Source organism: Emys orbicularis, chromosome 22 (assembly GCF_028017835.1).
Source record: "Emys orbicularis isolate rEmyOrb1 chromosome 22, rEmyOrb1.hap1, whole genome shotgun sequence".
Lineage (NCBI taxonomy): Eukaryota > Metazoa > Chordata > Testudines > Emydidae > Emys > Emys orbicularis.
Window position 1 is genome coordinate 5531998 of NC_088704.1, and position 60948 is coordinate 5592945.

Below are 60948 nucleotides of genomic sequence, written 5' to 3' on the forward strand. Positions count from 1 at the left end.
GATTCAGGAGCAGGTCTTTGCAGACTTTCCACTAGTCTCTTTCTTTCTTCCCTTTTTCAGCATGCCCATTCCTGTTCCACCTGAACAGCATGATCCAAACAGGCCTCAAATTCTTCCTCATGCGCAGCGATAGGTTTTATCCTTGAAAAGGTTCTTAGTCTCTACTAACTGCCTGGTTTCCTTTGCAGTCTTCAACTCCACCATCAACTTGGGCTGCAGAACAGGCCTCCCTCCCTACCCCAGAGGCTGTTCCTGGCTAGATGGCACCAGGCTTACTGCAGTATCCACCCCCAAACATTCATATCAGGAGCCACACACCCGTCATAACATTGGCTCAAAAGTCATGATATTTTTAAAAAATAGCTTTGGGGTCTTTGTCTTCTGGAGCTGTGCCCTTCAGGAATCACATTGGCATGTTTTTCACTGTCACTGGGAGGGCTAGAAACTTACTTGTTAAAATAAAGCTGAGAGTCCCATGTAATCACATGACTCCAAGACCTGAGGCTTAATGGAAAGCACCAAAAATTGCAAGATTTTCAATAAAATCATGAGAGTAGGCAACACTGTTACTGTCCTAGCAGGGCTGCAAACTGTGCTCTATTCCCCACCACCAGGGGCTTACTTCCCACTGCCACTGCTTGTACCCACGCTGCAGCATGCATCCCTTTCCTCTTCTCCGAGCTATGCCCTGCCATTTGGGTCACCTCTCACTGTCTAGGACAGCTAGGGTAGGCAGTGTCTTTTGCTGATCAACAGCAGAATATGCTGGCTTTCTGATTATGAAGCAAAAGCTGATGGGCAAGACACTCCCCACCCAGTGCTTTACAGCTAGAGCAGTGGTTCCCAAACTTTAACAACCTGTGAACCCCTTTCACTAAAATGTCAAGTCTTGTGAACCCCCTCCTAAAAATGAATATTTCCAGGGATTTTCTCCTTTACTTGAATATAAATTATAAAAGCAGTGATCTTGGAAATATACAATTTGTTTTTATTACATCAAGTATCAGAGGGGTAGCCGTGTTAGTCTGAATCTGTAACAAGCAACAGAGGGTCCTGTGGCACCTTTAAGACTAACAGAAGTATTGGAGCATAAGCTTTCGTGGGTGAATGCCCACTTCATCAGACGCAAGACTGGGCATCACCCACGAAAGCTTATGCTCCAATACTTCTGTTAGTCTTAAAGGTGCCACAGGACCCTCTGTTGCTTTTTATTACATGTTTATGACACACTTTATTAATTATTATTTATCATTACAGTATTTTTATTACATTATGAAAACAGCAACACTCTTCCAAGATCTCACTTTTGTAGCTTGTATCACTTTGAATAAGCCTGTTATAAGATAAGGCTCCTATGTTTCATCAAGGAGTATCAGATGTGAAACAGCATGAAGATATTTAAGAAGCCAACTCAAAGAGTTCCTCCTTCACAAGCATTGAGGTCTTGAGCAGTCCAGGCAAACAACGCACGTTACAACAAAACTTGCTCTTCATAATAATTTTAAAAACAATACTAGCTGCCTATTTAATTTTAAAAACAGCAAAAAAAATCCACCTCCCTTTCCATTTCTAACAAGGAGTCTTGAAGTTTAAATCTCCTCAGTGTGATAGAGATGTTTGCTTTGATCTGCTTAGCTCTTGGAAAACCAGGGGCTCCAGGCTGCTGGCCCCATGCTGCCAGGAGTTCCTAGGGACAGCTCTGTCCGCCATTAGGGAATTTTTTCCCAAGAATCCCCTGTAACATTTTGTGTGAACCCCAGTTTGGGAACCACTGAGCTAGAGGGATAGTGGTCAATGTATGTGTAAGCGGGGGAATGGTCCCGCTATTGTGGGGAACTTTCCTGGCTTCTGCACTACCCCGGTGAAGTGGGCTAGCGAAAGGATCCGAGTCCTCGCTCCCACTTCCTTTACCCAGAGGCCTCCCTGCCCTTGAGGACTCCCCTTCCACTCTCCTGTCTGGCAGAGTCCTCGTAAACCCCGACAAGGCTGGGCCCAGGATTCCTGGGGGGCTTGACCCCCAACCCTGCTGTGGTCACCTAGGACAGGGGCTAGGGTGTCCCCACTCCGGGGTACTCTCTTTGCACTGGGCACCTCCCTGACCCACTGATCATCTTATACAATTTAAAGCAAATACAAGTTGTTTAATTAACAATTACTTTTAAAAAAGAATAAGGAAAAATGGAAAAGGTTAAAGGAAACACATCACCCTGCTCTGAGGCAGGGAATATCACAAGCAGTGTCTCTGGAACGTCAGGGCAGTTCACAGTCTGTTCCTTGTAGGTCCCGGGCCTCCTTCTCAGGCCCTGGCTGTGCTGCAGAGACGCTGTGGGTTGGACACTTGCTCTGGCGGTGGCCACACGCTCTCAGGCTCTAGGTGGCAGGACCCTTCTTCCCAGCGTCGCCCCCGCCCTGTCAGGGTTACGATCCCCCTCCAAGTCTGGCCTGCAAGGCCTCTTGGCTGAGGTATCTCCCTGCGCTGGGCCCACTGCCAGGGTCCCCCTCACTCTCCCCAGCTGCTCACCGCACCCAGCTCCGGACTGCTCCAGCCCCAGCTCCAGCTCCACTCTGCCTCAGCACGGCTGCTGCTGCTGCTCTGCCTCCAGCTCCCTGGGCTGCTTCTCTGGCCCCTCTGGCTCAGGTTGCTGCAGCTCTCCTCCCAGGGCAGGTCTGCTCTGCAGGCTGCTTCTGTAACTCTGCTTTGGGGCTGCAGCTCTGCTCCCAGCAACTTAGCTCAGGCCCCTGCTCTCTCCTGGCTGTGCTCTGGCTTTGGGGCTGCAGCTCTGCTCCCAGCAACTTAGCTCAGGCCCCTGCTCTCTCCTGGCTGTGCTCTGGCTTTGGGGCTGCAGCTCTGCTCCCAGCAACTTAGCTCAGGCCCCTGCTCTCTCCTGGCTGTGCTCTGGCTTTGGGGCTGCGCCTCTGGCCCCTCTGGATCTGGCACGGTTCTGCTCTCCAGCTCAGCTTGGGCCCCTGCTTTCTCCTTAGCTCGGCCCCACTCAGTCTGACCCAGGCAATTCCAGCTCACACGGAGGACGGGGCCTCCCTCGCCTCCTGACCCTCTGATTAGCCTGTCAATCAGGCTGATCTGGAGCATTGGCCTCTCCCCATTGTTCCCGGGGACTGTCAGTCTCAGGCTCCTGATTTGCCATCGACCCTTCCCCTTTTAGTACTGGGAGCAAGCCAATCAAAACACCCCCACTGAATGTTAGTAAGGGGGCAACAGTCCCCTTACATATGCAACATCTGGCAAAAATGCAAAGGAACATGAACTGTAAATATAACAGCAATCAGACTGAGTTTGTCATTTTAAAAGGCAATGTATTGTGATCATTAACCAGATGTCCTGCACATAAGATAAATGACTAAAATATAAAGAGTCAACATACAGTGTACAAAACTCTAACATCTTGAACACAAGGACAGGAGCAATCATTTGCACTGTCTCACTGAACTGCAGTTTCTGATCTGATCTAGAGGAGTCAGGGAATAAATGTGCAACCCATATTTCCTTGGAGAACTGAGTTTGTGTCTCATAAATGTCAGTTTCAGACTCTTTCTCAAGAGAAAAGAAAGCAGAAATGGCTGTGATATGGTAGTGTGGTGGGGCAGCTGCCCCACCCCCATGCGAGAGGGGGATAGAATAGGCCAGAGCGGCTGCGCAGGCCAGCAGCCAATCAGGGAAGGGCCTACTGAGAGCCAATCAGGGCCAAGATTAGAGACAGCCAATCAGGGCTAGGCTAGGCCCTATAAAAAGGCTACCTAGGAGAGGAGCAGGTAGTCTCTCCCAGGCCTTCAAAGGGTGAAAGTCTGTCTCCTGTGCGAGGAGACTAGCACCTGGGACAGCGCAGCGCAGCGCAGTGCTGGGCGAGCTCAGGGGGAGCCAAAGGGAACTCCAGCCCACTACTTGCCAGGCTGCAGGCCCTGGGGAAGCGGTCCAGGGAGAGAGATGCACATGGGGAGAGAAGGAGGGCAGGATGGCTGCTGCCAAAGGGTCCCTGGGTCGGGACCCAGTGTAGAGGGTGGACCTGGGTCCCCCCCTTGCACGGACACCCAGCCATTGAACGTGGTAGTAGCGGACTGCACCAGACCCCTGACACAAGGGGTTAGACTTTGGGGTGTGGTTGACCACTGTGGCTGGGGTGAAGAGAAAGGAGCTAGAGCCCTAATTCCCTCTGCCCCGAATAGTGCCTGGAGAAGAGGGACTAGGGCAGGGCCCTGCATGAGAACTCACACCCCCCAGCTGCTCCAGAATAACAAGAACGAACCAAGGCCAGGCAGAATCAGGCTGGAGCAGCTGTGGAACAGTTCCCTACAGACCCAGGGAGCACCACTTAGCCAGGAGAAGAACTTGCCTCTTGATCATCTGATTCCCAGCTCTGACTGCATCCCAGCCCAGAGCCCCTAGATCCCACAGTCTTGCCAGAGCCAGCCCTGCCTACGCTCAGGGTCAAAGGTCACTTGTGTTAAATCCTGGGAGGTGGCTGGCGTATTGCAGCAGGCCGGTGCTGGTCTTTATGGCCCTGGCTCTCTTCTCGGTGACTCTGGAGTGGATGCAGAAGCCGATGTGCTGTGGGAGGAGGAGGCAGGTCATGGTGAAAGGGCAGGCCCACATGCCGTATAAATGAGACCTCCAGCGGCTAAAGACTTTGTGCTTGGTGGAAATGGCCGACTCACTGATCTCAGGGCTTTAGAAGGGATTTGCTGCACTCAGGACACTATTTGTGACTTCCCAGTCACTGTAGATAGGGACAATATTTGGTCTTGGGGCTGGTCCCACCCTCTCTGCTCCCCTGACTCCTGAACAGCTCATCAGGCAGTAGTCAGACCCCTGACCCCCTCCCTGCTCTGAAGCCCTGAGAGGGACAGAGTGAGTGGTGGTGCAGACAATCCCCCCAGGTCTGTGTCCCTGGGAGAAAAGGACTGATTCCCGGGGACCTTCCTGTATCTCAGGGTCTTCTTAGGGAGAAGCCAGTGACTCTTCTCTCAGGACCATCCCCTGGATCTCACTAGGGTTGAGGCTCTTGCTCCCTGAGCCAGCCTGGTATGCTGTGAATGGCTACACCACATCCAGCCAAAAGGAGGCGCTGCAGCAGCCATGCAGAGCCAGGCTCCTTCCCTCTATTCCCAGAAGGAGGACAGCATTGCAGGCACTGAGTATACTGGCCAAGCTGGCCCCATGGGATCCCAGCTAGGGGGACACCCTGCAAACATGGATCTTCCAGTCTCTCCTTTGCAGCCCCCCACGGGGTTCGAGCAGAATTCCCTGGCCCATCCCCATCATGCTCGTCTCTAAGATGTGCTGGAGCTAGTCAGTGTTGGGGGACGCTGCCAGCAGGCTCCTCAGCATTATATCCAGGTTCTCCACCAAGGTCTTGTGCAGTGCCTGCAAAGGGGAGAGAGAGACATGGGTCAGCGTCATGGAACCCAGGGTACACTTGCCACAGGATGGGTACAAGGGGAGCCCTGGGGGAGACCCCACACTCGGCCTGGCTTCTCCCATCCTGATCCCTCACTGCGCAATTTCTCAAGAGTTCATGGCAGGATGACAGTTGGCTCCTCAGTCCTGGTTCTTAGTGCTTCTCTGCCCCAGGCCTGGCACAGCCAAGCTGCCGTGGATGGGAGCTGGGTTTGTGGACAGGCTCCAAAGCACAGAACGTGGAAGGAAGGAAGGGATTCCTGAAGGAGGGTAAAGGAATCTCCCATGGAGGAAGGGACCCCCCAGCCCTCTGTTACCCTCCAGCCTCTTCCCATCTCTCCCCCCTTCTCATTTCAGAAGTTCCAGCGAACTGAGGGAGCATGGGCCAGAGGCCACTCCTGCTCCTGGCACCGAGGAGTAGGGCAAGGATCTACCTGGAGGTGGGGGTCCTTGTCCGTGGCCACGGTGACACACTCTGCGTGGTGGCCTGCAGGAGGTGAGACTCCAGCTCTGGATCCTGGGTTGGCTGCAGTTTGCTGGTAGGCGAGAGGAGCCAGTATTAGACTTTCCAGGGCAGAGCTGGGACTGGTGCTAACGTGGTCATGAAACTGAGGAACTAGGCCCTGGTTGGCAAGAATGGAAACTGTTGCACCAAGCAGGGGTGTGACCTGGCTGGGGTCAGTGAAATTCCCAGCCCGGCAACGAGGGAGTGACCGTCCCCTCCACACACCCCCGCTGCCAAAGGAGGGAACCGCCACAGCTGGGAGGTGACCTGGGAAGCACAGTGACTCCTGGCTCTGGGTGTGAGCTGCACTGGGGTGGGGGGAGCCGGGCGGGAGGTCCTGGTATTTGAGGTTGCACATGGCGACCACGGAGTTGGAGAGGACGGAGCTGGGCGCAGAGTCCAAGGGCAGCAACTCAATCAGCTCCTGTGAGACCCAACACATCGTGTGAGATTCAGGCCCCACTGACCCCCCAGGCACTCCCCAGAGAGGAGGCTGCCAGCACCCCAACACAGCCAGCAGGATCCCCCCAGCACAGCTAGGCCCTGTCCTCCCATATCCCTCCCTCCTGTCAAACTTACCCCCTCCCAGCCACCCCACACCTCCTCACCCTCTCCTTCAGCTGTCCGCCAGCCCCATGATTCCTCACCTGCCCTTAGTCATTATGCCCTGAATTTCCCCTTGGTTGATGCCCAGTCCTCAGCCAGGCAGTCCCTGCCCTCTTCTGCCCCCTCTAGCCCCACCGATCTGCCCCACGGCCCACGGAAGGTCCCTTCTCATTCCATGTCTCCTGCCTTCCCGCTAGGTGCCCGGAGCTGTGTTTCACTCACCGCTCTGCCAGGGCGACTTTGGAGCCGGGCAGCTCCAGGTTGTCCTGCCCACTCTTCCGTGTGGTGAAGCACATGCGGGGGTTGGCGTAAAGGAACTGGATCTGCTCCGCCATGTCCTGAAACCAGCAGGGTGGGATGGGGACAGCCATGCAAACGGGCTTCTGGGCTCACATGCTCCAGGGGAAGGCTGGAAACCCCTCCCCCAGCTCCCATAACCAGCTCCTCCTCCAGCACACACAGAGTCAGGAACCAGGACAAGGCCTGTGCGGGGAGGGGACCCCAGATTGTATGGGACAAACACATCCTTCTGGGGGTCCCGGATCCTAGGGGATAACCATTCCCATTAGGGGCTGTGGATCATCTGGGACAAGCCCCCCCGTAGGGAGCTGGGATGGGACGAGGGGCAGGAAGGACTCGGTTCCCGCTCCGCTGTGCAATGTTTGTATCTTGTCTCCACCTTGGAGATGCTCCATGACGACCCTCCAGCCAGCTTCCACCATGGTCAGATCGTTGTCCTCTGGGGATCACTGCATCAGGGGGAGACTCCTGCTGCTGGGGGAAGGAAGGGAAAGGACAGAGTACGGCAGAGAGAGATGGGTTAACGTTCCCCTCTCCCATGTATGGGCCCTGTGGCAGAGAGGGCCTCACACTGCTTCTCCCTCAGACACCTCTGCCCCAGACCTCTTCCACAGAGGGCTCTGCACTCTCATGTCCTCCCTGGGAGATGCCACCACCCACTTGCCAGCAGCCCCCCACTATGCCCTGCTGCAGGGGGCAGCTGTGCAACTCCTGCTGGCATCAGTAGGGTCGCATGGCTCAGGCCAGCCCCCTTGGCTGGGATCCCCCAACAACTCTGACAGAGCAACAAGGCACAGGGTGTGAACAGTCTCTTACTTCTCCCCATGCCCAGGGTTCTGCTCACTTGCAGTGGCTGCAGGTAGGGAGCTGCAGCTGTCCCCTTGGGAGCAGCCACTCTCCTGCCCTGGGGAGGTGGGGAGGTGTCCAGGGAGTGGGCAGAGCGATGCCTCCCGCTGGCCCACTGGGGCTGGGCTCCTGGGGGCCGGCCTTGAAGCAGAAGCAAACCCAGAGATGTGTTGCTGCCTCCTGTCGTGGGCTGGGTCCTGTCTGCCCAGCCAGAACTTGGGCCACCTCCATCTCTGTGTGGACACCTCCCCTCCCCCCCCCCCCCCCCCCCCACTTCATTCACTGCTCCAGGAGCTGGTCTCCTGCTGCTCAGGAAGGCCTGGGCATGTCCACCTCCTGGGCTGGCCAGGAGCTGCTTCCCCATCCGGGGGACAAAGGGGCCGCTCTCCTCCTGGAGCTGCTGGCAGCTGCCTCCCTCTGGCTCCAGGGCCACCTGCAGAGCCTTCCTCCTCAGCATCCGCCTTAGCAGGTCCATCCTGGAACGGAGCAGGGAGCAGCTGTGAGTCTGGGGCAACACAGCCTTTTGCCAATGGGACTGTCTGCCCTCCAGGTGGGCACCTGGACTGGGATCTGCACACGTGGCAGCAGCTCATAGGACAGGCTGCTCCCAAAGCTCCCCCGCACCGTCCATGGTGCTGGGACAGCAGGGGAGTCGCATCCGTTCAGAGCAGTAGGGTCAGGGACTGACACCTGCAGTTAGTCAGAACAAGCAGCTCCCTCCTCCAGCCCCAAGCCACACTCCTCCATCCCCCGCAAGCCTGAGAAGGAATAGAACCCAGGAGTCCGAGCTTCCCCTGGGAAACTTCCCGGGCTCAGATTCAGAAGTACCAGCTATGGGCTGTGGAGTGCCTGGGTTCCCATTGATTTCAGCCCCTCGCAGCGTCTGGCCCCCCAGATGCTGGGGAACAGTCTCCTGCAAGGGAAGGTCTGGCCTATAGCTGAGATGTTTCCAAACACACTGGAGCTGGCTCTGGAGCAGGGGTTGGCAAACTTTTTGGCCCGAGGGCCACATTGCGGTTGCAAAACTGTATGGAGGGCCAGGTAGGGAAAGCTGTGCCTCCCCAAACAGCCTGGCCCTGCCCCCATCAGACCCCTCCCACTTACTGCCCCCTGACTGCCCCCCTCAGAACCTCCGACCCATCCCCCCCCGCTCCTTGTCCCCTAACCGCCCCCTGGGACCCCATCCCCTATCCAACCCCCCTGCTCCTAGTCCCCTGACTGCTCTGACCCCTATCCACACCCCTGCCCCTTGACAGGCCCCCCCTGGTCCCCACACCTATCTAAACCCCTCTGTTCCCCGTCCCCTATCCACACACCCCCCCTGACAGGCCCCCCCGGGACTCCCACGCTTATCCAACCCCCTCCTGTCCCCTATCCGCTGACCGCCCCCCAGAATCTCCCGCCCATCCAACTGCCCCCTGCTCCCGGTCCCCTGACTGCCCCCCAGAACCCCCCGCCCCTTGTCCAACTCCCCAGCCCCCTTACCATGCCGCTCAGAACAGCATGTCTGGCAGCCGCACCGCCTGGCCGGAGCAAGACACACTGCCGCTCTGCTTGGCAGGAGCGTGCAACCCCGCTGCCCAGAGCACTGCCCACGTGGCAGCGGGGGAGGGGCTGGGGGCTAGCCTCCCTGGCCGGGAGCTCAAGGGCCGGGCAGGACGGTCCCACGGCCGTATTTTGCCCACCTCTGCTCTGGGAAAAACCCTGCAGGAATGTTCCACGCCCCCAGTGAAGGGCTCTAGGGGGCTGTGCTTGGAAATCACTCTCTCACTGGGGGGATGCCCCCTCCCATTTCTGCTCCACCCCGGACATAAAGGGGAAGTGACTAAGGAAACAAGAGCCAGTGCCAGGCCTAAGCAGACTAAGCAATTGCTTAGGGCCCCAAGCAGCTCAAGGGGCCCCCCTATTTGCTTTTTATTATAAGAACTTGCCTGTTTTAGTATGGGGGGGGGCAAAGACATTCCTGCTTAGGTCCCCCAATGGGCTAGCACTGGCTCTGAAGGACACGCTGAATGGCGCTCACTTGCTGCAGGAGATGGAGTGCTGGGGGTGGATGTTCTGATGCACTCTCTGCCCCTCTCCCTTCTCCTCGCTCTCCAACCCCAGTGCAGGCCGGAGGGGGCGCTGCCCTGAGGGGTTACACTGCCTGGTGCAGACACTGGGCAGACGACAATGTCAGTGAACACAGAGCAGCGCTTAGTGCCGTGGGACAGGTAAATTCAGGCCAGCAGCACGGGGCCAGAACACTGACCCCATGTGTGTGTGTGTGTGTGGGGCGAGCCCCCCATCTCATGAACCCCAGCACCTTACACCCATTCCTGAAGCCTCCCAACCTCTGGGCTGTAGGGACCCAGCCCCTCTGCTGGGAAATTGTGGCCTGGGCCGGAGCAGCCACTGGCTCAGGGTCACTAGAGGAGTCAGTGACAGAGCCAGGGATGGAACCAGGAGTCCTACTTTCCAGGTCCCCGCACTAACCCCTACAGCACACTGCCTCCCAGAGCTGGGAGTGGCAAGCAGACCCTCACTCCCTCTCCTCCTGACTTAGAGTGAGGTTGGGATCTGCTGTCGTGCCTGGAGCAGGGGGTCGGAGGTCAGGACTCCTGGGTTCCATGGTTGGTTTCATTATTGACTTGTGGGCTCTTGGGGAACTCACTCCCTATCACTGTGGCTCAGCGCCCATCTGTAAAATGGGATCTGATACTTACCTGCTCTTGTACGAGGCTGTGAGATTCACCCAGGGAGGAAGTGCTCTTGGAGCCACACCCAAAAACATGGTTTTGTCGGCTTTTGTAGTGAGAAGGCGCGGCCTCCCACCTGTCAGAAGGGGAGAGACCCGAAATCACCCCCTGGTGGGCAGAACCAGGCCACCTGCGGCCGCCCCCCAAAAGCAGAGGGGCGGGACAGGAAGCAGGACTATAAAAGGCCAGCCTCCTAGCTCAGTAGGAAGACAGCTACCAGAGGAGCAAGACGTCTCTTCCTTGCTGCTGGAGCCTCAAGCTGAAGGAGATGGCTGCCCGACCAGAGGAGTTACCTGAATTGCCAGAGACCAGCAACGCCAATGAATTGCCGGGGCTGCCGTTGGCTGTTTACCCAGGGGAGACCGAGGACGACCCAGGTGCCCCAAACTGGGGAGGGTAGGAAGGAGCCCAGGGACACTGAATAGGGTTCGGCTGTGGAACTATTTTGAACTGGCTACTGTGTTGCGGGTGGATCCCCGCTGACCTAGTGGCGAACTACCCCGCCACTAATAGGGCCCTGGGCTGGGACATAGTGGAGTGGGAGGGCCTGCGTCCCTTTACCCTGGGCACCCCACCTGTGGAAGGTGGCCACCTCCCCACTAAGAGGCCAGATGGCCTGAATTGGTCTGGTGCCCACCGGAGCTAGAGTGCCAGGAGCATTTGCTGTCGCTCCCAGTTGGGAGCTAATTCCCCACCCTGAACTGCTGGGCCGTATCGCACGGACTCAGCCTGAGCTATAAACTGTGAAACGCCCTGAGCGAGGGACTGGGGCAGAAAGACTAATTAAGGCCTGGGCTGATTGCTAACTGCCCTGATTGAGGGATTTGGCGGGACTAACTGCTACTTGGACTAATCACCAGGTGGACTCACTGGCTGTGAGCTGTGCACTGCTTGCGAAGCAGCAAGGAGTGCGGCCTCCTGCCCTGTCAGAAGGGGAGAGACACCTGCACCTCCTTACAGCTTTGGATGGCGACCAGCAGGAAACCAGTCGGGACTCTTGCCCCAGAGAACAGCCATCCGCTGTCCTTCTGAGCTCAGGGAATTTAACTGAGCTGATCCAGGCTGGAATAGCAGGGATGAAGATGCTTCAGATCTACAGCGATATTGGCAGAGTGGGAGTAGGAGCTGGGCTGGAGACCTGCACTCTTGCTCCCTTCACACTATGCCTGGCTCAGGCAAGAGCATTTGCCTTTGTGCAGGGAAAACTGTTTGACTTGATGTGACCAGTGCCCATTTGGTCTGCAGCCAGAGAGAACTGTTGATGTAAACGTGATAAAACAGAGACGAGAAGCAGCTCAGATGACTTGACAATAAAGTTCAGGTTGAGTGGCAGTATCCCAGGCAACTGACACAGGTTGAGGGCTAGAGACGGTGTTTCTGCCCCTGCCACCACCTGCCAGCTCGGCCTAGCAACAAGGTGTGTGACCCTCTAGTACAGGATACTGCTGCTAAACTAATATATTAGTGTTTATTCACATAGACACCAACTCCACGGGTGCTCTGGGGCTGGAGCACCCACAGAAAAAAAAATAGTGGGTGGTCAGCACCCACCAGTCACAGCTGTTTGGCAGCTGGAGGAGAGGTTTGGGGAGGGCAGAGAGCAGCAGGCGGGTCTTGGGGAGGGGGCGGAGAGGGGGCAGGAAGAGGCAGAGCAAGGGTGGGGCCTCAGGGGGATGGGGTGAAGTGGAGGTGGGGCCTTCGGCCAAGCAGAGGTGGAGCACCCCCAGGGAAAAATAAAATAAAAGTCAGCGCCTATGTTAATTTGTCTAAGCCGCTCCTCTCCGTCTCTCCCTTGTTTTATCAGTTTCAGATCACAGCTTGACATGTGCCCATTGTAACACTGCAAATGTGCTAGCAGAGACTTACACAGCATACTGTTTCCTGGGGGAAGCTGGTTGGAAGGACTCCGCCAGGGGGACTGTCAGAGAAGCCATGAGGCTGAAGAAGCCATGTTGCAAGCAGCCACAATAAAGCTGGAGTTTGTTAGTTATCCTGGTGTCAGAGGGACATCGTATATGGCAGATGATCCAGACACAGCAAAGCGTTACACATGGTGCCAGTGGTAATAAAATCCTGGACAGCAGGACAGACCATTCAGAGCTGCACTTCAGAGCAGAATACTTTTGCGAGTATATATTTTGTTTCACAAAACAAGGCTGGGGTAACAGAAGATAGAGGGGCTGAAGCCTCCAGGGATGTTCATCCTGCAAGCTAAGACTTTAATTCAGGCATGGAAGAGCTGGAAAGAGGAATTTAACCTCAATGTTACCTGATTGGAGAAAGCTGGAGAGAGATAAGTGAGACTCTGTGCATGGAAATTCCCCAAGCTCAATGCACCTTAGAAGCAGTTTTGATACAAAAGCCTGTTTTGATACACCTGTAACTCCGGGAAGAATGAAATAATGGAAAGATGTAATTTCTTTCCTTAGGATCAAGCAACTGCAGAGGATGTAGACAAGTACAGCACCAACTGAAAAGTGCTAGCAGCCAGCCGCAGTTTTGGAAATTTTTAAGATTCAATTATAAGAGACTAGATAGCGTGCAGGATATGAGACACATGAGTATAAGAACAGTTGCTGATGGAAGCTGGCTTAACTTTGAGGAAAAACTTGGTGATATGCAGGGCAGCAGAGCTATCCAAAGAGAAGAGAAGAACCCTGGCAGGGCAGTCAGCAGAAACTATCCATATAATATATAAGAAATGGAAAACAAAACCAGATACGTCCGCAGCAGACAACAGTATAGACACATGCAAATACTGTAGGAGAAAACATGCAAAACAGAAAGAGAAGTGTCTGGCTTATGGGGAAAAAATGCTGTGTCTGTGCCAATTTGAATAATTTTGCAGCCAAGTGTTTGTGCAGAGAGAAGAAAAACAAACCCAAGGTATACACAGTAACTGAAAAGAGCACCAGTGAGTATGAAAACAATTATGTGGGTGACCAAACTGCTGGTAAACACAGTGCAAGAAGACTCTAGGAAGCACCAGAAACTGTAGTCACAGACAATGAGACAGCAGTACCTCTTCTGGGACTCTAGGCCACCCAAGCCATGAACTTGATAAAAGCACATTTCCAGAACTAATGAGAGTGGATAGTAGAGTGATTGAAGATACCTTGGATGGTATTACCTGGGTCCAGAAGCTGATACAGAGGAAGTATAGAGACATGTTTCAGGGTGATGGATGGCTAGACTGTGATTATAAAATATAGATTGACACCAGTGTGAAGTCAGTTAAATTGCCATAAAGAAAAGTACCCATTGCATTACTACAGGCACTGAAGGATGAACAGTGGCACCCACAGAATCGTGGAAGTATATAGTCTGTAGAGAAGAGCACCGACTGGATAAGAAGACTTGTGGTGGTAAGAAAGCCATCTGGAAAAATAAGAATATTCATAGATCCAAAGCCTTTAAACAAAGCTTTAGAATGGAACCATTTCCCTCTGCCTACAATTGTGGACATATTACCAGATTTGTCTCAAGTGAGACTTTTTTCAATATGCGATGTTAAAAAATGGATTCTGGAACATCAAACTGGATGAAGAATCCACTTAGATGACCACCGTTGCAACGCCATTTGGGATGTACCGATGCTTAAGGATGCCAATGGGAATCAGTCTGGCACCAGAGGTATTCCAGAGCAGACTGACCCAAGCATTGGAGGGCCTGCTGGGACTCTGGACAGCAGCAGACAATGTGCTGACAGGGGAAGCGGGTGACGATCCAGAACAAGCATGACAAGATAATGACTACAAATTAAGCAGAGAAACATTAAATTGAACTTCGGGAAGCTCAGGTTGAGAGTAACCAAGTTGCCATGTTTTGGACATTTGTTGACCACAAAAGCCTGAAAGTAGACCCAGGAAAAGTGAGGGCAATTAGAGAAATACCAAAATCCAGGGATGTTAAAGGAGTCCAGAGATTTCTGGGAATGGTCAATTATTTAGCTAAGTTTTGCAACCATCTGTCTGAGAGATTCATGATCCTGAGACAGCTGACACGAGACTCCTTATGAGAGTGGACAGACCAACATGAGCAAGCATCCTGGCAACTAAAAGGGCTATTGGGAAGGCTCCCATTCTGAAATACTACAACCCAGAGGAACCCCAGCAACTGCAACGTGGTGCATCCAAGATGGGTCTAGGGGATACCTTGCTGCCAAGGGGAAAACCTGTTGCATTTGCAAGGAGATCATTGTCCATGACGGAGAAGAGATCTGCTCAAATTGAAAAAGAATTGTTAGCAATACTCTTGGAATGGAAAAATACACCAATGCCCTTAAGGGACATACAATCTGACCACAGGCCTCTCAAAAGCATTTGAAGAAAGCCATGACGAAAGTGCTTACAACAGATGACGATGTGTCTGCAGAGGTACAGTGTACACATCAAGTATTGCCCAGGCAGAGAGTTGGTATTGGCAGACATGTAGAGTCAGGCTTACCTGTCAGAAGCCAGCAGGAGGGATCCGTAGAGGCCGAGATGGAGAGAATACAGATGAACTTTTATCTATTTGAGAAGAAAGACTGAGAGAGGTGCAGAGCGAGACAGAATGTTGCAGACCCTGAAATTCCCCTCACCCCCCATTAATTGTTAATACATCTTGGAATACTGGTGACATTCCAGAAGAGTGTTAAGGTGGCAATATTCAAAAAGGACAAGCGGAATAACCCAGGTAACTGTGGGCCAGTTAGCCTGACATCAGGCCTGAGCGAAACAGTGGAAGAGCAGACATGGGATTCAATTGATAAAGAATGAAAGGATGGGAATTGAACTAATGCCAGTCAACAAGGTTTATGGGGAAAAAAGCTTGTCAAACAAACCTTCTCTTCATGTTATTTGCCACCTTGGAGTCTGAATGGCACCCCCTCCCCTGGAAGCTCAGCTACTCTCCAGCCCAGAAGCTGATCTCTCCCCTACTTCCAAGATGCAGGCCATCCCATTGGTACAGCCCCCTCTCCCACCAGGCTGCCCTCCCCTCCCTGGCCTGTGGTTGAGGAACCCAGTCCTTGGCAATTCCCTAGGCCAAGGCCCTGCTGTGGACGGCAGGATGGGTCACCACATGCAGCATCCACTCTGAAAGGAATTCTAAAAGAGTAACACTGTTGAATGCGATTAGTTCATGAGCACAATACACTGCTAATAGCAGGGCTGTCTCCCAGCAGAAGCAGAGCATCTTGCAAGACATCTCCAGGGCACCACAGCATTGCACTGCGCAGAGATGTGTTACTGCACATAGTCCCTCGCCCAAGCTGTGGCTCAAGCCTTCGCCCTCTTGCCTGCTGCTTAGAGTGGCTTCTCCCCTCAGGGGTCTGGGTCCTGGATTCTTTCTCTTGGCAGCTCAAGGCTCCAGCCAAGGAGGACCTCTGCTAGTACCTGGGGCACAAGGGGTGCTGGCCCTTGGAAAATGTTTGCTACCAAATAGTTTGCTAGGCGTGTAGCCCAGTACCCAAGGGATAGCATCACTATCACAATCCCCAACGTAGCCATGCAACAAGGAGGGGAGCTTTATTAGGTACAGGGAACAAAGGATAGAGACTAAGGAAAGATCAGGAGAATTTATAACAATAAACCATGAACTTTACTTAAATCCTCCCCCTCCCAGCATTTCTGAGGGGCCCAACCCCCCTAGCTTCCTCCCAGTTCTGCATGAGGTGATGCCAGAGGTGAAAGTGGGCTGGTACGGTGTACCAGTAAGAAGTGGCCGCCAGTACGGGCCCATACACAGCCGATGTTAAAGCGCTGCCACTGCCCCTTTTGCCCCCCCCAGGCCTGCCGGGGGGAGGGGGCAAAGGGACAGCTGCCCTGGGGTCCGGCGATTTAAAAGGGTCTGGGGCTCGCAGCCGCCACTACCGCAGCATCAGCCAGAGCCCCAGGCCCTTTAAATTGCCGCCAGAGCCCCAGGCAGCATGGGCCAGGCAGCGCTGAAGGGCTGGCTGGGGGAGGCTGACCCCCAGCCACGCCCCTTCTGCCCAAGGCCCCGCCCCTTCTGGGGGCTCGGAGCCAGGCCCCCATATCGGTAAGACTTTTAAGTGACTTTCACCCCTGGGTGATGCCATGCTGTACTTAAAACTCACAAGCAAAACAAACAAACATGGGGTTTCTTACAGGGTCTTCTCTGTGAAAGGGTAGGATGGTGCTGGGGCTCCCTGCTCTGGAGTCCCATGGACAATTCGGCTGGCTCTCAGTAGCCGGACCAGGAGTCACTCCTCTGTCTCTAGGCTGCTGGTCTGTGCTGGGCTGACAATAGCCACCACCAGAGATCAATGGGAAGTGGAATGGGCACCTCCCAGGCTGCAACGCTTCTCCCTCCGCTCCCCCAGCAGCCAGCAACCAAATGTAGCTAAACGCTTTGTCTCTGAGTTCTGGCTTCTGATTGGCTGTGGTAGTAGCTTCCAGTGTGTTCTATCTCCGCCCTGCGTTCCAGGCAGGGGTGACAGAGTCTTCCTAATAGTGGGGGGGCCACAAGGCCCTGTCCCCTCCATGGCCCCGCCCCTGCCCCACCTCTTCCCCCAAGGCCCCGCCCCCCAGAAGCTGGAGCCAGGAAGGGGAGCCTAGGCCCTCCATCTGTCCGGGGCAGGGGGCCCCCAAAAGCAGCCACCAGCCCATAACCCACCCCCCGGACTCCCAGCTCAGGGCAGGTGGAGGGTTCACGGCTCCCCACAGCTGCCCAGGCTCCCCGGGCCGCTCTTACCCTGGGCCAGGCTCCAGCGTCTGCTTCTGGCCTGGCCGGGGGGCAGAGCCTCAGGAGTAAGAGGAGGGGCAGGGGGCCGGGCCCATGGCAAAATGTGCGTGGGCCATGGCCCCTTGGCATGTTCCGGCGCCCCTGATTCCAGGCATTCTGGGAAGCGGCATCCTGAGCCTCTGCAGCCATTGCTGCTGTAGTCCAAGGGTGAGTCCTTTCCAGGCTCAGAGTAACATGTCCAGGACAACCAGGTCCCAACGTGTTACATGTAGGACCCAGGTAGAAACTCCAATCCAAGGGTCAGAGTCTTTCCCCCATTGGAAGGCGCAGGGGAGAAAGGCACTGTCTCTGAAGCTGCAGCAGCATGTGATGGCTTTGCAGCGTGCTCCCCCAGAACCTTCAAGCCTCCCATCTCTGATCTGCAGCATTCAAATGGCAGAATCTGGATTGGAGCAGGGGAACATCTGTATTCCACCAAGTCCCCCCCTCAGTTCCTGAGAATTACCGCTGTAAAATCCATGTAAGAATTAATGTTGCTCCAAAGAGAGCTGCCAATGTTGCTCCAAAGATGTGCAGCTTCTTGTCACACTGGGCAAAATAAACAGCTGGCAAATATGCATAAAACCATAAACCAATTGCCCTAGGTGGGTCCCCCTATTTGTTATGGGGAGGCAGGACCTCATTCCTTCCCTCCCTCACCCCAGGGCAGTGGGAGAGCTTGGAGAGAGCCAGAGGCAACTTTGTAGATGGGGAACTTGGGGGAACCACGGGAATCTAAGGGGTGTGGCTTATGGCAGGAGAAGCCAGCTGGTTATTGTGGTGACCGAGGGGGCTGTCTGTTCCCATCTTGCCTCTGCATCACCCCAACATGGCTGTGGGAAAAGTACACACCTGCCCTTACCCCACTGCTGCTCCATGTGGGCTGGAAACCAGTGAGCGGAGTGGAGACATTGCCTGCTCAGCAGGTGCACAGGAAAGAATATTGGAAAGGTATGTGGTATATGAAAGTTAAGAAAGCCAACTGATCTTCAGTATCAGAGGGGTAGCCGTGTTAGTCTGGATCTGTAAAAAGCAACAGAGAGTCCTGTGGCACCTTTAAGACTAACAGATGTATTGGAGCATAAGCTTTCGTGGTTGAATGCCCACTTCGTCGGAATCACAGGAAGAAATATTTTTTTAAAATTAATAACCGCTGCCAGAGCTACCAACATAAAGGATTATGCCTTTGAAATATCGTTTAACTGAGAACCCCGCCTTTGTGCATTTGGCCTTTGCATAAGCTCTCAGTCAGGATTACTTCAGAACAATATGAACTTTGCACCACACACCATTGTTTATTCATGAGTGGGCAAATTATTAGAACACTGATGAAATTCAGTCTTTCAATGAATATCCGTTTCAATGAAATTCAGTCTTTCCAAAGAAATTCTCTTGGGACTAACACGAAGTATGGAAAATGTCAGCCCAAAAGGAACCTTTCTGTGAAAGTGCAAAGAGAATATGAAAAACAGCTTTGAATGGAAGCCATCTTTCAGGGTTAACTATGGAGTCACTGCCCAAGATTTCATAAGACATGGCTTTCATGTCAGCTTCTCATTGGTGTGGTGCCCAGCTGATCTGACAGCCAGACATTGCATGGTACGGACCCGTGGACACTGCTGACAAACATCTCTGATCAAGAGTGCACGGGGACATGCGCATGTGGAGGTGAAGCACCCTACGGACAAAACATCCTGGAGAACTCCAAGTTACTGTTCAACGTGGGTGGCCAAACTTGGCTCCTCTTGGCCAGATCTCAAAAGAGCTCAGCTGCCAGGAAGATATTTTCCTTCAGACAAGAAGGTCTAAAAATGACTGGGCTCTGCACCACATGCCCTTCAGCATGGAGCGGGAAGGTTCCCTCTGTGCCACCACAGCAGGAGTGTGGCTAAAGCCAGCCTCCCCGTATGACAGCTTGCCCTGGCCAGGCCCTCGCTGGTGCAGGGGGTGCTCGCTCCCTGGGCGCTGGCGTGCTGACTGCTCCCAGCAGGGCAGGAGGGAAGTGGCCTGCGCTGTCCCTACAGCTCTTTAATTGGAGTTGTGGCCTAGCCTAGACAAGCCAGACTTCACCCACCATCCTGAGGGGGTGCTGCGCCCCTGCTCCCCTTCAGGGCTTGGGCGGTGCCTGCTGCACCCCTCCGCGCTGGCCGCTGCCACCCAGCTCCCTGCAATGGGCCACCCTGTGCCCTGCTGCACCCAACAGCTGGAGGCTGCGACATTCCCTGGAGCAGCCCCTCACCCCCCACCCACTCCCCACAGAGCCCAGGGGGCGGCTCCGCTCAGCCAGACCAGGGGCCTGCCGCGGTATTTCGGCAGAGAGCGGGGATGGGAATTGGGTGACGCTCCCTCGCCCGGCCCCTTGGGAGGGGGAGCCTTGCGGCAGAGAGTGCGGAGCGGCCTTGCGCGACGCTCCCTGGGCCCCTTGGTAACGGCGAACGCCGCGGCGGGGGCGGGGAGCGGAGCGGAGCTCGGCGCTGCTGCCTCTGCCCGGCGGCCCGGCTCTGGCCTGGTCCAGATCGGCTCCGCCCGGCGCGCCCCCCCGCCGCAGCCCTGCCCCCACCCGACCCTGGGCCGTCGCGCGGGCTGCCCCGCCCCCTAGCCCGGCCCCGTCACAGCGCCTGGCGCCCCCTAGCGGGCGGGGCCCGGGCAGGCTCCGTGGCCAGCTGCTCCCCGCCCGCCCGCTGCTTGGCGCCCCTCGAGCTAGGCTCGCCCCCTCCTGCCGCCCCTCGGGCCGGGCTCGCCCCCTCCTGCCACTGCCTCACGCCGTCCCTGCCGCTCGGGTGTGAGCCGGGGTCCCCCCCCCCGTGCCAGGCTCGCCCCAGCTCGCCAATGCCACAGAAACTGCCCCCGCCCGTCCCACACTCCTGCCACTGCCGCCCCCAGTCCCTGCCGCCCCACTGGCGTGAATGAGTCTTTCTGCCCATGCCAGGCTCTCTCCAGCACCATACAAAGCTGCCGCTGCCCCTCGGACACTGCCCCCCACACACACTGGGTTGAGCTGGGATCGTGCCCCCTGAGCGGGGCTCGCTCCAGCCGCCCCGCGCCATCGGAAGCGCCTCTGCGGGCGGCGAGGTTGTTGTCCGGCGATTGCGGACATGGCCTCGGAGGCGGTGAAGGTCATTGTGCGCTGCCGGCCCATGAACGAGCGAGAGAAGGCGCTCAGCTGCAAAGCCGTGGTCAGCCTGGACAGCCCCCGGGGCCAGTGCTTCATCCAGAACCCTGGGGCCACTGACGAGCCCCCCAAGCAGTTCACCTTCGACGGGGCGTACTATGAGAGCCACAACACTGAACAGATCTACAATGAAATTGCCTACCCGCTGGTGGAGGTGAGTGAGGCCAAAAGTGATCTATGAGCCACAGAGACTCTCCATGGAGAATGGGTGGCCTAGGAGATTGGCAATGGCAGGCAAGGCCTTTCCATCAATTGCTGCAGAGTTAAGGGCCGGTTCTAGGTTTTTTTGCCGCCCCAAGCAACTGCCGAAGCAAAAAAAAAAAGGTGTTTGGAATGCTGCCCCTGAAATTGTGCCACTCCAAGCACGTGCTTGGTTCACTGGTGCCTAGAGCCGACCCTGGCAGAGTTTAAACTTTCATTAAAAAATCCTACAAAGTTTTAATCTTTATGGTTATGAAGAAAACCTGCTGAATGTGACCTCATGCTGCACTGTCTCCTTGATTCATAGATTTGAAAGCCAGAAAGGACCATTGGGATCATCTAGTCTGACCTCCTATATAACAAAGGCCATGAAACTCCCCCAAAATAATTCCTATAGCAGATTTTTTAGAAAAAAAATTCAATCTTGATTTGAAAATTGTCAGTGACCCTTGTAAATTGTTTGATGGTTATTTACTCTCATTGTGAAAAATTTACACCTTATTTCCAATCTGAATTTTTCTAGCTTCGACTTCCAGTCATTGGGTTGTGTTATATCTTTCTCTGCTAGACTGAACAGCCAATTATAAATATTTGTTCCCTATGTAGGTCATTACAGACTGTAATTAAGTCACCCCTTAACCTTCTCTTTGTTACACTAAATAGATTGAGCTCCTTGCATCTACAGTAGAACCTCAGAGTTACGAACTGACCAGTCAACCACACACCCCATTTGGAACCAGAAGTATGCAATCAGGCAGCAGCAGAGACAAAAAAAAAAAAAAGCAGATACAGTACTGCGTTAAACATAAACTTCTAAAAAATAAAGGGAAAGCAGCATTTTTCGTCTGCATAGCAAAATTTCAAAGCTGTATGAAGTCAATGTTCAGTTGTAAACTTTTGAAAGAACAACCATAACATTTTGTTCAGAGGTATGAACGTTTCAGAGTTACAAACAACCTCCATTCCCGAAGTGTTCATAATGCTGAGGTTCTACTGTATCACTATAAGGCAGTTATTTTAATCCTTCCATCATTCTTGTGGCTCTTCTCTGAACCCTCGCCAATTTTTCAACATCCTTCTTGAATTGTGGAGACTGGAACTGGACAGTCAACTATTCCAGCAGCAGTTGCACCAGAGCTAAATAAAGAGGTAATCTCTGGTCGTACTTGAGATTCCCCTGTTTAATGCATCCAAGGATCACATTAGCCCTTTTGGCTACAGCATTGCACTGGGACCTCAGGTTCATCTGATTATCCACCACAATATCCATCCCATAGATCCTTCATCCTGTAAGTATGTCCTATGTTCTTTCTTCCTAGACGAATACATTTACATTTAGCCATATTAAAATACATATTATGTGCTTGTGCTCAGTTTACCATGCGATCCAAATCGCACTGTATTCGTGACCTGTTCTCTTAATTATTTGCCACTCCCCCAATTTGTGTCATCTGCAAAGTTTATCAATGATGATTTTATGTCTTCTTCCAGGTCTTTGATAAAAATGTTAAATAATGTAGGGCCAAGCACCAATCCCTGTCGGATTCCACTAGAAACAAAACCACTCGATGATGATTCCTCAATTAAAAATACATTTTGAGACCTATCAGTTAGCCAGCTTTTAATCCATTTAATGTGTGCCATGTTAATTTTGTACCATTTGTTTTTAATCAAAATGTCACGCAGTATCAAGAGCTGTTCTTCAGGACTGGAAAACGTACTCAGAGCATCACAGCTACATACATTTCAATGGTCCCTTGAAATATGTGTTAACTCCTTATGCTTAATATTGTTCCACCTTGTATTTAACTGTGACACTCTGAGTACATTTCCCAGACCTGAAGAAGGGCTCTGTGTAAGCTTAAAAGCTTGTCTCTCATCAACAGAAGTTGGTCCAGTAAAAGATAGTATCTCACCCATCTTGTCTCTCTAGTATCCTTGGACCAACACGGCTACGACACTGAATGCAGTATCAAGTCAAGCACCTTATGGAAGTCTAAGAATATTACATCAACACTATTATTATTATTTATTAACTGAACTCATAATCTCATCAAAAAAAGATATCAAGTTACTTTGACAGGATCTGTTTTCCATAACCCCACGTTGATTGGGCATTAATTATGTTCCCCTCCTTTAATGCTTTTTCAATCAAGTCCCATATCAGCAGCTCCATAGTCAGATTGACAGGCCTATAATTACCCAGGTCATCCCATTTACCCTTTTTAAATATTGGCTCAACATTAGCTTTTGTCCAGTCTTTTGGAACTTCCCTGTTGTTCCAACATTAATGTTTAAAGTCAACATTAGAGGTCCTTTGCACTCTTCTGACAACTTGCATCCAAAAGGGCTATCTGGACCTGCTGATCTTATAATGTCTAACTTTAGTAGCTGCTGTTTAACATCCTCCTGAGATATCTAGTAGTAGAATGGAAAGAGTGTAATAATCATCATATGATGAGACTACATCATCTGTTTTTTCCCAAGTACTGAACAGAAATATTTATTGGTAATTTCTACATTATTATTGATAATTCTACCATTTGCATTTAGCAGTGAACCAGTACCATGGTCAAGATTCTTTTGTGCTTCTAATATACTCAAAAAACTCGTTCTTACTGTGCTTAAATATGCATGCCATAGATTTCTCTGTGTGTCCCTTTTCTTAACGTCTGGTTTATATATATTACTATCAACTTCCCCTTTCTTTAATTTATTATCTATTATTTTTTTCATTTTTTATAGCTGCTTTCACTTCCCCTCTAAACCAGGTCAGTTTTTTAACCAGTACGGTCTTCTTCCTTGATTGTGGCTTTTGGGGCATCTAATAAAGTGTTCTTAAACAATTCCAAATGATCAATCATATTTTTCTAATTAAATTTTTCCTCCCAGCTGATTTGGCAGATGTTTTCAGCTTTGTGAATGTGGCCATTTTAAAGCACAAAGTATACATATGACTGGTTTGGACTTTATTCTGTTTGCACATTATAAATGCGACCAATTCATGGTCACTTGCACCTAAGCAACCATTAGTTTTTAGTTAATGCAGAGTCCTCCTGTGTTGACTGCAACACTTTTTGAGTTAGGAAATTGTCATCTGTAATATTTAGAAATTCCAAGGATGTTTTAATACTGGCAGCCAGTGGAGGGATTAGCCACTGGGCCGATGGGGCCCGTGCCCAGGAGTCCCACCCAACTGGGGGACCCCCGGAAAAAATCCGCTGCCACCGGTGGAAGCCCGGAGACCCAGCTGCCAAGCGGGCAGGGCTGGGGAAGCCCCCGCACCCTGACCCTGCTCCACGGCAGCAGCGCAGGGCGGGGGAAGTCTCCTTGCCCCCCCCCCCCCGCTTCCCCTCCGCACCACCACCCATCCCCAGCAGAAGCTGCTGGGCAGCAGGGCAAACCCCCCCACCCAACCTGCTCTCCAGCAGAAGTGCTGGGTGGGCAGGGCGGGAAAAGCCCCAGCGCCCCGACCCTGGTCCCCCACAGAAGCGTGGGGGGGGTGGCAGGGGAAGCTCCAGCACCTGGAGCCCCACTGCAGCCCTGGGACAGCGAAGCGTGGCCAGGGGGAGTTGCGATCGGCCTAACCTGCGGAAGCAGCAGGTAAACAAACCAGCACGGCCCGCCAGGGGGCTTACCGTGGCGGGCCGCGTGCCAAAGGTTGCCGATCCCTGCACTACAGTAAACTGAAGAACATTAGCATAGTATTTCTCCTCTGCTCACTCAAAGGCATCTCTGAAGCTGGCAAAGGAGGGAATGACCTCAATCAGCAGGGGGCTGGGAGGGCTACAGCAGGGGGCTGAGCAATTCACCAGGGCTTTGCCCCTTACCTCATTTACGGCTCTTCGCAGCCTCTCTCCCTAACCATATTTCAGTCTGTGGTTCATTTTTTTCAAAACGTCTGTTTAGGTATTATTGCCATTGCATCTGGGGAATCTTGCATTCAGTTTTTTAAAAAATCAGTAAATCCGTCACCCAGTGGTGATTCGTAAAGTTATATCTATTTCCCGTCTTGCTGAGATGGGAATGAAGGAAGGAAGGAAAGGTGACTCCCTCCTTTAGCCAGCTTTGCAAAGGATGAATTTGAGTGAGTAGATGAGAAATAACATTCTTATCATTATTCTAGGATTAAGACTTCCCTTTTAGCCACAATCAGCTGGAGTTCCATTTGTCTCTCCAGTCCTCAGAGTACCTTCTGACCTACAGCAAAAGTAACCTAATTTTCTATACTATAATCAAAGGGCCCTTCCTGTTTTGATCTCTGTTCTGTCAGCGCCTGGGGTTTGAGAGAAACCAGTGCATTTATACAGCAGTGAAATGTATTTTATTTTATTCTCTTAGTCTATGGCCTGAGCTAGGTAGCTTGTCTTTTGCCCCTACTTTTCTTCCGCTTCAGCTTTTCCATTCTTTTTATTTTTCTGGGTTTTGGATGAGATGTAAAACCAAGTCCTTGGTTTGTAGAGATTAAAGGTCCCATGGGACTTTCCAGAAGAAATTCAAAATTCCAGCTCAGGTGCTTGCGTTCCATCCACCTACAGATGACATTGCAATTTCTTTGCTCACCCAGCAGTTTTTCTCCTTCCCTATAAAATCACTGTTAGGTGATAGAATAGAATCTTAGTAGCTTGATTCAAAACATGTGAAGGACGAAGATAATGGCTATTATCTTTATGTTTTTCTTGAATTTTCCAGGGTGTTACTGAGGGCTACAATGGCACCATTTTTGCCTATGGCCAGACTGGCAGTGGGAAGTCATTTACCATGCAGGGCATTGTGGACCCTCCTACGCAGAAAGGCATAATTCCCAGAGCATTCGAACATGTGTTTGAGAGCGTACAGGTATGTAGTGAAGTGAAATGGCTGCTGTAGCAGGGACTGTAGCCCAGATCCTCAAAGGTATTTAGGTGTCTAATTCTCATTCATTTCAATAGGAGTTAGGTGCCTAAATATCTTTGAGGGTCTGGGGCTATATGTTATAAGCTATTTATTAATAGGTTTTTCTACAGTATTCACCACCATAGTATCTGAGCCCCACAAACATTAATGAATTTATCCACACAACCCTATGGCAAGGTAAGGAAGTATTATCCCCCATTTTACAGATGGGGAAACTGAGGCACAGAGAGGGGAAATGACTTCCCCAAGATCACACAGGAAGGCTGTCACTGAGCTGGGATAGAACTCTGATCTCTTGAGTTCCTCCTCAGTGCTTTAGCCACATTCTTCCCACCCCCAAATTATCAGTAGGATAGCAGCAGACCTCCTGTCAACTTGCCAAGATCTTCACATGATGATGAGTACATGAGCACTGAATGCAGTTCTGGTTGGCTGAGTATGTATGATTCAGTAGTGGACATATGTATAGTCCAACAGAGTCCTTGAGATTTGGGACTCAGGTGCTGTTTACAGCTCTACCACATTTACTGTGTGACTTTTGGCAAATTAGTGTTTCTCTCTCTGCCTCAGTTTCCATATCAGTAAAACTAGGATAATGCCTAAATCTTAGGAAGTTGTGAGGCTTAAGTCATTAATGTTTATAAATTGCTATGAAGCCCTCTGCTGAATGGTGCTAGAAAAGGGCAAGATACTTTTACTCCAAGCTGAATATTCTCGATGCTGTGTATTTACCAGTGTAAACCAGCCCACCACACTAGGTCTACACTTCTCCGTGTCTGTGTATTGTATGGCAGGAGTTTACAATCTGAAAGGTCCCATATAATGTGAACTAAATAGTTATTCTGAAGACTAAGTATTTTCAAAAAAGCCAAGGGGGGTTAGGCACCCAACTGTCATTGACAGTCAATTGGAGTTTAGGTATCTAACTCCCTTAGGCACCTTTGAAAAACTTCCCCTAAAATCCCATCTCTTGTTTTTGTACAGTGTGCTGAAAACACCAAGTTCTTGGTGAGAGTCTCTTACCTGGAAATCTACAATGAAGACATAAGAGATTTGCTAGGAGCCGACACCAAGCAAAAGTTGGAGGTGAGGAGATCATAAAGTCATTATGGCTAAATGAGGCTGTGCTTTAATTTGCTCTGACTGCTATCAGGCATGCCTAATAGAAATGGGAGAACCCAGCAGAAACTTTTTGCAGAAACTGAAACATGAAGCATTTGGGATGTGACAAAAACTGTTCTTATTATGTTTAGTGAGTTTTATCTACAGTCTGGTCCCATTCCCCCAAATCTCATACTTTCCTTTATTGTTTGAGACCCAGGTTTGACTACATCCTTGTACATGAAAGTAGAGTGTGCTTCAAATCAATGTTGAAAGTTATCATCAATGTGTTTTTACCCTGACGAAAGGTTAGACTCAGCTGCTCTCCACAATTGATTTCAAAGTTCCTCATTCTTGATGGTGGCTGTTAGAATATGCAACTCACAAGACCAAACTTACTTCTGTTATTTTATGTAGGTATTTGAATTTAACTGAACACGTACAAAAGAATGCCTGTGACTGGTTCCTGCCACCTTTGGCATCAATTTAAAATGCAATACAAAAATAATTACAAAACCACTATGGTAGGACTGACGTTATCATTATTTGTCACTCCACCAATTTTTGTGTGCAAACTTTACCAACAGTGACATTTTCTTCCAGTTCATTGATAAAGATATTGAGTAGTGTTGGTCCAAGAACAGATCCCTGTGTGGAGCCCCACTAGAAAGGCTCCAATTGCATGATGAGTCCCCATTTAGAAGAACTTGTTGAGGTCTATCAATTAGCCAGTATGCGTAAGGGCTGCAGGACTGAACCCAAGGTCCCAGCTTTGGGCTAGGAGGTGGGAATCTGCCTCAACTTTACAGGGAGGCATGAAAGGAGTTAGGATGCTGAAAGTGGACACATGGAAAGAAGGGGTCAGGAGAGAGGATACACAAGATCATAGGGAAGGGAAGGGGAAAGATGTAATGAAAACAGAGATGTAAGAATGAGAGGGATTGTGCAAAACCCTGAAAGTGAGGCTGAATTGCTCAACGTGGAAGGAGAGAGGAGCCAGAAAAAGGATTTGGAGGGGCCTGGAAGAACGTTAGGTTATGTCTAGTTAGGAACATAGGACACCTAACTGGATGGACCATTGATCTTGTCCAATGGGGCAAGTCCTATCTTACAGTGGCCGGTTCCAGATGCTTCAGAGGAAGGTGCAAGAAGTCCCCAGTGGACCGTTATGGAGTAGCCTGCACATAGGGGAAGTTTCTTTCTGATGCCCATAAGTTAGTATCTGGTTCATGCACTGAAGAAGGAGGGTTTCTGTCCCTTATCCATTTTTAATCTGATCTAATGTGACTGTGGATGATCTCATTATCTCTAAAAATGGCTGATCCTTTATTGACAGGATACTGCAGAGGTACAACTCCCCATTGGAATGCATGGGAAAGGCAGAAAGTTTCAAAGATGTAGTACAGTAAAATTAATACAATTAATAATTCTATTGATTGTTGTTTTACAGTCAAAGAATTTGCCTTACAATAGCTTTGCAAATCTCTGCCCTTCCCATGCATTCCTGTGGGGAGCTGCATGTCTTCTCTTCTAATTTACATGCCAGCAAGATTGTCAGTATAAGGAAAACCAAGGTACTAGCACCATCTGCTGCACAGAAATGTTGAAACTCTGACAGAACTTTAGCATGTGCCTGGCCCTATAGGGGTGAAATCCCTGGTGGGTCCCCATTTCCTCGCTCTGCAGAGAGAGTGTGTGTGTTTAGGGAGAAATAGGGGTCACTATTTTAGAAAGAGCCTCCTGCACATTCCTGCTTTTTGTTCCACATCAATAATGACATTGGTTTACGTGACGACTGCTGTTGGCACAGGCAGGGCAGTGCTTGGGCAGAACTGTTTCCACGGTAACACAGTCACCGCTGGTGACAGCTTCTGGCTGTAGCTGCTTCTACAGAATAATTAAGTGAGTCAGTGTCCTGTGGAGACACAAAGCCTAGGCAGATCTTCTGCCCCCTGCAGCCCTACATGTTTCTCCTCTGAAATCCCGTTAGTATTATTAATTGTATTTGTTTCCTTTTAATGTCGGTGACTCCTGGCCACCCCTGCACCTCAGGGACTCAGTCACTTGCCATGAAATAAAGCCCTGCAGAGAACAGGCCTCACTGAGCTCTGCTTGGAAGACATCACACTCAGTTGAAGTGCAGTGTCAAGTGAGTGGAATGTCCTCATTCCACCCTAGTAGGCTAAGTACAGCTTCCTCCCATGCAAGGCAGTGCCATTCCTTCAGCCGATCAGAGATGGACATTGGAGAGGACTTCACCAGGGACTAAGCTTCCACCGCACTCCTAACTTTAGCCATCCCAGTCACCTGATTATCATATATCACAGTTAAAAGCTATAGTATAGATTGACCTAACCCTGATCCTGTAACTGGGTTAACCCAGGCAGTCCAGGGCTTTAGCTTGGTTAGGGAACATGACTAAGGTCCTATCTACACTACAGTTTTTAACTCTCTCATAACCTGATTCTGTTCTATTCTAGATAGGTTCTTATAGTGCATTTATCACAGGAGTGTCAGAGCGCTTTCCAGAAGTGCATTAAGCAAGGTGACTAACATCTGTCACATGTTTGAAATCACATCAGGACAACCATGTTGTAGCTTGGTCCCCCGACTCAGTTATTTTGTGGTGTAGATAGGGTCCTAGTTGTCAACTCAAATGATGTTGGCCATAACTGTTTGCAAATGATTTCAAATACATTTAAAAGCCCCAATGTGAATGGAGCCTAAGTGGTGTTTGTGATCCTAGTGGGCTATCCTGATCACTTTTTCCTGTGATGGATTTGATGGATCACTCAAGGCTATAAAAGAAAAAACATGTACTTTAGTAACTTCTTTTATGAAAAGTCCCCTCTGTGGGAATTTTAGTTGCTGGGAGGATTCTATTAGAGATTTAATGTGTTGGGGATATCTCTCTCCAGAACAGGACTTTGGAGTCACCAAAGAAAAGACTGACACCCAGATTTTATACTTGTCCTGAGCATGATGGGCAGGGTTTTGGGAGTTTAATCAATGCCGTGTAGATGCCCATGTGGTGCAGAGGGGATCAGTAGAGCACCTAATATCAGTATCCCTCACTATTGTGTCTCAGGGCTTGTCTACATATGTCAGGGTTTCCTCCCTACTCTGAACTTTGGGGTACAGATGTGGGGACCCGCATGAAAGACCCCCTACGCTTATTTCTAGCAGCTTAGGTTAAAAACTTCCCCAAGGCACAAATCCCTTCCTTGTCCTTGGACGGTATTGCTGCCACCACCAAGTGAGTTAGACAAAGATTCAGGAAAAGGATCACTTGGAGTTCCTATTTCCCCAAAATATCCACTCCAAGCCCCTTCACCCCCTTTCCTGGGGAGGCTTGAGAATAATATACCAACAAATAGGTTAACCACGTGAGCACAGACCAGACCTTTGGGTTTTTAGGACACTAAAAACCAATCAGGTTCTTAAAAGAAGAACTTTATTATAAGGAAAAAAGTAAAAGAAGCACCTCTGTAAAATCAGGATGGAAGGTAATTTTACAGGGTAATAAGATTTAAAACACAGAGGATTCCCCTCTAGGCTCAACTTCAGAGTTACAAAAAGCAGGAATAAACCTCCCTCTTAGCATAAGGAAAATTCACAAGCCAAAACAAAAGATAATCTAATGCATTTCCTTGCTATTACTTACCATTTTTGTAATCTTAGATGCTTATTTCAGGTAGGGTTTTAGGAGATGTTTTTTTTCCTGCCCTGGTCCCTCTCTGTCTGAGAGAGAAACACAAAGAGAGCCCCAACAAAACCTCCCCCTCCCCAGATTTGAAAGTATCTTCTTTCCTTATTGGTCCTTTTGGTCAGGTGCCAACCAGATTATTTTATGCTACCCTTAGCTGTATGTTTATGACAACATACCACTTAAGTCGATGTAAGTTATGTTGCTTAGGGGTGTGAAAAAAACCACCTGAGCAACATAAGTTACATTGATTTAAAGCTGTGTGTACACTTCGCTATGTCACCGTGAGACACTCTCCCACCAACATAGTTTCTGCCTCTCGTTGAGGTGGAGTAATTTCGTTGATGGGAAAGTACTCTCCTGTCAACGTAATGCATCTTTACCAGATGTGCTACATCGGCACCCTGTAGCACGGTAGTGAAGACAAGCCCTCAAACCCTTGATGTAGTAAACTCCCTATAACAAGAGACACAAGAGCGATATGCTATGGCAGATGAAAACCTTGACATATCTTCTTAATGTTTGAAGTTGAAGACGCAGCTAAGGGGCAGCTCAGAGTAGGGGAGCAGGGCGCCATGTGACACTGGAGATGCCTGAGCTAAGCAACAAACTCTTGACTTCAGTTCCTGTTGCATATAGAACCATGAAATGTTTTTTGTACTTTTATTCATACTTCAGAAATAGTCTGTTTCCTGGTTACAGCCAAATACAGCTGTCTGCTACATTACAGCTGTGTAGTGGGGTGGGCCAAAGCCTAATTGCTGAGCACGGTGCAACCTCCAAGTTGGTGGGAGATGTGGGTGCTCAGCAGGTACACAGCACCCCTCAGGAGTTGCTTCAGAGTGCTGTTCTGTAGCTGGCCATGAGATTTTTGCTGTAGTGTCCCATTATGCACATAACTGCCTTTTCCTCCTTTCATATGCAAAGGGGCTCCTGGAAAGTTTCCAGAGTGGTCTGTGGTGTTTCAGAGTCTAGTGGTCCTGCTGTAACCTGTGTTCATGGATTCATAGATTTTAAGGCCAGAAGAGACTGTTCTGATCATTGTGTTGTGCTCTTCCTGCTTGCAGCTGAAGGAGCACCCAGAGAAAGGGGTGTATGTGAAAGGGCTCTCCCTGCACACCGTGCACAGCGTGGCCCAGTGCGAGCGCATCATGGAGACGGGTTGGAGAAACCGAGCGGTGGGCTACACCCTGATGAACAAGGATTCTTCCCGCTCCCACTCCATCTTCACCATCAACATGGAGATCTATGCTGTAGGTAGGTGCCAGATTCCTGGATCAGGCCTTTGGGAGACTGAGCATAGAACCAGCCTGTACAATGTGGTGGATAATCCCAGAATAAAAACTGGCGCTTGAATACAGCTGAGCAAATCATTGATTTTTCTGTTCTATTGCTGAACCACAATATCTGTGGGGGGGGGAATCGGTTTGTTTCTAAATGAAACTGAATGTTTTGAGTTTTTCTCACCAAAAATTAAATGTTTTGAATATCCGTTCAAATGGACGTTTTCAAAACGTTTTGTTTTGATTTTTTCTAAGGTATTTTGACCTTTTCAAAAATGTTTTTGTCTGTTTTTTTTGGCCAAAACTATTTGTTAAACTTTGACCAACATTTGCAAATGGTTTCAGAGCCCTTGAAAAATGAATGCACTATTTGCTGAAAATATTTTGCCCAGTTCTAGTCTAGAATGAGAGCTGTGCCTTGGCACCAGCATTCACTACAGTGCAAAGTGACTGAGTATTTTTTAAATGTCTTTTCCCTTGCTCACCCATGGAAGGAGGGGGACATGTGTCCTACACATTGTTTGGGAGCATATTTCTCTCTGTTTTTCTTTTTCTTCTAAAATCCTTTTTTGATGCTGTTGAAAGGTGCTGGACTGACAGCCCCGGTGCCTAAAGGCCACACTTGCACTTGGAATTCATAGATTGTAAAGCTGGAAGGGACCATTATTATCATAGAATCAGAATCATAGAAATGTAGGGTTGGACAGGACCTCGAGAGGTCATCAAGTCCAGCCCCCTGTCCTGAGGCAAGACCAAAAAAACCTAGACCATCCCTGACAGGTGTTTGTCCAACCTGTTCTTAAAAACCTCCCATGACAGGGATTCCACAATCTGCCTTGGAAGCCTGTTCCAGTACTTAACTATCCTTATAGTTGGAAAGTTTTTCCTAATATCTAATCTAATCTCCCTTGCTGCAGATTAATCTGATTAGTTCTTGTCCTGCCTTCACTGGACATGGAGAAGGAGAGGTTACTTACCTTTCTGTAACTTGAGTTCTTCGAGATGTTTATCCTTATGGGTGCTCCACTGCAGTACTCATGCACACCTCTAACTAGTCTGACCTCCTACTTAACACAGGCCAGAGAACTTCATCCAGTTCTTCCTGCATTGAACCTACGAACTTTTGATTGAACTACAGCATATCTTTTAGACAGATATCTAATCTCAGTTAAAAGATCCCAGGGAAAGAGAATCTCTAGGTAGTCTAATCCAGTGGCAAATTACTTTCACTGTCCAAAAAATGTGCATTTTATTTCCAGTTCGGATTTTCCTGACTTCGGCTTCTAGCCACTGGACTTTCTTTACTCAATAAAGTATGGCTAGTAACAGGGCAAGTTGCCCCCAGATATCACCATGCCAGTGTGTCTCAACCTGGACCTGGACGGATCACCTGTAGGAGTGAGAGAGGAGTTCAGTCTCCCATGCTCCACTGCTGAGTGCTAAGAGTCTGGTTTTATTTCCTTCATCTGTTCTCCATTCATGGGAAACTTGCACAATGTCTTCCAACTGTAATCGCAGATGCTGCTGATATCCCTCATTTCCATTTATAGAGAATTTACCACCAAACATTTACTAAAAATGGAGGAATGAGGAGTGACCCTCAGAATAACCCAATTAGCAGATCACGTGAGTGTTAACCGTGCCTTGATTTGCTGAACCAAGGCCTGCTTCACCAACTTCTATAATGTGGGACCCTCAAATCCTGACGTTAACCTAAGAATCAAAAGTAAATGCTTACACTCCTCTCGTGTTCCAGGTAGGGCTTGGGTTGCAGTCTAAATTGGAATTATTTGTCTTGTTTAGAGGCTTTCAAAAAGTGGTACCTCTGTTTTTGTAGCCCAAACTAGCAGGGTGAGAATGGCTTGTCATTTAATTAACTTATTAGGGAAGCCCCATGCATTCCATGGCAAGCTGGGCCTAAATTCTGTTTCAGTGTCTCTGGATTTTGCAGTGCTGTAGTGCAGCAGACTGGAAATTCTGCATCCGTTTCATTTACATTTGAGATTGGACGTTTTTACTGGCTTTAACATGACAGTCATAATCCAAACACTATAGTGGCCTCTGCTATTTATTTTGAAATTAAATTACATTTGATTTACACTTTGTTCATGTTTTCAGTTTTTATGCCTCCAGATTTGTTATTGGCAATCCAGAGCTGCATAGTAGAAGATGGAGGAGAGAGGGGGGTGAAATATGATGTTTTGGCAGCTGTATATTGGACAGTCTGAGTTTGGGGCAATTGGGGAGGTGTAGGAGCAAGTTTGGGATTGTGGAATAAGCACATTAGCTGGATGTTTCTACTAAAATGACCATCAGTCAAATAGTTAACAAAGTTGATATTTAAACTGTCATCTTTAGGTTTCAGATTGGACCCCCATTAAGATGAATGGGGAAGATCAAGCTGTCTGCAGTCTTGGGAAGAAACACAGCATCACTTACTTACAGTTCATATTTTTAAGAGTCCCTTCACAACCACGAGGTCTACAAAAACAACAAGGAGTCTGGTGGTACCTTAAAGACTAACAGACTAAGGTGCCACCAGACTCCCTGTTGTTTTTGTAGATACAGACTAACACGGCTACCCCCTGATACTTGAGGTCTACAAAGACTTTTTAATGCACATTTAGATTCCAGAGTGCAAATATGCAGCAAATAGTAGATTCTGTGGCGGCAGATTTATGAAATACACAGGTCTCTTCCCATTAGTCCTCTCTGAGCATTCAAGGGAACGGGTGCTTTCCCCTTTGATTTGGTGGGAAGGAAGAAGTTTTAGACTTGTCTCATGCTTCTGCTGCCAGAATTAGTTGATGGACTAGAAGAGAATTAGACAGTGACAGCCTGACTTTCCAACCTGCTTGCAGGCATTTTAGCAAGAGTCTGGGGACTTGTTACACCATGGAAACTAACCCAGTAGTTGTATTGCTTGAAACAAACAAGCTCCTTGGGTACAATTACTGGCAGGAGCCAAAACAACTACTTAATTTTTAATTGCCAGTTGCTACTTACCTAAGCTGTAAAACCCCCACTCTTCAGAATGTCCATTTGCCCCAGGGCTCAGAAAGGACAGTAAGAAGGGGTGGCACTATTTTCAAACTCCACCTATTTTCCCCAGTTTCACCCACAATCCCTGAGCTGCCAGATGTTTCTGCCAGAATGATCAGTGATGAAATAGCTAGCAGTGCTTTATGTCATAATAATTAGGGTTCAGTGTCAAAACCCCATTGTGATTAATAGGCAGTTAACTTCTTGGAGCTATTGTTTCTGTCTGTCTTACTGAGAACTCAGCTTTCGCAGAGTGCATCAGTTTATGCTTTGTTGACATTTGGAAGGTTTTCTTCACAGCCTTAATAGCTAGAAACTAATTTTTTGAAATGAAAGTTTAGATTTTGCAGATATTGATGGGGCCATCACAGTGGTGCTGACCCCGTTGAACCCTTGATGCGCTCCATTGTCAGCCTCATGCTGTTCTAGAGGCTTGTGGCCAGTTTTACTCTTAAACCTGGGTTTGTGATGGCTGGGAATAGCAGGGAAAGGGACGTTTGAAATGAAGGATGATCCAGCACTTAGGGTGGTAACCTGGCACATGGGAGACCTGGATTCAATTGTCTGCTCCGTCACAGACTCCTTATGTGACCTTGGACAGGTCACTTAGTCTCTCTGGGCCACAGTTCCCCATCTGTACAGTGGGGATACTAGCCCTGCTCAGCTTCGTGGGGGTGAGGATGAATCCATGAAAAATCATGAGGTGCTGAGATACTGTGATAATCGGGGCCACATTATCTACCATAGGTAGAGTTTGCAAAGTCTGACTTTGTAGCCTAGTTTTATTCACTGGAGAATCACTCTCCTTTTGTTTTATTTTCCTTAGTTCACTGAATGAGCATTTGCTACTTATCTAGCACCTCAGATGCTGACTGGCAGAATGGGGCTTAGGGAGGGACTAGGACAGTTGTTTTCCGCCTAGTGAGCTACTTGAAAAAGAGACAAATGCGTACCTTTCAAAACACCTTCCTTCTGTCTCAGAATGCTCTGTACACCCCCCGAGAGTGGGGTAATTTATGGAGGTGCTGAGAGTCAAATGGTTCAACACACCCCTAATGAATCAGAGCACATTGGAGTTCTGGGGTGAAATTCTGGCCCCACTGAAGTCTTTGGGGACAGGTTTTCACCCTTCAGTCCTTAGTTAACAGGGGTGGGCAGCATGCCCGCGCCCTGGATGGGGAAGGAGTGGCTCACATTGGAGAGAAATCCCCCTGGCCAGACTGGCAGCAAAGCTGATAGGTTCTGCGGGGAACTGCTTGCAGCTTTTCGCAGTCATGCGAATAGTTCTAGAGTTTAAGGCAGGAAAGGATCACCAGATCATCTACTCTGACCTGTATATCACAGGCCCTCAACACCACTTGGCACCAGCCCACTAAACCCATCAATTGAAATTAGACCAAATTATTACAGCCCACAGCCTGTTCCGTGCCACAGGCAGAGATTACACGGGACTGAGCTGCACCAGTGCCTGAGGCCCTACAATGGCAGGGAAATGATTAAGTGAGATATACCCACTCAGCTCAGGGGCTTCTTAGTTAACAGAGACTTTCCCAGCGCCCAGTGTTCAGACTTTCTGGGCAGTTTGCAACTTGTGCAGTTTTAGCTTCTTTTGATCTTCACTCTTACTTATTTTTGCTTACTTTTCTGTCCCTATTTCCCTTACCCGAAATAAGCAAACAGAAAATTACAAACCGGTAACCACTTTGTCTGTTCTCCAGCCAGCACATTTAAAACTCACTTAAAATCACTACCAGCATTTCAGATCAATCAGCTGTGCACAGATCCTGCTTGATTACGCCACCGTGACAGGTTCGGTCACAGAGACCCCCCCCTTGGGACTGCCACCTGATGTGCTGAGACTACCTCTGAGCCCGTTTTCCCTGCCAGCTTGGGACTTTAGTACGCTCTCTTGTTGAGCCAGACACGCTAGCCTCCTGCAAACACAGACCCAGGTCTGAACCAAGTCCTCCAAATAGCTGCAGACTTAACTGAAAACAGCTTAAGAAGTGCTTCTGTCTCTAGCATCCAGACACCGAGCTCCCATTGGGATCCAAACCCCAAATAAATCCATTTTACTCTGTATAAAGCTTATACAGGGTAAACTCATAAATTGTCCGCCCTCTATTACACTGATAAAGAGATATGCACAGCTGTTTGCTCCCCCAGGAATTAATTACTTACTCTGGGTTAATTTATAAGCAAAAGTAATTTTATTAAATAGAAAAAGTAGGATTTAAGTGGTTCCAAGTAATAACAGACAGAACAAAGTAAGTTACCAAACAAAATAAAACAAAAACACGCAAGTCTAAGCCTAATACATTAAGAAACTGCTTACAGATAAATCTCACCCTCAGAGATGTTCCAATAAGCTTCTTTCACAGACTAGACTCCTTTCTAGTCTGGGCCCAATCCTTTCCCCTGGTATAGTCCTTGTTCCAGCTCAGGTGGTAGCTAAGGGATTTCTCATGACCTGGGGCGGCTCTATGTTTTTTGCCGCCCCAAACACGGCAGTCAGGCTGGTCACGCGGATTCGGTGGCGTTTCTGCGGGTGATCTGCCGGTCCCGCGGCTTCGGTGTACCTGCCGCCGAAGCCGCGGGACCGGCGGACCTCCCGCAGGCATGCCCCCGAAGGCTGCCTGACTGCCGCCCTCACAGCAACCAGCACGCCACCCCTGCGGCTTGCCACCCCTGCGGCTTGCCACCCCTGCGGCTTGCCGCCCCAGGCACGCGCTTGGTGTGCTGGTGCCTGGAGCCGCCCCTGCTCATGACTGCAGCCCCTTTGTTCTGTTCCACCCCCCTTACATAGCTTTGGCACAAGGTGGGAATCTTTTGTCTCTTTGCGTCCCCACCCGTCCTTCTAAATGGAAAAGCACCAGGTTTAAGATGGATTCCAGTACCAGGTGACATGGGCACATGTCTTGGGAGACCCCAAGCCTTCATTGTTCCTGGCCTGACTCACAGGAAGGCTTGCAAGTAAACAGAGCTATTTACAACCAATTGTCCTAGTTGATGGGAGCCATCAAGATTTCAAACCACCATTAATGACCCACAGTTTGCATAATTACAATAGGACTTCAGAGTTATGTTTCATATTTCTAGTTTCAGATACAAGAATGATACATTTATACAAATTGGATGACCACACTCAGTAGATTGTAAGCTTTGTAATGATACCTTACAAGAGACCTTTTGCATGAAGCATATTCCAGCTACATTATATTCACACTCATTAGCATATTTTCATAAAATCATATGGAGTGCAACGTCACAGTCACCTCAGAGCCCTGTCCCACCCTGTTCACTGTCCCACCTCTAGCCATGGACATTGCTGCTGAAGCTTTAGAGGAAGGCGATCCCCCCTCAAAAAACAAACAAACCCAGAATACATGGGCATGGGGGGAATTCCTTCCTGAGCCCATTACACTTAGCATTATTGTGGGGTGAAAGGCAGGAAGGAAATGTTACAGAGGGGAGGGTCACTTCCTGGTCCCTGGTAAACAAGGTGTTAACTTCAGCTTAGCTCTTGGCTTCCTCATGCAGTGGTACTCAGGGAGAGCTGTAAATTGGTTGCTTAGGAGGCAAAGGGGGCAGAATCCTTTTAGGAAGGTCAGGCTCCTCACCCAGGCTCAGGGTGGGCTGAATCCCAATCTGGGGAGTTTTCTTGTTTTCTGTTTATATTCCCCATTGTCCCTTGAGGAGGAGCAGACGTTGACAGTGCCCGTCTCTCCTCCTGCTGAGTCATTTCACCAGCTTCTAAGCAGTAAAACCTGAACCTTGGAGAGTGTGTGCAGCCCCTCTTGGGATGCCAGGAACCCACATGGTGACGTCTTGATAGTGTTTGTTTCCCTGGGGAGGGGCACTTCCTGTGTCTGTACATCACAGGCAGACCTATGAGCATCACTATACACTGAGACAGCTTTGATTCAGGCCTAGAGAGAAGCTGTAGGCTGGAAATTGAACTAAATATTGCTTCCAGGCTTCTTGGTTCCCCCAAGCCTTTCACGGTAGTCCACTTGAACGGATCCTTCTCTCTGGCCATTCACATCCTCTGCTGCTTGTACTGCCCATGTGTTTCTTCTGGCCATGCTGAATTCCTACCCCATTGATTCTTGACTCTCATTTCCATTCTCCCTTATCTCCACCCCTTTAATTTCTCTCTCCCTGCCTGGCATTTGTCATTTAACTCCAGGAAACATCCTGAGGGACATAGTTTGTATGAAAGAACCTGTACAAGGTAAGAGTCCCAATCCTGCACGGTGCCGAGTATCTTCTGCAAAATTCTGTGTACCCTCATCTTCCACTGAAGCCTATGGGTGTTGAGAGTGCTCATGGGGTCAGAACCTAAAGCAGTTCAAGAAGTTTTGCTGTGTATTCTGGGAACCAAGGCCCTGATTCAGCAAAATAGGTAAGCACATGATTTCAATGGGACTCAAGCCTGTGTTAGAAGTTATGCATATGTATATGTGCTCCGCTGAATCAGGGCCTATGTGTATACAAAGTCTAGGGCTCAAATTGAAATGTGATGCCTAAGGGCAAGAGGCCTGGTCCTTGTCTGGTGAAGTTGCTTCTTCTTAAAAGAACCCGATCCCACATTGTTTTCTTGCAGATGAGAGAGGGCAGGATCACCTAAGGGCTGCAAAACTCAACCTGGTGGATCTGGCTGGAAGCGAGAGGCAGTCCAAAACCGGAGCCACAGGGGAGCGTCTCAAAGAAGCCACCAAAATTAACCTCTCTCTCTCAGCTCTGGGCAATGTCATCTCAGCCCTGGTAGATGGCAGGTGCAAACACATCCCCTATCGAGACTCCAAGCTGACCCGGTTGCTGCAGGACTCCCTTGGAGGAAACACCAAGACCCTCATGGTGGCCTGCCTGTCTCCTGCTGATAACAACTACGACGAGAGCCTCAGCACTTTGCGCTATGCCAACCGGGCAAAGAACATCAAGAACAAGCCCCGTATCAATGAAGATCCCAAAGATGCTCTGCTGAGGGAGTATCAGGAGGAGATCAGGAAGCTGAAGGCCATTTTGGCTGAACAGATGAACACAAATCACTTGTCAGGTACAATGCCCTTGAACTGCTCCAGAGTTGCTTTATCATTGGCCAGAAAATTACACCTTAAATATATAGAGTGCACATTGGCATTTCTCCGCAACCTCCCTTCTACCTGTTGGGGAAGGCTCTCTTCAGCCCAACGCCAGCAGCTTTGGCCTTCGAGTTGGGTGGGAGGGTTAGGGTTAGGATGAGAGTAGTCTGTTTTCAGATGGGGGGATACTTTAGGGAGGGGAGCAGTCTCTAGGAACCATCCTCCATACTCCTGGATAGGAGCAGCCTTTCATGTAGGGGCTAAGACTCCATGGCCTTTCTTCCCTTCCCCTGCCCCAGCCAGAACCAGCCTTCAAGAGAGCAGGCAGTGTCCATGCCCCCTTCACCTCCCGACTGTTGATCCTCCCCTCCTGGGCCTGAGGTTATGTTAGGTGGCCACATTAAGTGGCCTCATTTCCTTTGCTATCACATGGGTACTCCTGCCTTTTCTCTCTGAGGATAAGTAAGGGAAGGGAGCTGCATAGGGGCTATGAAGCTTGAGAACCACAAGATCACTGCTCCATTTAACCAGACATCTTGCCTGCGTCCCTGTAGCTTTAGGCTTGGGTGAAGAGGCAGCATTCTCCAGCAGTTAGAGCAGAGGACGAGGCATCAGGACTCTTAGGTTCTGTTCTCAGCTCTGATGCTAATTCTCTGACCTAGGGCAAGTTGCATAACATTTGCGTGCCTCAATATCCCCATCTGTAAAATGGGGGTGAGAATGATCCCTCCCTGAGTGAATAGCTAGATGAAAACCAGGGACAGGAAGACTCCAATTAGCACTGTCTTCCAAGCATCTCTCACTCTTGCATTTACTGCCATAGCCCTTTCACATCACTGCGGACCTGTACTGCTCTCAGAAATGTGATCCAGTGTCCAGGGAACGATGCCTTTCTGTGTTGAAGGGTTTAGAGTGTCCTACGCTCTAAACTACTTCCCACTGCCAGTCTGGCCATAGGCAAAGATCATACCATTGTAGCCCTCAGTTACATCCTGGAAAATAATAGCAAGAACCTATCTAGACTAGACTAGAATTATCTTCAGCCTTTTACATACCTGGAACCAAGCTGTTCAAAACTCTGTCCTTCCACACAGCAGTGACTGTCTCTCAGGTGCAGCCCCAGCACAGAGCATTCTCTGTCAGCATGGACTGTATCCTATTAGCACAATTTAAAGGAATGTCTAGGCTGACACATTCCCTATCATCTGTTAGCCTCTTTCTGTTGGTTAGTTGCCAAATGATCTGTAGACAATCCTCTGCTGTATGTGTGAGTAATCTTTCTCCTTTCCTTAGGTCTGTTACCTGCTGAGACTACTCAGCTGGAAGTGAAGCCAGCTCTCCTCCCTGAACCCCAGCCAGATGTCGAGGCAGAGAAGCAGTTGATCAGAGAAGTAAGCCAGGGAGCATGACCCCCAAGTTATTTCCTGCTGGGGGTTGTCCACTTTTATAATCCTCAGCACAACTGTAGCGCAAGGGGGTACTGTGTGACCTTCTTGGTACACCTCTGCCCACGCACCTCAATCTTTGGTCTTGTACCATAGACAAAACCTGTGTTGTTGGAGACCATGTTACAATACCACTGTTTCCCAACATTGTTTCATTTTGCTTTGGAGATGGGATGGAACTGGGTTCCCAGCATGGGTCAATTTGCATTGTAGAAGTGCCTTAGCTTTCAGCACTCCCTGCTATTCTAGTGTGGAAGCTCCTGTCAGCAAGGGGTTCAGTGAATCCGATCTGACCAACTATTGGGCCAAATCCTGAGCCTCCTACTTGCTCCTTAGTTAGACTAAACTCCCAATGACTTCAGTGCTGCTGGTTGCTTAGGTGATCGTTAATGAGATATAGAACCTTTCGGTTCTGTTGGTGGCTCTAATTTGGCCATATTGGGAGGGACAAAAATTTGCTCCAATCTGATAGCATTTGGGATGTGGTTTGTATGACACAAAGCTGCCTCATTTGTCCCCAAAAATTATAATGACCAATTTCAAATACACAGAAGCCTAAATTCTAGATTTCCTATGAACCAGCACTTATCTAGCCTGGAAAATTCCCATCTAATTGCAATTTTGGATTTGTCCAAGCTTGTCTGTGTGGGTCAAGATTCACAGAATCCACCATCAGAAAGGATCAGAAAATTCAGATTATGCATTGAAACCTCTCACATAACCTGGATATATGCTGGAGAGAGGAAACAAACAAACACACACACACACACACACACACACACACTCTCTCTCTCTCTCTCTGTCTGTCTTATTGACAGTCAAGTGTTTAATGCTATCCGTACATTTCCTGATGGCTGATCATCCAGGTTGGGATATTAGTCCATTTCCTAACATGCAGGTGTCCAAATTCATAATCCACCTCCAGAATCAGCACTGACTGGACTCCGACTGGGCCGAGAGATCAGAGGGAAAAGTGCTAGAGGGAGCGAACTCCCCTCTCATTCTTAAAGGAGATCCCTCCAGGGCAGGGTTGAGGCATTGTTGTGTCAGCTATTCCTGTCCTGTGGATAAATGGAGAATTGCCAGTCACCTGTGAGCAGCCGCTGTGTTCATTTACATCGTAGAGTGGAAAATGGCTGTGAATACAGCTCTGTATTTAGTATATTGCTAGGGAAGTGACGAGCAGCCCAGAATGGGTGGGGATGGTCAGGAGTAGACCATGGGGATGTGCCGTGCCAGGCTGTCCACAGTGCCCTTGTGCCTTTCAGGAGTATGAGGCGAAGCTGGCCCGGCTGAAGGCAGACTATGAAGCCGAGCAAGAGTCCCGTGCCCGGCTTGAGGAGGACATCAATACCATGCGGACTTCCTACGACCTCAAGCTGTCCACTCTGGAGGAAAACCTCAGGAAGGAAGCAGGTGGGAACGGGGAAGATTTAGAGAAGTGCTAGCTTTTGGGGGAACCATAGAGCAGGGAGGATGTAGACCAGGGGACTAGCAACTGCAGACAATAGAACTTTGCAGCTTGGGCCACAACAGCACTTAGCTTGAATAAAAGATTTGAACTGCAGAGATGACAGGCCCCATCATGCATTGCTGTACCTTAAGCCAGTTGGCTTGGCACAAGCCACACTTCTATGCACGATACGAGGGTGATAGTTTCACACTTATCCATTATATGTGAATTAGGTGTGCCCCTTCAATGCCTAGTGAGTAGCCAATATGGCTTGTCAACTAGGCAAAGTTTGGGGATACCTGAGACAATTGTGACTTGCTGCCAGCCATGCTATAGTATTATCCTGATTTGTTTTGCAGTGCTGCCTAGGAGCCAGTTGAGCTAATTACTGAACGAACACAGACCAGAAAGATGGTCTGTGCCCCAAAGGGCTGATAATCCATAGTAGTTCTATTACCTGTGTTCTCAATAGTTGGCTCAGACATTTTCTAACACAAAATGGTGATTTTTCTTTGACCATAAGCCCCCACCCTCAGAGACAGACTGAGCATTCTCATGTGAACCTCCAGAGTTTTACCATCCATTGTGAAAACTACTGTATTCATGGAGGATGCTCGCTGGGTCTCCCATGGTTTTCCCCAAACAGGGTGGGGTGGCAATTGGCAGCTGTTTTGCTAACAGACGTGGTTGGTGCAAATTTTGGGTGATATTTTCATAGAGTGATGCTCTAGTGGTGCAGAGCTTGTAGCTAAGAGTTCTGGGTATTTTTTCTTGTATTCTCCAGATGCTGTCCTGAGGGTTGAAACTCTCCCTGACCAGGCACCTTTGTCTCCAGGCCCTGTTGTCGCCGTCACAGAAACAGAGCAGGTGTCCACCAAGGTACCTATCACCCAATGCTCTTTATCAGACAAATGGAACAAATCTAGCTGCCTATCCCCTGTGTCTGTGAGGTTCATGGATACTCATCAAAGAGCGTATTTATCTAGCCACAGTGCAGCTGCTTCTGGGGTGGAATGTGGCAGCTGTTTAACAGTGCACAGCAACACTACTAGGGCAGGAGCTTACTATATCCTTAAGGGTAATGTGACAATTTTGGTGGCTTGTGCTGCAGGGGGAAGCAGCAAAATGACATTCCTTACTCTTTGGTCCATGAGCAGCCCCAGAGTGGGACAGCTTCCTGCTTCATCGTGTGTCTCAGTACACATGCTGCATGTTTTCAGAACAGCTGTCTTTAGTTGCCTTTTGCCCTCAGGACACAGCAGAGCCTCAGATAGCCCAGTATGTCGGGAGTGTGACCAGAGAGAGTCCTGGAGCAGAAGTGGCCATTGCTGCCGAGGAGCTTCCAGTGGCTGTGGACCAGCAGCAAGTGCTTGCCAGGTCAGTAACTGTGCCTCTGATCCGGCAGAGTGCCTTCTGTGCATTGCATGTGACATGCACAGACAGAAACAACCAGACTATTGCACTGTATTATTATTATTAAGCTCAGACAGTGTGCTTAATGTGTACAAAACAGAAGATGTGTCTCCTGCCCCACAAGGAAGTTCCAATCTTGTTCAAACATGAAGAGCCAGCAGATCTGACATTAGATGTTGCCAAAATACAGAAATTATAAGAGTGAAATACTGGGGAACAGGCCATTTGAGGAGATTGCAAATGGGACAGCAAGTGTTTTGCTTCTGGGTTACCAGATCAAATGCTGCCTAACTCTGAAGTCTTTCCTTTCTTGGGGCTGTTGGCAGGCCTATCTTTGAACTGATGCATTTCTATCTACTTGCTGTTGGTAAGGTTTAGAACTGAACAGACCACGGAGACAACTCCTTTTTCAATCCCAGAGGGGGTTCCTCCAGGGCATTGGAGCCAAGGTGGTGGGGTGAGTGTGGAGGAATCTCGCCTTGTTGCTGCCCATCGTGTAGCTCGATAAATGAGACTTTCCTCTTTAGGGCTGTCAGTCTGCTGTGATAAAACTCACCTTGAAAAATATGTTGGTTATTGTTACTGTAAAATATTTGCCCCAAAACAGTGAAAATGGAAATCAGCTGTTCTTGCAAGAACCACATCTGAACGAGAACTGGCAAATCGGTCCCTTCTGGCTTGGATCTGCTGTGGAATGAGGTTCAGAGCCTTGAACCCAAACTTGACCCTTGGAGTATGAAGAGCTTCAGATTCAAGGTTCAACTTTTGGCCCATCTTGAGTCCAAACTAGTTTGAAGATGGCACAGTTTTTACTCTACCCTGGAGAGGGCCTGACAGGAAAGTCCCTTTAAGCAGAATGACAGCGCATTGAAACAATATGGGACTTGCTGTCAATTCCCCACTAGTGGAGTTTCACTATATCCTGATTCACTCTTCATGGGTTCCACTGGTTTTTGAGGCAATTGTGTGCCCTTATATTAAACTCTCAAGTGTTGAATGCTGCTTCATTCTGAAAATGGCCTTCTGCTGTAACTGCTTCTCCAGAAGGTTTCCCAAGGGCTTCTCTACTGCACATTTCTCTGTTGGGCATCTCTGAGGCTCAAACAGGCTATTAAAATATACAAGGGGGTGCAATTTGTAAATGATAAGCTATTTGCCTGTTAGGCTGTGTCAAGGCTGAATCCCCATTCTGTCACTCCGAGCTCAGGAAGTGGGAGCCCGCAAGGACTTAAAAAATTAATACTGGCCACTCCAGGCTTGTATTAAATTCCCAAGGTTGCAGCTTCTCTCTGACCTTGGCTTGGTAAACGCTGCCACCACCCAAATGCAAAAAAAACCCCTTTGAACCCAGGAAGGAGGACTTGGGAAATCCTCCCTGTGGGGTACCCTCAAGCCCTCCGGGGAAGAGCTGAGAAAGAAAACAAAGGAAATTAGCTGTTGCTACCAGGTAATCAAACAACAGGCACAAACCTCTTAGGGACACACAAAATCCAATCCTGTTCTTAAAAAAGGTGAGTTTTATTAAAAACAAAAAGAAAGAAAATACATCTGGAACTTAGGCTTTTGCTAGATTTTAAAAGAGCAATTCCAAAAATTAAGCACCCAAAATAGCTTTCTTGAGGGTTCAGTTTAAAGGTTACAAGCAAACAAAAGCATCTGGGGTTAGCACAGAGGAGAGCCACAAGCCAAAATAAAGAATAAACCTGATTGCATTTATCTAACTGTTCCCTATCCAAATGATTCCTTCTAGGTATGGAAGCTAATTTTTCATACCTGGTTCAAAACTTACACAGCATTCCTGCTTATAGCATTGCTGCTCTGCCCCTGCTTCTCCGGAGAACAACGGACAAAGGGAAAGTTTCTTTCTCATTTTAAAAAGTTCTAGCCTTCCCATTGGCTCTTTTGGTTGGGTGCCCACTCCTTTTCTTTTACCTGTGGGCTTGTTAACCCTTTACAGGTAAAGCAAGCAGAGAACAGCTACCAAGAGGGATTTTACAGCTAACTGGCTGACTGGGTGTCTATCAAAGGGAGCTATGCCCCCCCTTTATTTATCACAGGCTGAGACAGCTCCAAAGAAATTATTCTGATTGATTGTGTCAAATCTCAACACTCCCTTGCAGAACTTAGTTTGCTTAACACACAAGGAAAGGAAACTCACTCCTACAATTACATTCTTAAACATCAAAGTTCTTTGTATATCAGGCAAGGCAGGGGTCCTTGGAGATGGGATTTTCAAAGCCTCCTTGGAAAGACTTTACAGCTCAGGATGTCTGCGGACTATCTGCTACTGTTTAGCAAAGCAGGATTCAATTGGGCATTAAACAAAAGCTGCTGAGGGCTAAATTGTTTCATATCAAACTCAAGCTATTGAGACAGGAGGTCCAGTGGCGCAGAAAGAGCCAGTTTCCTCTTGAGGAAACCTGAGTTCTTTAGGAATGGGTTTGCATGCTCTGATCGAAGAAAAGACAGTTAAGAGGATAGTATCATCACAGGTCATGTCTACTCTGGCATTCTCTCCTTATTGGCCCCCATTGGCCAGCCTCTGATAGAGCAGTAGCAGTGCAAACCCCTGTGTAGAAAAAGTGAATGGCTGTAAGGTACAGCTTACGCCAGGTTCAACCAGGATAAGCTCCACCATTGTGAAGAGTGACTTAGAGCAGTTTACCCTCTCTACACCAGTGCAATTACACGAGGGGTTGGCAACCAATGTCTCAAATCCTCAGCAGAGGCAAGGGATTGTAGTAAAAATATTAACATTCCCAAGGGGGCGATCACCTTAAATGACCTGTTGAAGGGTTGTTAGGGGAACAGGTTTTTTTTCCTCCTGTGCACAAAATATTCAGTAATTCAGTGCAGGTACCTATTCCCTCATGATGCATGGGCATCAATTTGTTGTGTGATTCACAGAAGGGCATTTGTCTTATCGTCATGGCAGATATTTCCCTGCCTTTCAGGGGCTTCACTATTGACCTGAGGTCAGCAAGAGACCAAGTCTTTGATGTGGCAGCCCCTGCGTATGGAAATTGCTCCCTTTACTACATCTGCTTCAGCCCACCCACTGAAAATAAATTACAAACGATGTTGGGATGGTCTGTATCCTAATGCTGTATCAGTCTTGGGGCTAAACAGCAGGTTTCAAAACAAAGAATAAGGATTAGGATGTTAATTTAAAAAAAAATCTCTTTTACTTCATAAATACAGGGCCATAAATGTCAAGATTTCTAGATATACCTAATGGTGAATACATTCAGGATGTATGTAAAGATACATACACTGAGCTCATGCTTTGGTGAACATCACAACACAAAGTAAATCTTAAAACAGAGGCTCCCCATCGTCACTCACCTCTTAAATCAACAAATCTGAATACTCACTTCAACAGAAATCACTGTCTGTTTATTGTCTCTTTTAAAATGTCTCTAGGCAGTTGCCATGGAAGTGTATCATTTGCATATGTGCAGATGTTCCTTTATGCTACAGATCTAAGAAATGTGTCCAACTCTTCCAGGCTGCACATGCTGGAACAACAGGTGGTTGGAGGAGAACAGGCCAAAAACAAGGACCTGAAGGAAAAGCACAAATGTCGGAAAAAATATGCAGATGAACGGAAAAAGCAACTGGTGGCAGCTCTGCAGAAAATTGATGAGGACAGCAGTGACTGGGTCCTGCTCAATGTCTATGACTCCATCCAAGAGGAGGTGCGAGCCAAGAGCAAGCTGCTGGAGAAGATGCAGAAGAAGGTAACCCCTAAGAAGCAATTAACTCTTGTATAGAGCTAAGATTTGGGGAGCATCCATGAGATTACTCTTGGAGGTGCCCCTTACTCTTATCCCCCTATCCCCTCATCCGCCTTTCCTCCTTCACCTTCATCCTTTTGTTATAGTAATGAGACACTCCAGTCAGCATGACTCTGGCATCTCCGTGTCTCTCAAACTGAACCTAGTTAACTGACAAGACATGTTAGACATGGATTTTGATTATTTTAGCCCCTTGATAATCTTAAATATTAAATTATCCTCACTCACATCAAAGCCTCACAATTTCTAAAAGTAAGAATAAGATTTTTTTGCTTGGGGAGAGCCCAAAACTGCCACTATGTTATTCCACCTCAACATAACACAAAGTAGAAGCTGTAAATCAAGTGGCCTACTTTTGATAGCGATATATGCCATGCTTTGAGCCAGCCTGAATAGAACAACAGACAGAGATTCAGGAGAGCTGAATTCTCTACTTGGCTCTGCTGTTGACTCACGTGGGCAAATTGTTTCCCCATCTGTAACTGAGAAGAAAGATTTTCACTCACCTTGGTAAAGATCTTTGAGAGCTGCAGAGGAAAGTGCTATCCAGGCGTTAAGTGTTGTTATGATTTGTACGGTTACTCACACATATCTATAACATGGGCAGGACTTGGGATCATTGAGAATGGTCATGGTGAGCTGTTGCCCATCTCCTGCTTTGTCCTGCTTTGACCTGCAAACTAATAAATTGGCTGTGTGCGCGTGTGTGTGAGAGAGAGAGAGAGAGACATTATTCTCTCTAGTGGCACAGCTTCTTACATTGGCACAACTGAAGTGGGGGGGCACATAGAATCACAGAATATCAGGGTTGGAAGGGACCTCAGGAGGTATCTAGTCCAACCCCCTGCTCAAAGCAGGACCAATCCCCAACTAAATCATCCCAGCCAGGGCTTTGTCAAGCCTGACCTTAAAAACCTCTAAGGAAGGAGATTCCACCACCTCCCTTGGTAACCCATTCCAGTGCTTCACCACCCTCCTAGTGGAAAAGTTTTTTCCTAATATCCAACCTAAACCTCCCCCACTGCAACTTAAGACCATTACTCCTTGTTCTGTCATCTGGTACCACTGAGAACAGTCTAGATCCATCCTCTTTGGAACCCCCTTTCAGGTAGTTGAAAGCAACTATCAAACCCCCCTCATTCTTCTCTTCTATAGACTAAACAATCCCAGTTCCCTCAGCCTCTCCTCATAAGTCATGTGCTCCAGCCAGGGGCGGCTCCAGGCACCCACGCACCAAGCACGTGCCTGGGGTGGCAAGCCGCAGGGGGCGGCCTGCCGGTCGCCGTGAGGGCGGCAGTCAGGCTCCCTTCGGTGGCATGCCTGCAGGAGGTCCGCCAGTCCCACGGTTTCGGTGGCAATTTGGCGGCGGGTACGCCGAAGGCGCGGGACTGGCGGACCTCCCGCAGGCGTGCCGCTGAAAGCTGCCTGACTGCCGTGCTTGGGGCGGCAAAATACATAGAGTCGCCCCTGGCTCCAGCCCCCTAATCATTTTTGTTGCCCTCCGCTGGACACTTTCCAATTTTTCCACATCCTCCTTGTAGTGTGGGGCCCAAAACTGGACACAGTACACCAGATGAGGCCTCACCAATGTTGAATAGAGGGGAATGATCACGTCCCTCGATCTGCTGGCAATGCCCCTACTTATACAGCCCAAAATACCATTAGCCTTCTTGGCAACAAGGGCATACTGTTGACTCATATCCAGCTTCTCGTCCACTGTAACCCCTAGGTCCTTTTCTGAAGAACTGCTGCCTAGCCACTCGGTCCCTAGTCTGTAGCAGTGCATGGGATTCTTCCGTCCTAAGTGCAGGACTCTGCACTTGTCCTTGTTGAACCTCATCAGATTTCTTTTGGCCCAATCCTCTAATTTGTCTAGGTCCCTCTGTATCCTATCCCTACCCTCCAGCATATCTACCGCTCCTCCCAGTTTAGTGTCATCTGCAAACTTGCTGAGGGTACAGTCCACACCATCCTCCAGATCATTAATGAAGATATTGAACAAAACCGGCCCCAGGACTGACCCTTGGGGCACTCTGCTTGAAACCGGCTGCCAACTAGACATGGAGCCATTGATCACTACCCGTTGAGCCCGACGATCTAGCCAGCTTTCTATCCACCTTATAGTCCATTCATCCAGCCCATACTTCTTTAACTTGTTGGCAAGAATACTGTGGGAGACCGTATCAAAAACTTTGCTAAAGTCAAGGAATAACACATCCACTGCTTTCCCCTCATCCACAGAGCCAGTTATCTCCTCATAGAAGGCAATTAGGTTAGTCAGGCATGACGTGCCCTTGGTGAATCCATGCTGACTGTTCCTGATCTCTTTCCTTTCCTCTAAGTGCTTCAGAATTGATCCCTTGAGGACCTGCTCCATGATTTTTCCAGGGCCTGAGGTGAGGCTGACTGGCCTGTAGTTCCCCGGATCCTCCTCCTTCCCTTTTTTAAAGATGGGAACTACATTAGCCTTTTTCCAGTCATCGGGGACCTCCGCCGATCGCCATGAGTTTTCAAAGATAATGGCCAATGGCTCTGCAATCACATCCGCCAACTCCTTTGGCACCCTCGGATGCAGCGCATTAGGCCCCATGGATTTGTGCTCGTCCAGCTTTTCTAAATAGTCCTGAACCACTTCTTTCTCCACAGAGGGCTGGTCACCTCCTGCCCATGCTGTGCTGCCAAGTGCAGCAGTCTGGGAGCTGACCTTGTTCGTGAAGACAGAGGCAAAAAAAACATTGAGTACATGAGCTTTTTCCTGTCACTTGGTTGCCTCCCTCATTCAGTAAGGGGCCCACACTTTCCTTGACTTTTTTCTTGTTGCTAACGTACCTGAAGAAACCCTTCTTGTTACTCTTAACATCTCTTGCTAGCTGCAACTCCAAGTGTGATTTGGCCTTCCTGATTTCACTCGTTCATGCCTGAGCAATATTTTTATACTCCTCCCTGATCATTTGTCCAATCTTCCACTTCTTGTAAGCTTCTTTTTTGAGTTTAAGATCAGCAAGGATTTCACTGTTAAGCCAAGCTGGTCGCCTGCCATATTTACTATTCTTTCTACACACCGGGATGGTTTGTTCCTGCAACCTCAATAAGTATTCTTTACAATACAGCCAGCTCTCCTGGACTCCTTTCCCCCTCATGATATTCTCCCAGGGGATCCTGCCCATCAGTTCCCTGAGGGAGTTAAAGTCTGCTTTTCTGAAGTCCAGGGTCCGTATTATGCTGCTCTCCTTTCTTCCTTGTGTCAGGATCCTGAACTCGACCATGTCATGGTCACTGCCTCCCAGGTTCCCATCCACTTTTGCTTCCCCTACTAATTCTTCCCGGTTTGTGAGCAGCAGGTCAAGAAGAGCTCTGCCCCTAGTTGGTTCCTCCAGCACTTGCACCAGGAAATTGTCCCCTACACTTTCCAAAAACTTCCTGGATTGTCTGTACACCGCTGTATTGCTCTCCCAGCAGATATCAGGGTGATTTAAGTCTCCCATGAGAACCAGGGCCTGTGATCTAGTAACTTCTGTTAGTTGCTGGAAGAACGCCTCGTCCACCTCATCCCCCTGGTCTGGTGGTCTATAGCAGACTCCCACCACGACATCACCCTTGTTGCTCACACTTCTAAACTTAATCCAGAGACTCTCAGGTTTTTCTGCAGTTTCATACTGGAGTTCTGAGCAGTCATACTCCTCTCTTACATACAATGCAACTCCCCCACCTTTTCTGCCCTGCCTGTCCTTCCTGACCAGTTTATCTCCATCCATGACAGTATTCCAGTCATGTGAGTTATCCCACCAAGTCTCTGTTATTCCAATCACAATCATGCTTTTGATGCTGAAGGAATTAGGTATCTGTCTTCATTTGACTATGGTTCATTATAGCTATGAATCAGAAGACATATAAGCAGTACGAATTGCACCCAAAAATAATTGTAAATGCAAAATTGTGCCCATCAAAGTGAGGCCATTCTGAAAACCAGACCCTCTGACAACATGCAGCTTTAAAGATATAGTGCTTACCTACCAAAGGGCCTCCAAAAACATGTGTGCACACAGGCCCACTGACAGCAATTCCAGGCTCCAGGGCAGAACAGTCAATGGGCCCCCAAGCATGCACAAGCCGCGCCCGTGCGGACACGGTCCGCCTGACATTTGGGTGGTGCTGTGCCTGCGCTGGCTGGTGCCCAGCAAACTGCCGGCTGTGCTGCTGGGCGCACTCTTCCAGCACGGCCAGGGTTTCCACCTGCCTGCCCGGTAGGGTTGCCAACTGTCTAATCACGCAAACCGAAAGACCCTTGCCCCGTCCCCTGCTTCTTCCCTGAGACCATGCCCCTGTCATGCCCCTTCTCCAAAGCCCGCCCCTGCTCACTCCATCCCCCCTCCCTCTGTCGCTCACTCTCCCCCATCCTCACACACTTCCACCAGACTGGGGCTGGGGGTTGGGGTGCAGGAGGGGGTGTGGGTGCAGGCTCTGGGAGGGAGTTTGGGTGCAGGAGGGGGTGAGAAGTCAGGCTCTGGGAGGGAGTTTGGGTGCAGGGTACAGACTGTAGGCTGAGGCAAGGGGCTGGGGTGCAGGAGGAGATCAGGAGGTCAGCGTTTACCTCGGGCAGCTCCCGAAAGTGACCAGCACACCCCTGGCAGTGGCTTCTAGGTAGGGGGCCCAATGTCCATCTAGTCCAGTAACCTGTCTACAATAGGGGGCAGCACCAGATACTTCAGGGGAAGGGGCAATAAACCCTGGTGTAGGCAAATGTGGAAGAATCTGCCCCTAGAGGAGTTCATCCTAATCCCTAATAGTTTGTCAGAGATTTGCTTGAAACTTGAAGCCTGGGGTTTTACATCTCTTCCCATTTTTTTAGTATATGCTAGTGTAATTCTGAATATTCTTGACGTCCATATAAGTTCCAGCCCCTCATAGCAAAATTCTAAGTTATTTATTCCCACAACTTCATGTGGCAATGAGTTCCACATTCTAATTGCACATTGTGTGAAGAAGAGTTTCCTTTTACCAGTTTTGAATTTGCCACCTTTCAATTTCATTGAATGTCCTCTTGTTATTGAGTTATGAGACAGAGAGAATAGAAGTTCCCAATCCACTTTCTCTGAACCATTCATATAAAGTATACTTAGATCATGCGCTCTCTTTATTAGTCTCCTCTCTAAAGTAAACAGTGCAAATCTTTTCAAACTCTCCTCATATCTTTCTTCCCTCTTCATATCTTCCCCTAATCATTCTTGTTGTGCCAGTCATCTAGAGTTCTCTGTTCTCATCACAATTAACCCTTTCCTTTTGGTGACCTAGCTGCGAGCTGCTGAGACTGAAATCAAAGACCTGCAGTCAGAGTTTGAGTTGGAGAAGATTGATTATCTTGCCACCATCCGCCGGCAGGAGCGGGATTGCTTGCTCTTTCAGCAGCTTCTGGATCAGGTGCAGCCCCTCATACGGCGTGACTGTAACTATAGCAACCTAGATAAGATCAGATGTGAGTCCATCTGGGATGAGGACAGTGGCTGCTGGAAACTCCCAGAGCTTGTCATTCAAAAAACCAGCCTTCCCGCAGGTAAGAAAGGCATCTGCATTGTACTCCCCATCCACGCAGCTTATCTCTGCTCACTAGCATGGCCATGTGTATCGCATTCGCTTATAAACCCTTAGTTTGGCTCACATGTACAGCATAGGCTGTAATCTTTCTGTGGGAGCCTGGATGATGATCTAGCTCAGGGGTCAGCAATGTTTGGCACGCGGCTCTCCAGGGTAAACACCCTGGCGGGCCGGGCCAGTTTATTTACCTGCTGACGCGGCAGGTTCGGCCAATCGCGGCTCCCACTGGCCCTCCCGGGCCAATGGGGGCGGCGGGAAACAGCACGGGCGAGGGATGTACTGGCCGCGGCTTCCTGCCACCCCCATTGGCCCGGGACGGCGAACTGCGGCCAGTAGGGGCCGCGATCGGCCAAACCTGCCACGTCAGCAGGTAAATAAACTGGCCCGGCCCGCCAGGGTGCTTACCCTGGCGAGCCGCGTGCCAAACATTGCCAACCCCTGATCTAGCTAAATGAGGACAAAGCATCTCTTGTTGGGACTTCCTGACTATTTATTTTGAACAGGATGTCATTGATTTGAGTGATAGTAGGGAATCTTGTGTTAAACCACACAACAGTATAACCCATATCTGATTAAATATCATAAGCATCTCTGGGCCTTTAGTGGAGTGTTATTTGGTAACTGGTGCTTAACATAAAAATGTTGCCCTTCTCCCCATTCTTTTCCTTCAAGGACCTTGAAGCACTTTATGAGATTAATGAATTAGGCTTCACAAACCCTCATCAGGTAGGTGGTATTAGACTGGTTTTAAAAGGGGGGAAACTGAGGCACAGCAGGACATGACTTCCCAATGTGCCATAGTGAGTCTGTAGTAGAGTGAGGGCTGGAACCCAGGATCCCTGATCCCCAGTCCTGTGTTTTTTATTTCATTCCCTTCTGTGTATTAGCTGCCTTAGCCCAATAGGTGAACCATTTTCCCTACAAGGTTGAAATATTCACTGCACAGACCTGCAGGCCCCATATGTAGTTGTACTGTGGTATGTAACCTATCATTTAAATCAGCTTCTGTACCCAATGGCTGGAGGATAGCTAATGTGATGCCAAATTTTTAAAAAGGCTCCAGAGGTGATCCAGAAATTACAGGCTGGTAAATCTAACTTCAGTACCGGGCAAATTGGCTGAAACGATAGTAAAGAACAGAATTATCAGACACATAGATGAACATAATCTGGTGAGGAAGAGTCAACATTTTTTTGTAAAGGGAAATCATGCCTCCCCAATCTACTAGAATTCTGTGAGGGGGTCAACAAGCAGGTGGACAAGGGTGATCCAGTGGATACAGTATACTTAGATGTTCAGAAAGCCTTTGACAAGGTCCCTCACCAAAGGCTCTTAAGCAATGTAAACTGTCATGGGATAAGAGGGAAGGTCCTCTCGTGGATAGGGCCCTCCCAAATTCACAGTCCATTTTGATCAATTTCACGGTCATAGGATTTTTAAAATCATAAATTTCCATTATTTCAGCTATTTAACTCTGAAATTTCACAGTGTTGTAATTGTAGGGTTCCTGACCCAAAAAGGAGTTGTGGTGGGGTCGCAAGGTTATTGTATTGTTGTTGCGTTAGTGCTACCCTTACTTCTGCGCTATTGCTGGCAGTGGCACTGCCTTCAGAGCTGGAGAGCGGAGGCTGCTGGCCAGGAGCCCAGCTCTGAAGGCAGAGCCGCCGCCAGCAGCAGCACAGAAATAAGGATGGCATGGTATGGTGTTGCCACCCTTACTTCTGCACTGCTGCTTGCAGAGCTGGGCCCTCGGCCCACAGCCCCCGCTCTCCGGCTCCCCAGCTCCGAAGGCAGCGCAGAAGTAAGGGTGGCAATATCACAACCCCCCTACAATAACGTTGTGACCCCCCCGCAACTCCCTTTGGGTCAGGCCCCCCAATTTGGGAAATGCTGGTTTCCCCCATGAAATCTGTATAGTATAAAGTAAAAGAGCACAAAAGACCAGATTTCATGGTCTGTGACGCGTTTTTCATAGCCATGAATTTGGTAGGGCCCTACTAATGGATCAGTAACTGGTTAAAAGATAGAAAATAAAGGGTAAGAATAAATGGTTAGTTTTCAGAATGGAGAGAGGTAAATAGTGGTGTCCCCCAGGGGTCAGTACTGGGATGAGTACTGTTCAACATATTCATAAATGATCTGGAAAAAGGGGTAAACAATGAGGTGGCAAAATTTGCAGATGATACAAAACTATTCAAGATAGTTAAGTCCAAAGCAGACTGCGAAGAGTTACAAAGGGATCTCACAAAACTGGGTGACTGGGCAACAAAATGGCAGATGAAATTCAATGTTGATAAATGCAAAGCACATTGGAAAACATAATCCTAATTATACATATAAAATGATGGGGTCTAAATTAGCTGTTACCACTCAAGAAAGTTCTTAGAGTCATTGTGGATAGTTCTCTGAAAACATCCACTCAATGTGCAGCGGCAGTCAAAAAAGCTTAACAGAATGTTGGGGATCATTAGGAAAGGGATAGATAATAAGACAGAAAATATCATATGGCCTCTATATAAATCCATGGTACATCCACATCTTGAATACTGCATGCAGATCTGGTTGCCCCATCTCAAAAAAGATATATTGGAATTGGAAAGGGTACAGAAAAGGGCAACAAAAATGATTGGGGGTATGGAATAACTTCTGTATGAGGAGAGATTAATAAGACTGGGACTTTTCAGCTTGGAAAACTGACAACTAAAGGGGGATATGATAGAGGTCTATAAAATCATGACTGGTGTGGAGAAAGTAAATAAGGAAGTGTTATTTACTGTTTCTCATAACACAAGAACTAGAGGTCACCAAATGAAATTAATAGGCAGCAAGTTTAAAAGAAACAAAAGGAAGTATTTCTTCACACAAAGCACTGTTGATCTGTGGAACTCATTGCCAGAGGATGTTGTGAAGGCCAAGACTAAACAGGGTTCAAAAAAGAACTAGATGAATTCATGGAGGATAGGTCCATCAATGGGTCTCAGCCAGGAAGGGCAGGGTTGGTGTCCCCAGCCTGTGTTTGCCAGAAGCTGGGAGTGGACGACAGGGGAGGGATCACTTGATGATTACCTGTTCTGTTCATTCCCTCTGAAGCACCTGGCATTGGCCACTGTCGGAAGACAGGATACTGGGACCCAGTATGACCATTCTTATTGGTAGGTGCATAAAAAGTGTAGTGTGAGGGTCCTTCTAAGCCCCCTATGGCTCAGTAAACAGTGATCTGGGGTGTCTGTAAGCAGCAGTGGGGAACAAGGGGGACGGTCAGGAAAAGCAGGAACTGATTCAGTGCCGCTGGTCCTTTAAGTAATGCCTTTGTTCTCTCATAGCAGTTCCATCACTGCCACAGACTAAGCCAGCCAGGAAGAGCTCCTCAGGCGAGAACGGAGAGCTGCTGATGGTAAGCTGCACTCTCCTCCTGGGACCCTGAGGGAGCCTTCTGAGAAGGGGCTATGTTGCTACACAGCTCTTCCTTCTGGAGGAAATAGGCAGAGGGCTGAGTGTCTCCAGAGGGACTCATACCCAGCCACCACTGGCATTAGAATGAGGCTGGCAGGGCCTCAGAGGTGTGTGTAAAGCGGAGTAAATAGTGAAGCAGTGAGCTGGCCTCACAGTCCAGTGGCCAGTCAGTGGAGTGTAGGACCCTGGCCAGCAGGGCCTGGGAATGCTGGGAGTCCAGCCCCTGAAGAGGAGAGACAACCCAGGCCAGAATGGTACACAACACAGCCCTAGAGCAGTTCCAAGACTAGAAGGATAGTGCATTGGCTGTTCTCTGTGCGGAGCTGGGCTCAAGTTCCAGTTAATTGGTGGTATCAGATTCTTACTCCTGGGGGAATTCTGCGCATCTGCGGACGCGCAAAGTTCATCAGTCTCGCATAATTTTGTATTTTCCAGCATAAAAAACATTCTGCCCAAGAAGTGCTGCAGTTCCACCTTTTACCCACCAGAGGCCGCTGTGGTGCCAGAACTTCCGGCTGCGTTCATGCCGGCTGTTCTAGCGCCACAGCGGCCTCTGGTGGGGAAAAAGGTAGAACTGCAGCACTTCTTAGGCAAAATGTGTTTTACGCAGAAAAATACAAAACTCTATGCTCAGTGCTGCAGAATTCCCCCCAGAATAGAGTTCATCACAGCACCTGCCCGTGGAGCCAGGTTAGACAGAGTGGGGCACACAGGGCTGCTGGGGGGGTCACAGATTCGGGTTCAGAATGGCTAGTGGGGGGGACAGACGGAAGCATGGGCTCAGGAGCTAGTGGGGTGACCGCATTGAGCCTAGGGATGGGGGAGGGGCGTGGGGATGAGGGGTGCGGGGACAGGGGCAGACGTGCCTGACTGAATGGGAGAGGCTTGGGGTCAGCCAGGGTCTGCATGGGGGAGGCTTCCCAACACCCTAACAATCCCACCCCCAAAGAAAAAACCTCCCACTCACACTCATCACCCTCCAGGGTCACTCCTAGGCTCCTTCCTTTTCCCTCAACTCCTCCGTAATCCCTGACTCGTCCAAGCCTTTCCACTGCTTCTGACAGGTGCAAGAAATACGGTTCTGTAGTGTAATTTAAATGAATTACACAACGTTCTGTATTAATATGCCTAGTAAGGAATCTATTTGTCAATAAAAAATTACCAGAATTTTTTTTTTTGGTCTGTATTGCTACAGACATACTTGCTGACAGATATTTTGAAATAAATTACCAAAATAATTGTAACTGGCATGATTATATTGTGTTATTTTGACAAATAAAATATGCAGAATTTTGCAGAATTTTCAAATATTGTGTGCAGAATTTTTAATTTTGGGGCGAAGAATTCCCCCAGGAGTAATCTTAGCTCCCCTTTGACAACAACAAAAACACTCCCTGCTTTGCTTGGCCTCTGCCCAGGGCACAGTGGCCTAGGACTAGGTTAGTTCAGCAAGTGTGGACGGAAGCTTATTCCCAAACTTCTATGGGGATTATGAATCCTGCCTCATGGCTCAATTGATTTCCCCCTCCCACTCATGCAAGACCTTAGTCAATGCGACCAATCCAATTGCTTGTAGTAGTTGCTGTGGCCCCTACAGGTCCCCTTGGCAGGGCTTTTGGACAGTGGATTTGCATGGTTTGCAAACCTACTGGCCATGTACTGGCTGCAGCCATAGAGAGAGTTGCCAGAAAGCCATTCTGCGCAGCACATATAGAGACCTGCCCCCCACCCCGTCCAGTGTAGCAGAATTGCACCTGTATCATTACATTTTGGACTTTGCTTACAGGTATTGGAGGGGGTGGCAGGATGTAGCCCGATGCCTGTCCAGATTATGTCCAAGAATGTGTGTTCTGCAGTGTTACTGTTGCCCAGGTTGGATCACATGTTCGATCACTTCATATTATCTCTAAGTCTCTGGCCCTAGCCCATGGAGTGGTGCTTGGCTGCTTAAGAGCTGGAGCTGAGGGGAGTGCTGCTCACAGCGTTTTGTGATCCCAGCAGGAAGAAGACCGCTACAAACTGATGCTGAGCAGGAGTGACAGTGAGAATATTGCCAGTAACTATTTCCGGTCCAAACGAGCCAGCCAGATCCTCAGTGCTGATCCTATGAAGAGTCTTGGTAAATATCCCAACACTCTCCTTTCCTTTCCTCCGTGTGCCGGTATCTCCTCCAGTGAGGGTTCCATTCCTGGCAGGTTAGTCTGGAGGGATTTGTTGTTCCCCAGTCAAATAGCCTTTTTACTGGACAATGCAACCCATTCCTTTATTGGTGGTGACTGCCATTTTCCCCTCTGACAATGGTTCCCTAGAGTTGCTCTAGCAGACCAGATGTTGATAAACCTCCCTGTAGTGATTTGAATGATTTGCTTCCAGTGCTTGTAGCTTGGAGGTAATTCACGTTCAGCATGTCACCCTGACCAACACGTGCTGTCTTTTGTCCCTCCATAGGGTTGCCACTCATCCCAGTTTTTCAGGGAATAAAGCACTATGGGCTGGATGTTCTGCAGAAGCCTGTGTGTCATTCAGTGGTGCTAGTGATTCCTTTTTAAATTTGCCATGGACTTAGTCCTTGGTGACAAGTGCCCTTGCTGTGTCTGACTCCATTTGTTTTAGGGATAGCTAAGCTTTGTAAAATGTACAGCATGGGCCCATCTGTGCATTCAATGGGAGTTTCTTGCCGATCAGGCCCTCTGTTTTTTGGTTTTGGGTTTTGGTTGTTTTTTTTTTTCAATTAATTTTGGAACAATGGACTGAACTGCAGAGCTCTGCGGTCATTTCTGAGCCAGCACACAGAAATAAATGCAGCTGTGGCTAAACCGATACAGAGCCTTTCATCTTCAGGTCACTGGTTCCAAAGTAGACTAGATAGGTCTAACAAAAGATAACCACCCTGTGGTAGCCTGAGTGAAACAGATTTTTGTGGGGTTTCAGTCTAATTCCTGGTGAAGAGCTGTCTGCATAATATAACCCACCACCACAGTTGGTGCTGATTGGCATCCTTGCTAGCAGAGACTGGATGGACTACACACACTCCCATTTTACCTTCAGAAATGTCCCATGAGCACAGGATTGAGGCACATTGATGAGGGAGCATGGAGAAATGTATCCAGTTACTTCCTCTTCTGTGAATGAAACCTATCACCCCTAGTCTCAGGTGCCTGTCACGCTGGCAGCTGGGCCCTTCAATTACAGAGAATAAGCAGAAAGCCAGAACAAACCAGAGACATAATCAACAATTCAGCCAACTAAATGAGCTTTGCATTGTGCCATGGAAGTCATTAAACTCTGGCTGTGATGCACTTTCAAGGGGATGTGGGCATCAAATCTCAAATGTGGAGGCGGTCCGCTGAGAAAGCTCAGCCACTAGGCATGGGGTGTTTCACTCTCCAGGACTGTCCGTTATTAGTATCTGACTAGATACATTGCATATTCAGAAAACCAACTAGTGAAATGGTCAACTCCAGTTTGGAAGTTCCTTAAGATGAGTAAATTAAATGCAAAAATCTCTAAATTTCCTGACTGCCTTCAATAAAATGAATGGATAAGGTTTGAATGCAGCTGGGAACTTGGAAAAGCATTGCTGCGTCGTAACAGACCAAATATGTCGGTATGTCCTGTTCCTTTACTCTACAGCCCAGCATAACTCCCCTCCTGTGCTGAGCGCCCCCCTGAACAACACCACCTCCAGCGTGGCACCAGTCTCTCCTTCACAGACTGTGGAGATGCCCCAGCCACGTCCTTTCCGCCTTGAGTCGCTTGACTTCACCACACCGTCCTCCAAAACAAAGCGCAAGAAGGCAAAACCAGCTTCAGCAGCGACCCCTTCTGAGTGAAGTGGGCTCAGGTGAATACGCATCCTTCTGATTGTAGTGGCCTTCATGGACTCCAGTCCCCTGTGGCCCCTGTCTGCTCAGATTGCAGCAACCCTCCTTGGCAGTTACCCTCTTAACGATGTAGCATTTGGCAGCAGCAATCCTCTTATCACAGCGGCTTTTGGAAGGGACAGTTTGACTTTCCTTTCAGTTTAGGGTCAGTGGAGACAAATGCTGCTTCCAGGGGTTTTGAAGTCTGTAATGACAACTCCAGGTTCAAGCTGGGGCTGGCACATTCCTCCGTTACCTGCTTCCCTGCCACATGTGTGCAGCCAGCACCATATATTTAGTCTTCCATTCTGGT

The 60948-nt window shown here is 48.9% G+C and overlaps 1 protein-coding gene across 1 annotated transcript; it reads left to right on the forward strand.

The window, feature by feature from the left end:
- The first annotated feature begins 20226 nt into the window (after window positions 1-20226).
- LOC135893512 (kinesin-like protein KIF17) lies at window positions 20227-60601 on the forward strand. The gene is given in 15 exon segments (XM_065421345.1): window positions 20227-20460; window positions 25200-25346; window positions 26388-26489; window positions 31278-31467; window positions 39142-39594; window positions 40913-41010; window positions 42333-42480; window positions 43302-43396; window positions 43770-43894; window positions 47439-47670; window positions 53020-53278; window positions 56643-56713; window positions 58771-58891; window positions 60406-60564; window positions 60567-60601. Coding segments are annotated over 15 exon segments (2466 nt in total). The 5' UTR covers window positions 20227-20229.
- The last annotated feature ends 347 nt before the right edge of the window (window positions 60602-60948 follow it).